At 39.2% G+C, this 72,089-nt stretch overlaps 1 long non-coding RNA gene across 3 annotated transcripts; it reads left to right on the forward strand.

Moving 5' to 3' along the window:
* The first annotated feature begins 4,934 nt into the window (after positions 1 to 4,934).
* LOC129037253 (uncharacterized) lies at positions 4,935 to 47,662 on the forward strand. Of its 3 annotated transcripts, none has more exons than XR_008502761.1 (6): positions 4,961 to 5,420; positions 6,431 to 7,082; positions 11,837 to 11,939; positions 12,983 to 13,176; positions 46,484 to 46,803; positions 47,323 to 47,662. It is a non-coding gene; the product is annotated as an uncharacterized LOC129037253 (long non-coding RNA). The 3 variants fall into 3 exon arrangements; XR_008502763.1 differs by lacking the exon at positions 4,961 to 5,420 and adding an exon at positions 5,591 to 5,654; XR_008502762.1 differs by lacking the exon at positions 6,431 to 7,082 and having other exon boundaries at positions 4,935 to 5,420.
* Positions 47,663 to 72,089: the final 24,427 nt, after the last annotated feature.

Genomic DNA, 72,089 nt, shown 5'->3' on the forward strand with positions numbered 1-72,089 from the left:
CCTCCTCATCGCCTCCCTGTTTTTCAGACTTCTCATCCATTTACATCTGACAGTTATGCTATGTTTTCCAATGGCTACATTTTTTTCTGTGGATTTTGGGGTACATGCTGTTCTTCTCTCCTCTATCACCCCAGGTTTACAAATTGTGTCCCCAGAAGGTGACCACCCTCTTGGGAACCCAGGAAGACTCTGATCCCAGAGAGTGTGGAGTTCTGTGTGTGCAGACACAGATCAGAGGCTGTGAGACTTGGAGCACTCTGCCTCCACCAAGCCTGTGAGGGCCACACAGTTCACACGGGCACATGGGGGTCCAGAGCCTTCAGAGTCTGGATCCAGGTGTGTGGCCAGCACCTGTCAGGAAAGCGAACTACTCCATGACAGTCTGCTCCTGAGCTGCCTTGAGTCCTCAGCCCCCACAGCTCTCAGGCTTTTATATCCCCTCCCAGTGTGTGGGCATGCAAGTACACGTGTGTGCACACACATGCATGCAATACACACAACACACAATCCACACACTGTCTACACAGAACACACATATCAGACATGCAACGCACTCCATACATACCATGCATACTTCACAAACAACCACAACAGTGCACACACAAAATACACCACAATACCACACCACATCGTACACACACCTCTACACACAATACACCTATCACACATACCACATACCTAGCGTACACCACTCACACAACACATGTAAGTTATACCACCCATACCACTAACACATCACACAGATGCACACATCATACAGCTCACAACATAACACACACTCACACTATGCACTCATTACAGAGCACACAACACTACACACAGATAAAAGTGAGTAAAACAAATAGAAAGTTTGTAAAGCCTGAGTTTGCTAAGTGTGATGGCTTCTGCTATTTTCTATTTCGTTCTAGTCTATTCTTTTCTATGTATTCTATACATTTTCTAAAAAGCTGCACCTGGCACTCTGACTTGATTTCTACGCAGGGTGCAGGGTGCTGGCCAGTGGACACGTGCCCATGGGAGACCCACTCAGCCCTGTGCCTGGCCCCTGCTCACCCTAGGTCCCTTGTGGGGTTGACTTCTAGAGGCAGATGTGTCTTCTCTTCTCATATTAATGTGCAAGAATGGGCCACAGGCAGGTTGTTTTTGTTTTTGAATCTTTTCTCTTGATTATAGACCCCTGAAAGCAGGCTACAAAGCACAGGCGGCCGTGTCCCTCATCTGGCCAAATGACTTCTTCCCAACTTCCCACTTGCCAAAAGCCAGACAGGGCCTCTAACGCGCGTGTCCACTGTCTGTTTCCTGGGGTACACGGGCACACGCTACTTGGGGGGGTTTTCTCCTTTGGGACGATATACACAACCTGGTTTGAAAGTGGATGGAAACACCACTGTCCTCTTCAGCGAATAGCTGGATGGCCCAGAATCTGCCATGCCCCTCCAGTCAGGAGCTGGGGCCACGCCATGGGATCATCGAGGCAAACAACTTCCGTAGAGCAAACAAAAAGAGGATGTCATCTGTGGCTTCGTGTGTTTGCAGAGTTTTGCAGTGTTTTCAACAACTGCCATTTTTATTTATTTATTTATTTCTAAGAATCAGCACTTTCGCATTCTTTCATGGAGCTAGGACAAAAGGCTTTTCTAAGATTTTTTGTTGTTGTTTTTTGTTTTTAATTTCAAAGCCAATAACAGCGGCTGCTTTTCACTGTCTCTGTGGGAAGCCACCTTTTAATCATTCTATTTGGGCTTGGATACGTGGTTGTCCAATGTTTACATTAAGAAGTATACAGTGAGCCTTCCCTTTAGAAGCAAATGAGTAGTCGGGTGGCGTGAGAATCCAACTCGATCTGAATATTGATGATCTCGCTCTCGGAGTCTCTCCGAGGCTGGGGGTGTGAGGTGTTGATCATTGCTTCTTACTGATAAGCGGAATATTTCCAGAGCGTGAAGACTTCTGTGGTGTGTGGAGAGGATAACTATAATCTGCACCCGCACGCCAAGCGCTCGCTGCCATTTGCATGGCCAAGCAGCCCGCGTTATGCTAAGCTCTCCATTAGAGCCCCGCGAAAGGTCTCCCCTCATTTGAATAAGGCCTCTTCTGCATGTGAAAAAAGAGCACTGAAAGGGAACGCTCTGTAATTAGGGTGGCATTTGGAAGCAGAGGCCTTCAGTGTTCACTTTTTGTGATGCTAAATTGTCGAGCATTTTCAAATGTGTTGTAATTGTCGTTTTCATTAAACATTTTTATTTCTATTTATTTTCCAAAGCGTGAGTGGCAGGCGTATCACAGAGAGTGAGGGAGCTGATGACTGTGGCTATCTAGATTATGGAAAATTTAAATCAAACTGTTCAATGCAATGTAGAAATATGTTTAAATATAGGATTAGACTTACAGTGTAGGAAGCCGTCAGAAGATCAAAAGGGCCTGCTCAAAAAGTCATGCTAGAAAGGAGTAGAGAGTTACTGGGGAATCCTACAGTTAAATGATTATGAAGTGCTTTCAGTAGATTTCATCCAATCTAACTCTTAAGATAAAAGTCAGCACTGCTGAGAGTGCTAGGAGCCATGGTGGTCACTGTCTTCAGCACACACAGGAAATGACATGTTCGGCTTAAAAGCTGTATCCTGAACAATGACGCAGAAGCTCCCAGGAGGCACCCAGCAACCCTAGAGGCTGATGGACACCAATATGAATATGGATTTCTAAACCCATGTTGAATTCCTCTCTGTTTCTATTTTTTATTTTTATTTTTTAAACAAAAGCAAATTTAAACCTGCCAAGTTTCAAGTAGGCCTGGGAAGGTCAGATTTGACTTCTTGGAAGGTAGTCCAGCAGCACTATAAGAAACGAGCCTGGGGGCTGGGTGCAGTGGCTCATGCCTGTAATCCCAGCACTTTGGGAAGCAGAGACAGGCAGATCACTTGAGGTCAGGGGTTCGAGACCAGCCTGACCAACATGATGAAACCCCATCTTTACTAAAAATACAAAAAAGTAGCCGGGGGTGGTGGTGGGTGCCTGTAAAACCAGCTACTCGGGAGGCTAAGGCAGGAGAATCACTTGAAACTGGGAGGTGGAGGTTGCAGTGAGCCAAGATTGTGCCCCTGCACTCTAGCCTGGGCAAGAGAGCAAGACTCCATCTCACAAAAAAAAAATAAAAGGAAAAAGAAAAAAAAAGAAAGGAAAGGAAAAGAGAAAAAGAAAAGGAAAAAAAAAAGAAAAGTAAAAAGAAAAGAAAAGAAAAGAAAAAGAGCCTGATACCCAAACCAGGGACACTGGAGAAGACCTGCCTGGTGAAACTCCTTAGCAGGCACACCTGTCTTAAGAAGCTGAACCTGTCCTAATTTTTTGGCTTTTATCTTATTATCCTTTTAATATTTTCAATATACCTGTGAATGTGTTCATGTCTGAAACACTTCATTTGTGCAGTAATTGCAGTTCTATAGTAAGATTGTTCAAAATAAGTCAGCAATCAATCCAGGGTTAAGAAATGTCTTATTTTTATTACTAGACGAATCTGCCGTACTTTCCTATTGTATTTGTTGATTCATGGATCCTTTCTCTGTCTCCCTATGTCTTTCTCTGTCACTTGCCTTAATTTCTATTCAAATACAGATTGTAAGAGAAAATGTGGCACATATACACCATGGAATACTATGCAGCCATAAAAAATGATGAGTTCATTTCCTTTGTAGGGACATGGATGAAATTGGAAATCACCATTCTCAGTAAACTATCGCAAGAACAAAAAACCAAACACCGCATCTTCTCACTCATAGGTGGGAATTGAACAATGAGAACACATGGACACAGGAAGAGGAACATCACACTCTGGGGACTGTTGTGGGGTGGGGGAAGGGGGGAGGGATAGCTTTAGGAGAGATACCTAATGCTAAATGACAAGTTAATGGGTGCAGCACACCAGAATGGCACACGTATACATATGTAACTAACCTGCACATTGTGCACATGTACCCTAAAACTTAAAGTATAATAATAATAAAATAAAATAAAAAAGAAATGAGATTTTTCCCAGATCCTCAGACAAGTACTCAGTCTGGCTGATACCCTGATTTCAGCCTTGTGACATTCTGAGCAGAGAACCTAACCATGCTGAGAGGGACCTCTGACTTACAGAACTGTGAACTAATAAATGGGTACTGTTAAAAAAAAAAAAGAAATGGGTTTTTTAATCAAGACAGATCATTTATCACGATTTAATATGAATTTGTATGACTGTTTTTTACAAGTATGATTTTATGAATTACTCTTCATTTAAATAAGCATACCACCAATCATTAAGCTTTTTCTCTTATAAACATTTTTATGCCTCTGACTCGTGCAGGTTTGCAAAATGTCATGTTACAGTATTTGTCTCACCATGCCCCTTAAAGACACTATTAAATTTAAGTGCTTTAAGTATATCTTTGCTTCCATTTTAGACATTTTAAAGTGTGTTTTGAAAATACAAAATACATAGTTGACAGCTCATTGCAACAACAAGAAGCCATTTCTGGGCACAGGCCTGGAGGGAAAGGGAGGAGTGTCACAATAGGAGCCGTGGAGCCAGGAACTTCTCATGGCCACGGCATGACGTGGATCAGGCCTGGAGGGAAAGGGAGGAGTGTCACAATAGGAGCCGTGGAGCCAGGAACTTCTCATGGCCACGGCATGACGTGGATCAGGCCTGGAGGGAAAGGGAGGAGTGTCACAATAGGAGCCGTGGAGCCAGGAACTTCTCATGGCCAGGGCATGACGTGGATCAGGCCTGGAGGGAAAGGGAGGAGTGTCACAATAGGAGCCGTGGAGCCAGGAACTTCTCATGGCCACGGCATGACGTGGATCAGGCCTGGAGGGAAAGGGAGGAGTGTCACAATAGGAGCCGTGGAGCCAGGAACTTCTCATGGCCACGGCATGACGTGGATCAGGCCTGGAGGGAAAGGGAGGAGTGTCACAATAGGAGCCGTGGAGCCAGGAACTTCTCATGGCCACGGCATGACGTGGATCAGACCAGTCCACGGAAGCCGCCATGGCACCAGCAGGGGAGAGGCACAGGGACGGCCAGCACAGGGGTCTGAGTCCAACAGAGCTGTATGCAAATCATGACCTCTCCATCCCCTCACTGTTACTCCATTGGGAACTATGTCCCTCCCAGTCTCCATCTGTGAAGTGAGGATAAGGCAGCGACCTCCTGTGCAGGCATTCATGGAGACCGCGTGTGCCCAGTGTGGCTTTGTTAGCGGCGGCGCATTCGCACGGGTCTGCAGCCACCTCAGTTCTTGTGCCTCCTCCGAAGAAATAATTTGACCAAGGAGGTGTAAGGTAGAAGGAGAGAACGAGGCAAGTTTCAGAGCAGGAGTGAATCTTTACTAAAAGGCTTTACAGCAGGAACGAAACGAAGTAAAATACACTTGGAAGGGTGCCAGGTGGGTGACTCGACAGATCAAGTGCACAGTTTGACCTTTGACTTGGGGTTTTATATGTTGGCGTACTTCCGGGGTCTTGGGTCCCTTCTCCCGATTTTTCGCGTGGGCGGGGCTGTCTGCATGCGCAGGGGCCTGCCAGCCTTTGGGAGGGGAGCATGCGCAGTGTGTTCACTGGAGTTGAGCGCATCCTCACTTCGAGGCGTTCGTCCACTACCAGTCCAATGTTCCTAGAAGGTCGTTTGCCGGTTAAAAGCTGCTATTTTGTCTCTTAATATGCATGCTTGAGCCCACTCACCCAGAACCTGAGATCTTATTGGGAAGTGCTGATCACCAGTTTCAGGGTTTTTTTGTATCTATTGGGAGATCGCCTTTCCCTAGCGCTGGCGGCGACCCATTATTATTTTAGAGAGACAGTGTAACAGCTGCCTGACCATCACCTGATGGCCACCTGACATTCCTGGTGGTGGTGGGGGGCCCCTCTCCTGCCCTGCTCATGTCTCACTAGCTACCTACTGTAACAGCTAGGCCATTGGAACATGGCCACCTTCAGTCCCTGGGAACCGTCCAGATCACGTTTCCCTGGAGCGGGTTCCCTAACATAAACCACAGGGTGCGCATTCCTAAAACCCTCAGGTATCCCATAAAATTTCTAAAGGCTGCTGAGAGGATGTTTTTTTGTGTATTTCGAATAATTCTGAGGGATGTAAATACATGAAAACTATTAGGAAATATTTTATTCATTTTATTGATTATTTAATGAGTCTAATTCAGAGACCCATTAATCTTTCTATAGACTTAGAGAATCTGTAGCTGAAGCCCCAGAAGGAGTGTTGCTGTGATTGGGTGGGTGAAGCCAGACGTGAGAGGTGTTGTAGACTCTGCCTCTAACATCTCAGGGCATGTCTCAGAGAGTCGGGAAATAGTTTCTGTGCTCTGACTTAATATGTGATCCAAAATCATTGCTTATTTTTGCCAGAAGATTTGATTTTGACTTTTCGATAATTCTACAGGCAATGCAATTTGTGGACAAGCCCATGAAACCCAAAGGTGAAAAAGGGAAACAGGTTTACACAGACAACCCTTCCTCCCACGTCTCCAGGCATTCCTGCTGGAATCTAATCACCTTTGTCTTTAACCAGGCTCCCTGCCACATCTTACCAGGCAATCACAGGTGTCAGTTGGTGTCTCGCCACTCCCTGAGGGTGGATAGAGTTGTCTAATATACCCAGACTCTTGAATTGTCTAGATTGCTACCCCTGTGGATTTAAAAAGAAGGTGACTTTATAAAAATATTCTTGACTTTTGTTGACAATAATGAGAATTGACCATAGATTCCTATTTTTCACATGTGATTCTGTTCTAGCAGCAAGGTTTGCTTTACTTTCCTGAGGATACGCACGTGCACCCTGGATCTCATCCCCACATGCATGGTGGTGGGTCCCTTCCATTTCTATTTCCTAGCTCATCACCTGTCTTCATGCTTGGGACTACCTTTCTGTTGAAGGTGAGAATGCACTCACATACAATCTGCAGAGCCGAAAGTGCGTTAATCATCACGGTATGAAGAGTTGAGGCTACACCGGTGTTCGATGCCATTTCTCTTCTCTTGCACCTCATTGTGTGGTTGCTTTTTACCCCTTGTCTATGCAGTCGTCATTGTTGGTAAGTGACAATGTAGAGACCCATGGCCCCTTCACTTCCTGTGACCCACAGGGCTGTTTCATTAAGATTCCCTTAAGAATCATAAAGTGTCCAAAATGGAGCATTGGACAAAGGCAGCCCCATGTCTGCGGTTGGGAGCTGAAGGACGTTAGAGATCGATGCTGGTCCTGGTCTGCCCGGCTGCCCAGCTGCTGGCACTAAAGGGACCCCTCAGCTCAGTCCAGCAGCCCTTGCAGGATGCCTGCCTCATGCTGGGAAGAGCATCGAAGGCCAGCGTGAGCCCCTACAGACACCCAAGTGAACCCCAGTTCCTGCCAGCTCACCCTCGTAGCTGCACTGCTCCTCCTGCTCCTAGCGCTTCCTTCCCACTGGGACAGCCAAGCCCATCCCAGTGGTGATGGTGGTGGCAGCCCATCTGGAACAGCCACTGTGGAGATGCCAGCTGAGTGGGGGAGGCATGGCCAGGGCTGCATACTTTGTGGAGCTGGTGGGGGCCAAGAACAGGTGGGAGCCCCTCCCCCTACTGAGTTGGCAGTGCAGGAGCCCCACACTCCTGGGCACAGCTGCAGCCACCCAGCTGTGGCTCTAGACCTGGGCATCCCTGCACTCTCAGGAGCCTGGGAAGCCCCTGCCCCCATAGGCTTGGAAGTGCCTGCTCCCGCTCCCTGGCATCTCCCCACTCCCAGCACCTGCATGAAGACAGGTGATGAGCCAGTGCCGAGCAAAGTTGTGGCCAAGTCTGAGTGCTGTTGCAACCCAGCCAGGGGTGTGGCTGTTTAGGGCAGCACTGACATGCCAGCACCCTGCTGTCTTGGCCCCCTCTGAAGACTTTGGGCACCAGTGAGCTCAGGGAGAGAAGATGGGATGGCTCAAGGTGGCTCAGCACTGGCCTGCAGGCACCACTCAGCACGGACAGCCTGGACACTGCAGAAGGCATGTCGATGGTGGTGGGAGGCAGAAACGTTCCTAGGCAGGAAAGGGCAGGTCCCTGGTGAAACCCCACCTTTAAGGCAGGAACCACCTGGAGCCTGGAGGCTAGGCTTCCGTTTCTGGGTAGAGTCCATGTCCTGGAGTGAGAACTCATGGTGCTTTTTCCAGGCCCACCTATGGCTGCCCATGGACCAATCAGCACATACTTCCTCACTTCTGAACTCATAAAAATCCCTGACTCAGCTAGACTCCATGCTCCTTGGGACGACCTGACTGCAAATAGGAGCCACCCACTTCGGGACTCTTCTACTTTCTTTGAGACGACCTGCCTGTGGATAGGAGCTACCCATTTCTGGTCCCCTCTACACTCTTCAGGACAATCTGCCCACACATAGCAGCTACCCACATCGGGACTTCTCTATACTCTTCAGGAAAACCTGCACATGGATTGGAGCTACCACTTTGGGAGTCCTCTACATTCTTCAGTATGACCTGCCTGTGGGGAGGAGTTACCCATTTCAAGTCTCTACACTCTTAGGGATGACTGCCCACAGATAGGAGCTATCCATTTCAAATCTCCTCTATACTCTCTTCAGGATGACCTGCCTGTGGATAGGAGCTACCCACTTTGGGATGCCTCTAAACTCTTTTGGATGATCTGCCTTAGATAGCAGCTACCCACTTTGAGACTTCTCTATACTCTCCAGGACAACCCACCCACAGATTGGAGCTACCCACTTTGGGATGCCTCTAAACTCTTCTGGATGATCTGCCTGTAGATAGCAGCTACCCTCTTCGAGACTTCTCTATACTCTTCAGGACAACCCACCCACAGATTGGAGCTACCCATTTTGGGACTCCTCTACCCTCTTCAGGATGACCTGCCTGTGGATAGGAGTTACCCACTTCAAGTCTCTATACTTTTAGGGATGACCTGCCTGCAGATAGGAGCTACACACTTCAAGTGTTGTCTACAGTCTTCAGGATGACCTGCCTATGGATAGCAGCTTCCCACTTTGGTTTCTTCTACACTCACCGGGACAACCTGCCTGCAGATAGGAGCTACCCACTTCAGATCCCCTCTCTGCTGAGAGCTGTTCTGTAACTCAGTAAAGCTCCTCCTCACCTTGCTCAATCTCCAGTTGTCCATGTAGCCTCATTCTTCCTGGACAAGAACTTGGGACCCACTGAACAGCAGGAGCGAAAGGAGCTGTTACTCATTCCTGGATGGCTGGCTGAGCTGTGGGCAATGACATGCTCCTGGACTGTGGGAGAGAAGAGTGGCACCCCTTCTGGAGGCCCAGACCTCAGGATTCCCTGAGCCAGAGCTGCTGTAACACTATAGTCCTCACATCCTCCACCAGTGCAGGTGGCTGCCTCACACGACAGGAAGCAGTAGCAGGGCCAGATCAGCCCAGCAGCTGCAGGCTGGGGAGGCATAGCAGGACTGAAGGAGCTGTAACACAAATGGACTGAAACACACACACTGGAAACACCTCCCTGCTCACCACGCTTCAGGTGGCAAGAAGGAGAGAAGAGCTGAAGCCCTTCTGGGATCCCAGACCTTGGGGCTCCCCCAGCCTGGGCTGTGACATGCTGTAACACCCTCTCTGGGGTTCTGTGGTTTTTGGTGTCTTCAAGCTTTTGGGCACTACCACGTTCCCTGGTGCCTTCAGCAGAAACTGTTTGGGATACGCCTGGTCCAGTTGCAGCCTCACACAGAGCTGGCGCCTGTGCCAATGCCAGGAGCTGCCCACCCACTGGCTGTGTGCAGTGGCTGGACCTGTGCTTGCTCGCTCATACACCCTCTTGCTGCTCCATGCCTGGTTCACCCTTGGCAGGTGTGGGATCTGGGCTGGTGGTAAGAGCCAAGCACAGCCTGCCAGGCCGAGTGGGTGGTAAGAGCCCAGTGCGAGCAAACAAAACCAAAGCAGAGGGACCACCAGCCATGGAGGTTTCCTGCTGGAGAAGCGACACCCTAAGGATCCTGTGACAGCCACATCCTCCCAGCCTCATGTCCTCACTGCATCTCAGGGGGAAGATACCCACCTGGGCATCAACAACAGCTGCTCTCCACCTTGGGAGAGTTTGCAAGAGAAAGAGAAAGAGAAAGAACAAGAAAAAGATAATGAAAGCCAGAAAAAATGAAAAAGTAAGAGGGAATTTTACTGATTAGAAATAGAAAACAAGCCTGCAGCTCAGGTCTCTGGCTGCCCTGAGGACACACAGAGCAGAGGAGGTGGCAGTTCACCATGAGCTCCTGCACCGGCTGCACTCAGACCCATGGTGACCACACAGGTCTGAACAAAGGGATCCAAAGTGCCTGGCCAGTTTCTCCTTTCTTCTGTAAAATAATTGATTCTTAAATCTCTAAAAAGGATATATATATATTTATATTCATGCACATACTACATATATGCACATACTATGTATATTCACATAATGCTATCTTGCATATACTATACAGACACACATATACAATATATTCACATTCACACAGTGTGTCCATCTATGCTACATGTAAAACATAGGCACACTCAATACACACACACGATGTGCCAAGCCCTGATCCAGGTCCTTGCATACTTTGACTGTTCTTCACCTTCACTCTACATAGTTGGTTTCATTTTCTCTCCAATACTATAGTTGGAGAGAGTCAAAATCAAAAGATTAGGCATTGGAGCTGAGGTCCCCCAGCTAGAGACAGTCTGGCCAGGAGTTATACCTCGTTCTGCCTCCAGGTCTGGGCTCTGAGGCACCCTCCAGTGCTGCTTATTGCAGTGATACCTCTGGGAAAGATGCTGCCAGATCAGCCAGAAAAACACATCAGAACTATAGCTGGCCTTTGGGATAAAGCTTTCAACAATTTCAAAGGCAGATTTCTGCTCCTAGGCCTTTTAGTGAATACAGCCACCAGGCTGCTTACCTTAGACTGCCCATGACTCTGCAGTCTCTATTCCTGAGAAGGCCTTATGATGCCTGAGACAACAGCATGATCCCCACACCTCTATCATGTTCTACCATTGTAGAAATGCTCGCCCTTGCAATCAAACAAGACAAACAAACCATAAACACTGAGAGGAGAATAAAATGATACTTATTTGATAAACAAGTCTACAGGTCAGCAAAAATAAACATTCTAGATTTTTGTAGATCCTGAATTTTAGAACCTTGCAAACACTTAAAAACTTTTTACACTATCTTAACTTTGACACTAAATATCAAGATTAATTTTATGGATGACAAAAATGCATAAGGCTTTGAGATGATAGTGAACTAATGGGGCAGGTAAATCTGCTCTAATAAAGGTTTCATTCTGCCTATATATTAAGTTAAATATATACTGCAGTATATTTTAAGTGCTAAGTAAATGATACAAATAATGAAGTTTGGAGAAAAAAAGAAGAAATGATATTTATTTGAGGCAATCTAGTTTTTAATTAATTTTAATTAAAATAATATATGACCTAATCCAACTTAAGGGAATTAACTTAAAATTATTACAAATAATATGAGAGTTCAGGAAGATACTCCATTATAGAGTAGATAGTCAGAAAGTAATAAAGTAGTAGAGGTTTAATAACACGACTAAGAATGTAATGAAAAAATCATACAATTTCAGCAATTAATTAATTAATAACTATAGGAAAACAACTGAAAATGTAGGAACTATAAGTGCAATGCTAAAATTTTTCGGATTTTTTTAAATTTTTGTATTATGTCTCATGATTCTGGATAGAAGAAATCATCAAATTATACCACATTTAGTGTAACATCAACCTAAATTTCGACAGCTTTTTTAACTTCACAAAATGATTCTTAAGTTTACCTGCAGGTATATACACTTGAGAATTACTAGGAATATTTTTGAGAAGATGACTAATGAGGATGAAGGGGAATTTGTATTAGCGGACCAAAGAATATGAGGTAAGGTTAAAAATAATCAAAATAGTATATGCACTAGGATTAACAGACATGTCCACCGAATAAAATTAAAAATGCGGGAACAGCATAAAGAATTTTATAAACTTGACATTACAAATTGGTACAGAAAGGATATTTGTTGATATTTGTTGAAAATGTTGTCTTTAAATGACTAGTTTGTGTGTGTGTGTGTGTGTGTGTGTGTGTGACGGGGTCTCGCTGTTATCACCCAGCCTGGAATACAATGGCACAATCTCGGCTCACTGCAACCTCTGCCTCCTGAGTTGGTGATTCTCCTGCCTCAGCCTCCCCAGTTGCTGGGATTACAGGCACCCACCACCATGCCCAGCTAATTTTTGTGTTTTTCATAGAGATGGGGTTTCACCATGTTGGCCAGGCTGGTCTCGAACTCCTGACCTCAGGTGATCCATTTGCTTCAGCTTCCCAAAGTGCTGGGATTATAGGCGTGAGCCAACCTGCCTGGCCTGACTGGCTAATTTTTTGAAAAAGATAAATATAGATGGCAATTACACTACTGATTTAAAAAAGAATTAAATCAAAAATTTAAATACAAAATACCCAGTAATGTTCTGAGAGGAATTTTAAGTATTTATTTCATCTTTGGATAAATTCAAGATTACTAAGCATGTCACTAGGGGCAGAAACAAGGAGTTTCCTTTCCTTGATTTTACTATGTAAAAATTGTTAAAATCCCATAGAAAAATAATATGATAATTGATGTTAAAACATAAGCAGTAATTTGGCAAAGTAACAAGTGTGGCATCTACGAGTTAGTACCTCAGTGTAAACAGTGTTAATATAAATAAAGAGACCACAGTGATTTTTAAAAAATGGGCAAAGGATATATGAACAGATCATGCACGAAAGCAAAAATGTAAGTGGATGAAAATCAGATAAAAATCCTGTAGGCTAATTAGTAATCAAAGAAATATTACTGCTATCACAAATTACCATACATCTATTTAGTGGCTTAAAACAGCACAGATTTATCACCTTATATTTCTGTTGGTTTTAATCTTACACAGGTCTCACTGGCTAAAATCAAGATGGTGGCAGGACCATGTTCCTTTCTGGAGGGTCTAAAAGAGACTCTGTTGCCCTGACTTTTCACCTTCTAGGACCCTTCCACATTTCTTGCTGCATGGCCACTTCTTCCACACAGCCGTCTCTCTGGTTCTCTGGCCATTCTCCCACAACCTGGAGAGTTTCCACTTCCAAGGTAAGGCTCTCCAGGGTAATCCAGGATATTCCATCTCAAGGTTCTCAACTTAATCATGCCTGCAAAGTGGCTTTTCCCAGGTAGGGCAACATTCAGTTTCCAGGGATAAGGATGTGAACAACTTTGTGAGGTGATCATTGTATCTACTATAGGCATATAAAAAATTCAATATACCTTAATATAATATGAGGATATTATAATTTTATATATAACATAAAATTATTATAAATTATATATATAATAAAGGGATAATCAATTTCCTAATGAATTATTTGACATCTGCTGAGATGACATAATGTTTTCCAAGAATCTGTTAATCTGGTGAATTATCATTGACTAATTTTTTCAATATTAAACAAACATTTTATTCCTGGGAAGGACAACTTGTTATGATGTATTATGATTTTTGTATTTCCTGTATTTAGTTTGATAATATTTTATTATGATTTTGGCATCTATGTCCATAAGTGAGATGCACTTATAGCTTTTTTCTTTCATACCAACCCTGTTATGTTTGGTATCAAGTTTTTGTCAGACTTGTAAAGCAAATTGAAGAAAGCTTCTTTTCTTCTCCTCCTCCTCATCTTCCCCTTTCCTCTTCTTCTTCCTCTGAGAGAGTCTGTATAAAATAGAGATTATTTTTTCTTGCCTGTTTCATAGAACTCGCTGTTCAAACCATTGTGCTAGAATTTTTCTTTGTGAGAAGGTATTTATTTACTAATTCCTTTTCTTTTATGTGTGTATGACTAATCAGGTAGTTTATTTCTGTCATTTTGAGCTGTTGTACAGTTTTCAAAGATTTTCTACTTTGTCTTTCTAAGAGTTTTAATTAATGGGAACACATTTATTTATATATAATTATCTCTTCTAATTACTGTATTGCTGCTTTTCATACAAAATCTTTAATCACTTTATGTCTCAGTAAAATGGATTTTATCTACTTTATAATTATCATTAAAGTTTAATAATTTAATATATATACAAATCACAGAGCACTGCTTGCACATGGTAAATGTTATATAAGTGATTGTTATTGACATAATTCAACTTTCAATATTTTTTAAATTTCACTGCAATTTTTTCTCTGACCTGTGAGGTACTTAGAAGTGTTATTCCTAATTTCCAAATACATATTTCTCTAGATAGCTGTTCCTCAACTTATCATGGGGGCTACATCCCACAATAAACCCATGATAAAGTTGAAAAATTGTAAGCTGAGCCATCATAAGTCAGAGACTATCTGTATATGTTTTCAATAGTACCTATTTATTCACTATTAATTTTTAATTTTACTTCATTGTGGCCAAAAACATGTATTTTCAAAAATACAACCTTAAGAGATTTGTCAAAGTTTGCCTAATGGGCTAATATGTGAATGAACTATCTTACTGTTGCATCTTAAAACCCATGTGTGCTTGGTGCTACATGTATGTATTCTTTTGTTGTTAAAGACACTGTTTTATGGATTTCTTTTAAATTAGTCTTATTAATTATGCTGTTCAAATATTCTAATTTTTAAAATATACTTTTCTATCAATTATTATAGAGTATGGGTAAAAATCTACTATGATTGTGGATTTTGTGGATTTGTGCATTCATCCTTTAAATTAAATGAATGTTGGCATTATATATTTTAAGCCTGTGTTATTAAGTTTATACAAGTTTAAATTTGTTATATCATCTTTCTGAATGGCAGTTTATCAATATCTCATTACTTTGTCAGGTCTATGCTCTTTTAATACAATTAAAACGGCTTTTTACGTTTTTACAAATATTTTTCTGGTATAGATTTTTTCATCCTTTTGTTTTCTACCTTTTGTATTTTTATGGTTTTGTCTCTTCAAAATGGCTTATAGTTTTTATTTTTTCTTAATCCAGTTTGATAATTTCAGACTTTTATTAGAGTATTTAGTCTATTTGCACTAATTGTACTTAAGGATTTATTTAGATTTATTCCTATTATTATTTTTTATATTTTCTTCTTTTGTATGTTGCTTTTTCTCTTCTCTTTTGCTTTATTTGGATTGATTGAGCACTTTTCATTCATTTGATCATTTCCTCTAGTAGTAGGGAAGTGGTTTTTGTCATGATAGACTCAGGTATACTTGGGGTAGTGGTTCAAACCAAGACACTTTTGTGAATGGGAGGAGCCACTGTTCATAATTAGGCTAGGAACAAACCCTGACTGTTCTGTGCACACCACAAAATATGTCAGCTTTAAATATACTGCAGTAATAAACAACCTTAAAGTATCAGTAACTTAGCAACAACAAAAAGTGTATTTCTCATTCAGGCTACATGCCCAATGAGAGTCAGCTGGATAGGCTCCGCAGGTCACTGTTTTTCAGGGACCCGGCCTGATGTACGCTTTACCTTACCCTCTGATTTTATGACCTCGCAATAGTAGGAAGTCAAAATCACATGGTGATTTTGGCAGTGCTCTCCCATGATGTAAAATATGCATGGAGTATCCAAATGCAGGAGCTGAGGAGATTTAAATAACAAAAGACTTCTAAAAGGAGTCCTGAAAATAAAATTTAGAGTTAAACATTTTTTGTTTGAGAGTAGATAAAATGAGAGTAGGTTATTTGATTTAATAGTGGTCTCTTTGGATCTCTAAAAACCTTTGCATATGCATTCAAAAAGTAAATAGAAATAGTAAATGCCAGTTGATTGAAAATCATGATACTTTTTAGATAATACTAAATTTTTACAATGTGATATAAATCAGAATAGTGTAGGCAGCCAATTTACATAATTCAGTCCCAGAAAATTAACTACGTACATTCACTATGTAATGACTTAATTCACTTAAGTTGAGCCAAGTGTCATAAATTTGCAATGAACATTTTTACTTTTTAAAAATTGAGCTAATTTTAGATTTGTCACAGAAAACTACTATTCATTGACATCGCAAACTGGAATTATTAACAGAAAAGCTCATTTCAAATATGAAGAATATAAGACGATGTAGTGATTGGGATGTGTTCTCAACATCAAAATGTAAGAAGAAAATTTAATAGCCAGAAACTGAGAAAAATATAATGGGCTACCTGATGAATCACTTGACAGGAATATTTTCAATGGAATTAAATAATGGCCTACTGTCAATTTAATTCAATCATCTCTTTAGTTAGTATATCAAATTTCATTCATGTATTATGAGAGGTGATGCCATCATTTTATCTGCCTATCTCATTCTGACTATAGAATTTGAGCAACTTGACCATTCTTGGTTCTCGTTTTGATGGTCAAAGTTGCTGAGTAATTGCTTCTTTCCTCCTTTGTGTGTCTTAGGACAAATACAGCACAATCGCAGAGTTAACTTAACATCCAAACTGTTATCACATTCTCTGTCCTCAGTTAGTTGGTAGAATTATAATCAGTTAAAAACACATTTTTAAAAAAACAGCTTTTACTGAGCACGGATATATAGCAGTGCTACTTTATAAAATAATAGTATGGCTAATACAATGGCATTTATTTACACAATTATTCAGACTATTTTTCTCATCTCTCCTCATTTTCTGACCTGAGAAATACAGTTCCAAGTCCATGAGTGAATGTAAATGAAGAAATGGGGAAAGCATTTTAGAATTTCTTGAAATCTGCCACCAGGACTGATTGTACATATGTATATATGCACGCATGCATGTGTGTGCCTATGTATGTGTGCATATGTGTATACATATGTGTGTATGAATGTATGTATTTAATCATCATGGGCTGGTATATCTGGTTGGAACAAAGTACAAGTAAACCCCAAGTAATGAGTAAGATTCCCTCCAGATCCAGCTAATTATTTGAACATACCCTTTTCATCACAGCACGTCACTGCTGCAAACATTGGAATATTTTCCCATGGTTTACTAAACAAAGTACAAAGCTGTCTGACAATGCAGATCACAGCAAAGATCCAAGAGATGCATGCCTTTCAGCAGGATCTTCCCCACCCTGGGTCTCAGTTTTATCTTCTAGAAAATACTCGTTCAAGAGTGAGATTTGCAGCTTCCTCCCTGCTCAGACCTCATGATTTTGACTGTGAAACCCATTCATATAACTTCATTATTCTTGTTCCCATGTGAGAAAGTAAGTCTAGTATGAATATCATTTTTGCCCAAACACTCCTGAGCATTACATAGACTTAATTAATTAACGTTTTGCTTCTTCAGATGTTTTTTCTCATGTGTAGGCTGTTTACTAAAGGGCCACACAGCATGTTACCTTCAATCCGTAGACATTTCTGGGAGTCAGTTGCATGCACTGCAGTTGAAGATGAGAACTATTGAATGCTTATCCCATGCCAGGCCTGTGTCTTTGAGCCTCTCACCTGTCCCCCCTTAGCACCCTATGAAGTTGACACTGTGGTCACTCTCCCTTGGCAGGTGCAGAGCTGAGGTGAGGAGGTTAATGACTTTGTTGGCCCATCTGACTTGGAAGCACTGTCTTGCTTACCTCCAGTGTGCTGGGACAGCAGCACAGGAACCACCTCAGAGGTGCTCTGGAGAAAGTGACCAGCACCCACCCTTCCACGCTGCCAGGGGGTCTTCAGTGTGTCCAGTCTTCTCCTCCCAGCTGCGGGCCTCGAGCATTTATCTAAATGTTTCGCCTCCTTCAGTCCCTACCTTGCTTTCTCCTCTCCCACTGGGGGTGGTCTGGCCTCCTACCCCCTGAGAAAATCAAGGACAGTGAGGAGGAGTGCTGTGGACTTTCCCTCTTTATCTTCATCAGCTGCACGGGCAGCTGTGCCTTCCTGCTTTGCCCTGGTCTCCTGGTTATGGAAGCCAGATCTCCTACGCAGCCGAGTCCCTTTCCCTCCTGCCTTCTTATGCTCCTGCACTGTCCTCAACTCCTATCTCTCTTTATGTTCAGCTGACCCCCCTCACCCCTACCCTTTGCTTCACATGCCATTGACATAGTTGAGTTCACTCCACCTCGAAAAGGCTCTCCCTGAACTCTGAATATTCTCTAGCACATGTCTGTGTCCACCTCCATTTGCAGACAGTCCTGTTCTGTGCAGCTTCTTGTTCCTGGCCTTTAAGCCCTAGTGAGCCCCTCCTTCAGATTTTCCTCTCTTATTTGTCTATCAAAACACTCTTCCCCTCATAACAGGTGCTTCTCTCTCAATGAGTTCACCAGTGTCAAAACACCTCCCACACCTTGGAGTAACCGTAAGATTACTTGCTTCTCTCTCCTACTGAACTTTTAGTGTTTTGAGGATGGAGACCGTGCCATAGCATGGTTCTACCTTCCAGCAGTACCAGGCACCTGGAGTCCTGGGCCATATTAATTTCATGCCCCTATAGATGCTGAGTGAAGGCCTTTCCCTTCCGCATCGTTTGGTAAACTCCAACCCATTCTTGCAGACTCAGGTCAAATCTCTTCTATGTACCTTCTGAAAACCTACTCAGTGGAAATCCCTACCATTATTACTAACATCACTTTTTGCACTATTTGTCCTCTTGATCTTTCTCTTAGTGGTTTGTGAAGTTTTTATATATTGCTGTTTTTATGTCTCCAGGACCAGAAACTATACTAGGTACATGGTAGGTACTCAACAAATATTTATTGAGTGAATGGATCAATCAACCAATCAAACTATGCAAAATAAAGAGCATAAGACTGTGAGAGAGGAGACGAAAGCCTGGCTGGAAGGGAAAGGCCATAAGGAGTAATAAGATAGGAAAGTGTTAGGGTGTGTGGGAGATCACAAAACAGTATTTTCAGCTGTCTCCGTTGAGAGTTGACATCTGCTTTTCCACCCCTCGAATCTAGGTTTGGCCTTGCAACAGATGGACCAACAGAACACTAGGAAACATGATTCAAGTAGCATCTTGAAATGTAATCCTGCATTGGGGGTCCCCTCCCCTCTCTTCACTCTACCCGGAACTGTGAGTCCCTGATGTAAGTGAGCTCGAGCTAGCCTGTTGCAAAGACACCCTAGAGAAGAACAGAGGAGCCCAGTGAGCAGCCTTGTGAGTGAGGCCATTCTGGAACTTCCCCTCCAGCTGTGCCACCATCTGACCACAGTTCACTCCAAGTGAGACGAGTAGGAAAATCACTCCCTTGAGTCCAGTCCAAATTGTCCACCTACCGAGCTGTAAACTAGTGAATACTTTTCTAAGTTTTCTAATAACAGCTACTAAGTTTTGAGGTTGTTTCATAGCAAAAACAAACTGATATGAGTTACAAAATATGAAGACACCCCTTGCATTTTAGAGGAGCAGGTTTAAATGTAATTTAACCAGCAACCAAAAATTTAGCTTAAGTTACTGTTCTCTGAGAAAATCTGTGTTAACCTAAGGAAAGGTTAATTGGGTTAATATTATTTTTCTTCAATTGTCTCACCATCTGCAATGAGTTAATTCTCTGTAAGATTTTGTGATTTTAGAAGAAATGGACTTATGGAAATAATTAGCCATCAGTTTCTTCAATGGGCTGTGTAGAACAAAGGGATTTCACTAAATGACAGTATTTGTATTTGCCCATCATTTCCATTCAAATGAAGGAGTGTTCAGTATATGCTTACTTTGGGTTTACTTCTGCAGTCCTCCAAGAAACAGTGGTTTGTGTGGGCACAAATGAGCTACATCACAGATAGGTCAATGGGAAGACAGGAAATGCTCACTATGCTAGAAGTGACAGTAGAAACTTCCATTGTGTGTGATTGGAGAGGCACAAATGAAGGGCATCTCTCAAAGAGAGTGAGAAAAGAGTTCAGACTGAATATCGCAAAACCTAAGCTCATGTAAGGGAACAGGCAGGGCAGCCCACTGGATTGGTGTCTCTCCTACGAAAAGGAATCACTGGAGTTGATGGCATGTGGGTGAGCTGGAGAAATTGCTCGTGGAATTGAGAAGGTCTCAACCTCTGGGTTGAATATCGTATTTTATCATTTTCATGTCCAAGGTGGACATTTTCTAGCCATGTACTTATATACAAAATAGAAGAAGCCATTTGGGCCGGGCGTGGTGGCTCACTCACACCTGTAATCCCAGCACTTTGGGAGGTCGAGGCAGGCAGATTATGAGTTCAGGAGTTTGAGACTGGCCTGTCCAACATGGTGAAACCACGTCTCTACTAAAATACAAAAATTAGCTGGGCAGGGTGGTGTGCACTGGTAATCTCAGCTACTCAGGAGGCTGAGGCAGGAGAATCACTTGAACCTGGGAGGCGGAGGTTGCAGTGAGCTGAGATCATGCCATTGCACTCCATCCTAGTGACAGAGTGAGACTCCGTCTAAGAAAAAAATAAAATAAGAAGCCATTTGGACCCAAACTGGCAGATCTCCTTAACTTGGTTCTTGGAGAGATAAGAGAGATAAGAGCAGCTTTGCCTTCCCCTGTGTTTGAAGATTGTATCATGGATCAGCATGGGCCTCTGTACCACACTTGTTTTCCTGGGGTGTCCGTCCCAGGCAGTGCTTACTTTCTAAATTTTTCTCAGAGGCCTCGTGGTGGGTATGGAAAACCACGGGTGGTGAGTGAAGGAAAAGCAAGATGTCACTGAAAGTGGTCTTACCTCAAAGAGAAGGAATTCAGACCTCAAGACAATAGGTTAAACTTCATGAAGCTTCTTTGATTAAGTCATTTCATTCTATTCTACTTTTGCTGTAACTAGCAGGCTCCATCTTTTGGGCGTGTGAGAGGAGTGACGGTTTAAGGAGGCTTCACAGGCATCCATACAACCACAGGATGAACAGCCTTTTAGAAGTTACAGTTGCCCTTCCAGGAAGACAAGTTTCATTGCCTGGTACATAAATTAAGTTAAACTTGAAGGATATTTTTATGTGAAAGGAAGGGCAAATATATACAAAGATGACATTCATAAATAAATTTTCTGTAAAAATAGGACAAAAGAGTAATATACAATTGAGACATTGTCAAACTTTTTTTTCTAAAATCAAAATTTTATACCAGTTTTTTTCCCTTTAAACTAGAAACCTATACTTTTCAAAGTGTTAAAACACATTTATAACATTTTCAGAAAGCTACATTTAGGGAATGTTAAAAATATGAATTAGAGGCTGGGCATGATGGCTCATGCCTGTAATCCCAGCACTTTGGGAGGCCAAGGCAGGTGGATCACCTGAGGTAAGGAGTTCGAGATTAGCCTGGCCAACATGGTGAAACCCCATTTCTACTAAAAATACAAACATTAGCCTGGCATAGTGGCTCACACCTGTAGTCCCAGCTACTTGGGAGGCTAAGGCAGGAGAATCGCTTGAACCTGGAAGGTGGAGGTTGCAGTGAGCCAAGATCGCACCACTGCACTCCAGCCTGGATAACAGAGCGAGACCTTGTCTCAAACAACAACAAAAAAAGGCATTAGAATCCTGAGCCTTCCAGTGTCCATTGCAGGAGCTGTGGCCGCCATGTTCTTCTGGCGTAGCTGGTTACCTTGGCCACATGCCTGATGACCACCCATTGACCAACAGACGAATTTCTCTGCCATGGCTCAGAAGCAGACACTCAGACAGGAACTTTTATCTTTTCTTTCATGGAACTTTACCTGTAGACCCTTTTGTTTCGCCCCAAACCATCAGGATAACTAAAAGCCACTCCAACATGTTGATGGGGGTAGCTGAGGAATGATGCAGACCAGAGCATCAGAGTAGGTGACAGGCATTTGACAGTGGACACCCAAAAAAGGTCAGAGTGGCTATTTATCACCAGGGGCAGAGCATTTGCTAATCATGTCATCCCTATAATTAGCTCAAATTTAAGAATCTCAGGAAAAAAATATTTGGATCTAGGCCATGAGAGTCTGAACTATGAATTTATTATTTTAGGGGCTGCATGGACACATGGGCCATATGAATACTAACCAGGCCCTTGTGAATATTGGAACTCTGGAATCTAATATTGACTCTTCAAGCCAATGTTGATGAGGGGTTAAATAACCAAATACCACCTGTACCCCAATAACTTATGGAAAAAAAATTAAACAAAAAGCATTACCACCATCTTTAGAAGTTACTTTGGCCTAACCATTTTGGAAAACTGGGTATTGAATAAAGTTGGATTTAAAGCCCAGTAGTCTTACTCCTACTATTAACTATGAAAATGTGTACAACAAGAATATCTGAGAAAAAAGGCATGAGAAAAACAGCTCATCACCTACAAACTAACAATACAATCAATGGCTGCTTTTACACCAGAGGCAAGGAAGACCAGATAGCAGTGGACTTACACATTCAAAGTGCTGGAAAAAACTATCAAGGAAGAATTAATTATCCAGTAAAAGTATTCTTTAAAAATAAAGGCAAATAAAGACATGAGTAGATAAACAAAGACTGGGAGATCTTGCTATTTTCAGACTTATAAGAAATACTAAAGAAAGTCCTGTATTTCTCCTATTTTAAAGATATAGATTGTATAAAGCAATAATTATAATGCTTTTTGGGGGCTTATTAAATAAATTCATATATAATATGGTTATATATATTCATATATTATCTATGTCATATGTTATAGCACAAAAAAGAAGAAAATAAATGAATATTAAAGTTTTTACATTTTAACAGAATTAAGTTAGTATTAATCTAAAGTAGATGTGGTAAGTTAAGATATATGTTGTAATCCCTAGAGCAAACACCAGGAAAATGCATTTTAAAATAGTTTAAAAATTGACATAATTAAAATAGTGATAAATATTAAATAGTACTAAAATTATTTTTCACAAAAGAGTGAAGAACAGAGAAACTAGAAAACATGAGACATACAGAAATGAAATAGCAAGATGGAAGAACAAAATCTAACATTAAGTGTGAATGGATTAAATTCAGATGATCAGATGACAAAATACAATATCCAACTATATGCTGTCTACAAGAGTTACTCTTTAAAGACACAAATAGGTTGAAAGTAAAGTGATGAAAAATATACATCAAGCGACAGTTACTATATAAGCTACAATAATATCTATATACTATCTATATCTATATTAAAAGCTAAATATTTATTAGAAATAAAGAAGGATGTTTCATAATAATAAAAGAATCAATGAATCAAGAAGCTGTAAAAATATAAATATATATCTAACAAAAGACCCCCAAAATACATGGAGCTAAAAACTGATAGATGGTAAGACGAAACAAACAAAACAACAAGAGTTGATAGACATTTCTCCAAATATATACGAATAGTAAATAAATACATAAAAGATGTTCCATATTACTAGTCATTAAGGAGATGCAAATCAAAACTACACTTTATACCCACTAGGAAGGCTAGAATCAAAAAGACAGACGATAAAAAGTATTGGTAAAAATGGGTAAATCACACCCTCATACATTGCTGGTGGGTCAGCCACTTTGGAAAACAGTTTGCACAGTTCCTTAAAATGTTACACATGGAGCTACCATGTGACTGAGCAATTCCACTTCTAAGTATACACCCAAGAAAGCTGAAAACATGTGTTCACAAAAACGCTTGCACACAAATGTTGATAACAGCATTATTTAATATAGCCAAAATGTAGAAACAACTCAAATGTCTATCAACTGATAGACAAACAAAATGTGTTATGTCCATAAAATGGAATATTATTTGGCCCGGAAAAAGAATGAAGTACTGACACATGCTACAACATGAATGAACCCTCAAAACATTATACCAAGTTAAAGAAGCCAGACAGACATAAAGCGCCAAATGTTGTTTAATTCCATTTACGTTAAACAGCTGGTATGGGCAAATACATAGAGACAAAACGTCAATTAGTGGCTTCCAGGGGCTGGGAGCAAGGGGAAGTGGGAAATGATTGCTAATGGGTCTGAGGTTTCTTTTAGAGATGATGTAAATGTTGGGAATTATATAGTGATAGTGTTTGCATGCCTTTGTGAATACAGTTGGCCCATGAACAACATGGGTTTGAACTTCCAGGTTGGCCACCCCAGGACAGCAAGACCAACCCCTTCTCTTTCTCCTCCTTTTCAACCTACTCAACATGAAGATGATGAGAAGGAAAACCTTTACCATGATTCACTTCCAGTGAATGAGTAGGAAACATATATTCTATTTCTTACGACTTTTTGAATAACATTTTCTTTTTGGTAGCTTACTTTATTGTAAGAATACTATATATAAATATACATTTTAAATGAGTGAATTCTATGGAATGTGAATCATATCTCAGTAAAAGGAAAAATGCAGAAATAAAAAGAGTTGAAAACTTCAAAACCAGTCTCAATAATAGATATATCAATTAAACTCAAAGAATATTGAAAAGATACATCAATGACTTGAGCAGCATAACTAACCAACTTGACCTATTTTGTATAACATAGTTATAAATAGATATATATGTATGAAGTATATTATATGCGTAAGCATATTTATGAAACAATTTATTCAACAATAGGAGAATAAACATTCTTTTAAAGCACACATAAAACATTCTCCAGGATAGATCACATCCTAGGCTACAAAATAAACCTTGGACGGGTATGGTGGCTCAAGCCTGTAATCCCAGCACTTTGGGAGGCTGAGGCGGATGGATCTCTTGAACTCAGGAGCTCAAGACCAGGTTGCACAACATGGTGAAACACTGTCTATACAAAAAATATGAAAATTATCCAGCATGGTGGTGAGCACCTGTGGTCCCAGCTACTTGGGGGACTGAGATGGGAGGATTGCTTGAGCCTAAAAGGTTAAGGATGCAGTGAGCCCTGGATTGTGTCACTGCAGTTCAGCCTGGGTGACAGGGTAAGAACCTGCATTAAAAAAAAAAAAGCCTCAATAAATTTTTAAAGGATTGTAATCATACAGAGTATATTTCTTGACCATACTAGGATTAAGTTAGAATTCAATGATGGGGAGAAATTTGGGAAATCATCAAATGTGGAAATTAGGCAACACACTTCTAACTAACCTAAGAATTAAAGAATAAATTAAAAAAATAGAAAATATTTTGAAATGAATGACAAGAAAACACAACATCAAAAATAAAGAAGTGTTTAGAGGAAAAATGTAGAGCTCTAAATGTCTGTATTAGGATAGAAGAAATATCTAAAATCAATAACCAAAACTTTTGCTTTATGAAATTACAACAAACAGAGAAACTAAACCCAAACCAGGCAGAAAGAAGGAAATTACAAAATCAGAGTAAAAATCAATGAAATAGAAAACTGAAAAAATACTGAAAACTATGAAAGATGGCTCTTTGAAAAGGTTGACAATATTCATAAACTTTTAGCTAGAATAGCTACAAAATAAAAAGAGAAAATGTGAAAATATAAAATCAGGAATCAAGAGAGGACATCCCTAATATAGAACTGAAAAAAAGGTAAATAAATATTATGACAACTCTATGCCGAAATATTAGAAAATGTAAATAACATATAAAAGTTTCTAGAAATGCTTGAATTGCCAAAACTGACTAGAGAAGAAATAGAAAATCCCCACATAGTTGGCTTCACAGATAATGTTATCGACATGTTAAAAATAATAATACTAATCTTACACAAATTATTTCAGAAAATACTGGAGGAAGTAACATCTTCCATTCATTCTGTGAGGCCAGTACTACACTTATACCAAACCCAGATAAATAGGTCAAAAGAAAAAAGGCCAATATCTCTCATAAACATGGGTGCAAAAATACTTAATGAAATATTAGTAAACCAAATTCAACAACTCATGAAATACGACCATGATTTTAATACTAGGAATGCTAGGTAGGTTTAAGATCCCAAAACAAGACAATACACAATGTTAATAGTTTAATGAATAAAAACTATATGATTATGTCAATAGGTGTAAAAAATATTTAATGAGTTCCAATATTCACTCATATTTTTGAAAATAAGTCAGTATAATCAGATTATAGAGGAATTCTCTCTGATATAGGCATCTATGAAAAATCCACAGCTGACATCATATTTAATGGTAAAGGACTCAATGCTTTTCCTGTGCTACAAGAAAACCAAGAATATATACTTTCACCATTTCTATTGAATATCAAACTTGAGATTTCATATTGTTCTTAGGAAATTTTAAACTTACAGGTTGAAAATAAGTAAACAAAACTCCTTTTATTCACAGGTAGTATGATTCTTTTTATAGAGAATCCTAAGGAATGTGCATGCATGCACGCACACACACACACACACACAACTAGAGCTAATAAATAAATTTTTAAAGAATCTCAAAATACAAGATCAATGTTTTAAAATAAATTGTATGTTTATACATAAACAGCATAAAAACTGAAAATGAAATTTAGAAAATTATTCTTGTTATCATGAGAAGAAATAAAATACTTGAGAATCATTGAAAAAAAGAAATGAAGGTTGGTACATTAAAAATTACAAAACATTGTAAGAGAGACAAAATAAGAGATAAATAAATTGAGAGATGTCCCATTTTCATGTACCAGAACATACAAGATTGTTAAGACATCAATTATTTCCAAACTGATCTACAGATTCATAACAATCCCTAAAAAATATCCTAGTATGCCATTTTTTAAGGTGGAGAGGGAGGTAAAATTGATAATACTACAAAATTTATTTTAAATCCAAGAACTTGGAATGGACAATGTTTTCAGTGAAGAAAAAGTTTAGAGGATTTAGACTACTTGATTTCAAAACTGACTAAAAAGTTACAAGAATCAAGACAATGTGGCATTGGACTGAGGATAGGAATGTACACCAATGTAACAGATCAGAGAAACCAGAAACAGACCCTGGCTTTATGGCAAATAGATTTGTTAACAAATGGGACTAGACAATTCAATGGATATAGTCTTTTCAATAAATATGCTGAGACAATTGAATATCAATATGAAGAATAAAGTGAAAGAGAGAAATTAGATTCCTACCTCACACCATACACAAAAATTAACTCAAAATAGATCTTAGACATAACTTAACAGTTAAAAGCTATACAATTTTTAGAAATGATCCTTGAGTCCTTAGATTAGGAAAAGAGTTTTTAGATATGACACCAAAGTGACAATACATAAAAGAAAAAAGAAATGAAATAGCGGACTTTAAAATTAAAACCAAAAACCAAACACTTTTGTATTTTCTATAACATCATTAAATAGTTGAAAGCACAAGCCACAGACTGGGGAAATATAATGTAAATAGTATATATAATATAGAACTTTTATTCAGAATGTATTAACTCTTACAACTCAATAATAATACACTTCAGTTTTTTAAAAAGGCAAAGGAAGTGAAAAAGAAGAGTTGAAAGTAAGTAACACACACATGAAAACATGCTCACTGTCATCAGTAATTAGAAAAATCTAAATTAGAATTATGAGAAGAAAACCCTATATTCACACTAGAATGGATATAGTCAGACACTGATGGCACAGAAAGCTGCTGAGATGTAGAGAAACTGAACACTCTTCTCAATTCCCGTTCAGAATAAAAATGGAATAATTACTTATAATACATTGACAGTTTCTTCAAAAGTCAAAAAAATTTAGCTTACACTCCAGCAATAGCAGCTTCTTGATTTGGATGATTAATTCTTGGTTATTCTACTTTTCCTTTTCTTTGATGTTGCTTTAGTTTTAAAAGTATATACTTTTACATTGGTTACAGTGTACACTGCTCGGGTGACAGGTGCACCAAATTCTCAGAAATCACCATTAAAGAACTTATCCATGTAACCAAACAGCACCTGCTCCCTAAACACTATTGAACTAAAAAAAAATAAAGTATATGCTTTTATTTTGGATTGCAGGGTATGTGTGCAGGTTTGTTACATGGGTATATTGCAAGATGCTGAGGTTCAGGCTACGAAAGGTCCCAACACCCAGGTAAGGATTATGGTACTCAGGAGTTCTTCAACCCTACCAAGCTCCCTCCCTCCCCCCTCTAATAGTCCTCAGTGACTACTGTTGTCATCTTTACTTCCACGAGCACTCCATGGTTAGCTCCCACTTAGTGAGAACATCCTGCGTTTGCTTTTCTGTTCCTGCATTAATTTACTTAGGATTTGGATGTGAATTTCCCTCTAATTATAGCTTCAGCTGTATCATTTCTGATTAGGTAATTATCATTTAGTTAAAATGATTTCTAGTTTTCATCAATTTCTTTTTTGGCTCAAGGAATATTTTAAAATGTTTTGTTCAGTTCCCAAATACTTGGAGACTTATCTTCTCAAATTAATTTATACCTTAATTTTACCATGGTCAGAATACATGCTCTCAATCGTCAAATGTTCTACAAAATGACAAACATTTTGTGTGTGTTAGAAAAGAATGTGTATCCTGTGTTCTTGAGTTGAATATATCTATTCTATCAACTTTGAAAATCATCTAATCATCTAAATCCTTACTATTTAGATAAAGACTCAAATTTCATAAATAAAAATTGTGACGCTAAATAAACAAAAAGGAAAATCTACAATCATAGATAAAGATTTTAACACAACTCTCTCAGTAATTAATAGAACCAGTTAGGAATTATATCTATCTGTTGAACTGACTACTTCATCATTATAAAATACCTTTATGTCTCATTATGCTTTTAGTCTTAACTCATTTATACCTGAGGTGGCAATTTTTTGAATTTGAAAAATCAGACCTAGGCAATGATCTTGAGCAATAGGAGATAAATAACTCCCACATGCTTAGCGTTCCAATAATGAAACACTTGGCATAAATGAGTTTAAAGCCTATTTTGCATGTTATTCAAATATTTACACCAGCTTTCTTCTGCTTATTTGTTGCATGGTATATATTTTCCCATCCTTTTGCTTTCAAATATACATGCTTGTAATGAAAGATATGTTTTTGTGGGAGCTTACATTTGTTTTTTTTAAATTCAGCCTGGTCATTAACTTAAAAACTGAAATATTTGAGTCATTTACATTTAATATGTTTTGTTTTCTTTTTTCCTTCATCATGACTTTTTTTTGAACCAATTAGATACTTAAATTTTTTTTCATTTCCCCCCATTTACTTGTTAATTACATAGCATTTAATATTATTGTTGAACTCACAAAAGACATGTATTATTTTTAATTTCTTTAATTATACTCTAAGTTTTGGGATACATGTGCAGAACATGCAGGTTTGCTACACAGGTATACATATGCTGTGGTGGTTTGCTGTACCCATCAACCCATCATCTAGGTTTTAAGTCCCATATACATTACGTATTTGTCCTAATGCTATTCCTCCCCTTGCCCCCAACCCTCTGACAGGCCCCAGTGTGTGATGTTCCCCTCTCTGTGTCCATGTGTTCTCATTGTTCAGCTCCTACTTATGAATGAGAACATGTGGTGTTTGGTTTTCTGTTCATGTTAGTTTGCTGAGAATGATGGTTTCCAGCTTCATCCATGTCCCTGTAAAGGACATGAACTCATTCTTTTTCATGGCTGCATAGTATTCCATGGTGCATATGTGCCACATTTTCATTATACAGTCTATCACTGATGGGCATTTGGGTTGGTTCTAAGCCTTTGCTATTATAAATAGTGCTTCAATAAACATACATGTGCGTGTGTCTTTATAGTAGAATGATTTATAATTCTTTGGGTACCTATCCAGTAATGGAATTGCTGAGTCAAATGGTATTTCTGGTTCCAGATCCTTGAGGAATTGCCAGACTGTCTTCCACAATGGTTGAACTAATTTACTCTCCCACTAACAGTGTAAAAGTGTTCCTATTTTTCCGCTTCTCCAGTATCTGTTGTTTCCTGATTTTTTAATGACCGCCATTCTAATTGGCGTGAGATGGTATCTCATTGTGGTTTTGATTTGCATTTCTCTAATGACCAGTGATGATGAGCTTTTTTTTTATATGTTTGTTGGCCGTATAAATGTCTTCTTCTGAGAAGTGTTTGTTCATATCCTTTGCCCATTTTTTGATGGGGTTGTGTGCTTTTTTCTTATAAATTTAAGTTCCTTATAGATTCTAGATATTAGACCTTTGTCAGATGGGTAGATTGCAAAAATTTTCTCCCATTCTGTAGGTTTCCTATTCACTCTGATGATAGTTGCTTTTGCTGTGCAGAAGCTCTTTAAATGTAATTATATCCCATTTGTCAATTTTCACTTTTGTTGCCATTCCTATTCGTGTTTTAGTCATGAAGTCTTTGCTCATGCCTATGTCCTGAATGGTATTGCCTAGGATCTCTTCTAGGGTTTTTATGGTTTTAGGTCTTATGTTTAAGTCTTTAATCCATCTTGAGTTAATTTTTGTATAAGGTGTAAGGAAGGGGTCCAGCTTCAGTTTTCTGCATATGGCTAGTCAGTTTTCCCAACACCATTTATTAAATAAGGAATCCTTTCCCGATTGCTTGTTTTTGTCAGGTTTGTCAAAGATCAGTTTGTTGTAGACGTGTGGTGTTATTTCTGAGGCCTCTGTTCTGTTCCATTGATATACATATCTGTTTTGGCACCAGTACCATGCTGTTTTGATTACTGTAGCCTTGTAGTATAGTTTAAGTCAGGTAGTGAGATGCCTCCAGCTTTGTTCTTTTGCTTACGAATGTCTTGGTTATATGGGCTGTTTTTTGATTCCATATGAAATTTAAAGTAGTTTTCTCTAATTCTGTAAAGAAAGTCAATGGCAGCTTGTTGGGAATAGCATTGAATCTATAAATAACTTTGTGGAGTATGGCCATTTTCACAATATTGATTCTTCCTATCCATGAGCATGGAATGTCTTTCCATTTATTTGTGTCCTCTCTTATTTCTGTGAGCAGTGGTTTGTAGCTCTCCTTGAAGAGGTCATTCAAATCCCTTGTAAGTTGTATTCCTAGGTATTTTATTCTCTTTGTAGCAACTGTGAATGGGAGTTCACTCATTATTTGGATCTGTGTTTACCTATTATTTGTGTATAGGAATGCTTGTGATTTTTGCACATTGATTTTGTATCCTGAGACTTTGCTGAATTTGCTTATCAGCTTAAGGAGTTTTGGGGCTGAGACAATGCGGTTTTCTAAATATGCAATCATGTCACCTGCAAACAGAGACAATATGACTTCCTCTCTTCCTGTTTGAATACGCTTTATATTTTTCTCTTTCCTAATTGCCCTGGCCAGAACTTCCAATACCGTATTGAACAGGAGTGGTGAGAGAGAGCATCCTTGTCTTGTGCAGGTTTTCAAAGGGAATGCTTCCTGCTTTTGCCCATTCAGTATGATATTGGCTCTGGGTTTGAAATGAAAACATGTATTCTTTAGTTATTAATATCAACTTTAAATGAAACCTCTAATTTTGTTATAATACCAGGTCTTCCAACAATACAACTCCATTTACACTGTCTCACCTCCTCAACATGCATACCTTTTATGCTACTGTTGTACAATACTTAAATTCTACATATATTTTAAACCACCAAGACAGATTGATTGTTTTAAGCAGTAACTATTTATGTAAAAACACACTTCAATATTGCCCTTAGCATGACTCTGTCACTAATTGATTTTCTCCCATTTTATTTGTTTGACGATGTCTTTCACCTTCCTTCCTGAAGACTCCTCATTCTCAATATTTTTCTTAGTTAGTGACTGCTACTGTGACAGTGTTAAGATTTCTATTGTCTTGGCTCATGTAAGACATCATTGCATTTTATTTTCGTTTCCACTGGTTCTATGGAGAACTCAGCTGAGTCCAAATGCTATCTCTTTTGAAGGAAATATGTCAGTCTACCTGTCTGGGTTTAAGAGTTCCTCCCTATATTTGATTTTTAGAAGTACTACTGTGATGTCCATAAGTCTCCTTCCTTTGCTTATTTTTAGTGGGGTTTTCCTCATTTATCCTGTTTGAGATGTGTGCAGCTTCATGGATCCTTAGCAGGGGGTCTTTTGCCAGTCTTGGAACATTCTCAGTTAAAATATTTTTTGAACACTTCCACAAATTCTTTCTTACCTTTCCTTCTGGATTCTAATTACAGGTATCTTTTACTTTTACACTATGCTCCATATTTATCTTAATTTTTTCTGTACTTTTTATTGCTTTAATCTAGATGTTTTCTACAGACAAATCTCCCAGTTAATGAATCTTCTTTTACTGTATATACATCTTTTAAATTTATAATTTTATAAATTGTATATTTGTTCAATGATACAATATTTATTTTCAAGATATTGGCCTCTAAAATCTCGGCTGAATTTCCCATGTTTTCAAACAGTCTTCCTTCTTTCTTCCCTTTTATTTATTTAAAAAGAAATTTTCCTACCTTTATACTAGTCCTTGATTGGAGGGCTGGGCTAATACAAGCTACCTGATTATAGTCAAATGAATTAGAAAGTCAACAGAAAAACAGAAGTGTGGTGGTGGTAGTTTTGCTCAAGATGACTCAACCAAAAGAGGCAGAGTCAGGGACTGCACCTAAAACAAATTTCTTACACCAATTTTCCCTTTAAAAACAAATGTGGACTTGTCACCACAAATCCCTTTCAAGAGGGCAGGTGAGAAATCACTGGCTGTGTCCCAGGCCTCATAGGAACACCAGTGCATAGAATAGTCGTCTTTGGTGGTAGGAAATGACAGACTTTCTATCAGAGCAGCTTTTATTAAATAACAAATATAAAGTAAAAAATTAAAACCAAACGTCAAACCCTACATGTGACAGGGTAGCTGGCTCCAGGAGCTTAATGATTAAAGAAGAGAGAGTGTGGGCCCAAGGGTTTTCTTTGAAGGAGAGAAGTAACTGGTGTAAAGGCCCTCAAACTCTCAACTCAGCAGCCAAAAGGAGGCACAGATACCAAAGACCTCAAGCATTTTCTGAAGGACGGGAAAGGAGTGGGGAATAATATTGGGCTCCTGGGTCTCACACACATGGCATGACTCCTTATGCCGGGGGGTGCACTCATTTCTAAGCCTGTCTTAGAACTGGCAAGTGTCAGAATGAGAACTATTTAAAGATTTGAAAGCATTTAATGATTTTATCCTTTGCAATGCCTGCTATCTTCATATATTTAAAGTATTTCCATCATAAAAGCAACCAGAAGGCATTGCCAGGATGGACATATAGGATGAAGCACCATGGAAAGGTTCTGAGAGGGCCTTCGTGGAAGTTCACTGCTGAGCTTGAGCTCTGTTGGGTTCCAGGGCGGGGACTCAGATACAGGGAGAGTTTGACCTTCCAGGGATGCTCCCTGACTGGGGGCCATCAGTGCTGGTCTCCAGGTGACTGGGGACAAATCCGCTGTTGGCACCAGTGATAAATTGGCTGTGCCAGCTCCCTTCCTTCATTCCCAGGAAACTCTGATAAACCGGGGTGGGGACTCAGATACAGGGAGAGTTTGACCTTCCAGGGATGCTCCCTGACTGGGGGCCATCAGCGCTGGTCTCCAGGTGACTGGGGACCAATTTGCTGTTGGCACCAGTGATAAATTGGCTGTGCCAGCTCCCTTCCTTCATTTCCAGGAAGCTCCGATAAAGGTTGTCAGCTCCTGGAATGCATTTTTTAGTACAGTTACCTATTGCCTGTGGGCGGATGTTTTAATTTCAACCAACTTAGAGGACACTATCATTTAAAATACTGATCAATTGAGACCATCCTGTATAATACGTAATTTATAAGAAATGAACTTCTAACTTTGTTAAGCAATTTGATATAAAACCTGTAGGGCACATTCTTGCCATTTCTACATATAGTAACTGTGAGTAAGAGCAGAAGACATGGTCAGGAAGTGAGTGCTCATTCAGGTAACCTGGATGACCCTTACAGCACTGAGAGGAACCTCTGCTCTGTGGCATCTCCAAGGATGGAAAATTGGACATTCAACCAGTGTTTTGGTTTGTGGGATGAAATGTTAGCAATTGCAAAAACTTTGACTAGGAAGGTTTCATGGGCAAACTTGGTAAATTGTTCCAGGGTTAAGAAACAGTAAATACTCTTGTTGAAATATTTCGCTTTGCTCAAGTTTCCCCTAATTTTTGACACCAGAGACATTAAACAAACATGTTCTAACTGCATCTTTTCTCAAGGCCTGGCTATATACACACAATATTTCTGCAGTGTTGCCCTTGTCTTTGCATATTTACCCCCAAAAGCCCAGTGGACATCTGTGAAAATGAATCCCACACTGGGAAGCTACTGTAACACAAACTTCGCTCAGGAAGTCAGATGTCTGCAAACACAAGAATGAGCCTATGTTTCTCAGGTTTAAAATCACGTTCAACTGCAGGTTGATTTCCCTTTGCAGCATCCTCTGCAGGCTTTGTTATGATGATAAATGCTTTCCAGCCTGCAGTGCTTAGCGAACACACGACACATATGAACACACGCTGTAGGCTTTCTAATCTTTGTACAGCGTATATTTATATTATTAATTTCTTTCAATATTTCTGTATAATGTAGTATTTTCTTTAATGATTTAACCTGGATATTTTCTCTAAGACTACTTGCCCACATCGTTACATATTTATGATAATAATATATCACTTTGTAAGCTGTGTTTTTGATATTTGTTTATCATTGTAAATAATGACACAAAATCATCCCACATTACAGGGGGACAGCAAGTACTTTAGAACACTAGAAAAACCAGACTGTGGAGCCCTGCCTTTGAAATATGATTTAAAACAGAATTTATAATGTCGCAGAATTACATAAAACTGTGTGAAATTGTGCAGATAATCATTTAAATCTCTCTACATGAAAAGATAATTGCTCCAGAAATTAACTGTACCTGGGGTTCATTCATTTGGTCATGGCTAGTTTCTTATGTAGTGATGATTTGATATCAGAGCTAATTAAGATCGGGTCAGAGTTGGTGAAGGTCAGACATTAATGTGTGGGATCATTGAAATGATAATTATAAACAGATTAGGAAGCCACGGTCCTTTATAAGGGGTTATTAGATAATTACTGTGAGAGTGAATGGCTTACTGTAATAATGGATTATCAACTACTTACAGCGTTTTAAGGGTGAGAGTGTATTCCTTCCTCAAGGACTAAAGAATAACGTTGTTGAAACTCAGAGCTCAGTAAATAATGTAGAAGAATGGTAGCTCCAGCCCCTTTTCCCCTGAAAGGATTTTTATTTTAGGTGATGCCTGTTATAACTGATGTCCTTGCTGTCCTGTGGACAATGATGGCATGTCTTGAGAGGGGTAGGGAAGGAAAAATAGGATTCTCTATTGTTAGACAACGAGAACAAGGAGATGAGGAAGGTTTTGCTTTCCTCTCTGGTTCATTTATTTATAAGCTTTCCTGAATATTGGAAATCCATGAAAGCACAGGGTAGAATGAAAGCCGTTCAGCCCATTTGGCATCTTCAGGATACAGGTGCATTTCACCCTGGTGTGCCTTTCACTGGGAACACTCTGACAATGCAATGACATGAGTTATCGGTCAGGCTAACAGACACTGGGATGCAGAGGAGTCCACATTCAGGAGGGGATTATGTGGGACAACTCTTTTCTCACCTGAAGTCCTGTGGTGGACCCCTGTTCACAATGCCTTTGCTTCACGTCTTGCCACAAAGGTGGGCTTTCCAGAAAAATGCGCTCATGCAGATAAAGAAATATTCAGGCTCCCTTTAACATACTCTCTGACTTAAGTATTCATAACTTTGATAACATGGCCACAATTCCTTCTGAATCTTCATCTTCTGTGTAATAAAAAGCAGCAACTTTCAATGAATGATATTTATGATGTGCATCAGGAAAGCCATTGGAAAACATACGGAATGTCGTGTTTTAATTCTTTTTCCACCTTGTTAAAACAATCTGTCTTTAGCAGAGATTCCAGGGTCAACCTCGAATTTTAAGGGGTGAGATGGAGTTGCTTTTGTCATCTTTGCGGATGCTTTCTTCAGTGCAGGAGGGGCTGGCACTGCCTGGGCGCCTGTTGTGGAAGGGCAGAGACTGTTGGTCGTTAGGGGCTTTCTGTCTGCGGGGCCCAGAGTGTATGAGCATCCACATCTCACCTTGACCCCTAGTGACCGGGGACACTGCTCCCCATTGGTCTTGACCTAATCACCTTCAAGTCTGCCTTATAGCAGAGTCTCGTTTCTCTCCCATTTCCACTTTTTTTTTTTTTTTTTTGAGACAGTCTCACTCTGTCACCCAGGCTAGAGTGCAGTGGCACAATCTTGGCTCTTTGTGACCTCCGCCTCCTGAGTTCAAGCAATTCTCATGCCTCAGCCTCCTGACATAGCTGAGATTACAGGCATGCACCACCACACTCAGCTAAGTTTAGTACTTTTAGTAGATATAGGGTTTTGCCATGTTGGCCAGGCTGGTCTCAAACTCCTGATCTCAAGCAATCTACCCCCCTCAGGGTCCCAAAGTGCCAGGATTACAGGGGTGAGCCACCATGCCCAGTGCTATTTCTGCTTTCTCTGTAGGTATGCTTAGTGTTTCCAGTAATCAAAGGAGGGTGAAAACAGCAGTGAACGGAGGCACAGGTGATTGGGAATACACTCATTTGCCTTGGTCTGTACATTGGTTGAGAAGAGTTGGTTGCCTATGGAAGAGCATGTGGCAGTCTCCGTCATCTGTATTCTTTTGAGGTTGCCCAGAAGGAGAAGTCATCTTTAGCTGGTCAAGGGAGGATTCCACCTCTAGAGAAGGTCCCTTGAACATTTGGCTTTGAAGGTACCTCCTGCTTGTGATTTGGGGTGCTCTTCCAACTGCCAGAGAAGGAAAAAACATTTCTCTCTAAGAAGGAGGCTTCATCTAGAACAGGGACGTCCAATCTTTTGGCTTCCCTGTGCCGCCTTGAAAAAAGAAGAATTGTCTTTGATCACACATAAAATACACTAACATTAATGATAGCTGATGAATGAGCTAAAAAAAGAATCTCAGAAAAAATCTCATAATGTTTTTAAAAAGTTTATGAGTTTGTGTTGGGCCACAAAGTTGTCCTGGGCTGCATGCAGCCCATGGGCCACAGGTTGGACAAACTTGAATAGAAGCATGCTTTGCTGGAAGCTTCTCCATTATTGAGAGTCTCAAGAAACAGGACTGAAGGAGGCTGGTGTTCTTGACCAGGTCATCTGGACAGCCGCAGTTCCACCAAGGCAGGCCTGGAAAGAGAACTACACCATTACGATGCGGCTCTGTCTGTGAAAGATAATGACTCACCTACCAAATAATTCAGAAGGTTAAAATCTGAAGTTTAACTGCAGTGTTTAAACCCTGCTTTCAAAACAGCACCCCAGAATCTTTGCACCTCACTATGTGGTCCAGGGTAAAAAGGAAGGGCAGGGAACATCACATGACTCAAGGTGAACCTCTTCCAATCACAGGCATAAATACTGGTGCTTTGACACTGTGGTTCCTGGGTCAACGTGATGCTGTTGTGACTTGTTCATGATTTTTTTAGTTGACATATCATAATTATACGCACGAGATACAATGTGATATTTATATATGTGTAAACAATATATAATGAAATCATGGTAATTAGCATAGTCATCACCTCAAAAATTTATTGTTTCTTTGTGTTGGGAACTTTCAAAATCCTTTTTCTAGCTACTTAAAAACACACAACAAATCACTGTTGACTGTAGTCACCCTGCAGTGCTAAAGAAAGCTAGAACTTATTCCTCCTGTCTAGCCGTGCTTTTTGTATTCCTTACAAATCCCTCCCTATCTCCCCTTCCCACTACCTTTCCCCGCCTATAGTAACCACTATTCTACTGTCTATTTCTATAAGAGCAACTTTGTAAGCTTATACACATGAGTGAGAACATGCAGTATTTTTCTTTCTATACTTAGCGTCTTTCACTTTCCATAATGTCTTCTAGGCTTATCCATGTTACTGTGAATGACAGGAATTCATCCTTTTTATGGCTGAACAGTATTCCATTGTGTATATATACCACATTTTCTCTAGCCATTCATTCATTGATAGACATTTAGGTTGATTTAATATCTTGACTATTGTAAATAGTGCTGCAATAAATATGGAAATGCAGATACCTCTTTGACATACTGATTTCCTTTTCTTCAAGTCCCAGCAGTGGGATTGCTGGATCATATAGAAGTTCCATATTTAGTTTTTTTGAGGAAACTCAATACTGTTTTTCATAATGCTTCACTAATCAACATTCTCATTAATGGTGTACAAGGGTTCCACTTTACATCCTCGCCAACATTTGTTATTGTTTGTCTTTTTTATAATAGCCATTCTAACTGGGGTGAAATTATATCTCCTTATGATTTTGATTTGCATTTTCCTGATGATTAGTGATGTTGAGCATTTTTAAAATATACTTTTTTGGCCATTTATGTGTCTTCTTTTTAGAGATTCCTGATTAGTTGCCCATTTTAAATTGGATTGTTTGGCTCTGGTTTCTCTTAAGTTGTTTGAATTTCATGTATATTCTAGGTATTAATCCTTTGTTGGATGAATAGTTTGCAAATATTTTTTCTCATTCTGCAGGTTGTCTTTTCACTGTATTGATTATTTGCTGTGCAGAAGATTTTTAGTTTTATATAATCCCATTTGTTTATGTTTTGCTCTTGTTTTCTGTGCTATTGAGATCTTTTCCATGAAATCTTTGCCCAGACCGGTGTTCAGTGTCTTGTGTGTTACCTATGTTTTCTTCTAGTAATTTTATAGTTTTGGGTCTTTCATTTAAGTCTTTTATCCATTTTGAGTTAATTTTTATATATGGTGAGAGTAAGTGGCTTATTTTCATTCTTTTGCATATCGATATCCAATATTCTCAGTACCATTTATTGAAGAAATTGTTCTTTCCCCCAGCGTGTCTTGTTGGAATATTTGTTGAAAATCTGTTGACTGTAAATATGTGAATTTACTTCTCGGTGCTCTACTTTGTTCAATTGGTCTGTGTGTCTGCTTTTATGCCAGTACCATGATGTTTTGGGTGCTATAATTGGTGTGTCTGTTTTTATGCCAGTACCATGCTGTTTGGGGTACTATAATTTGTAATATATTTTGAAGTCGTGTAGTGTGATATCTCCAGTTCTGACCTTTACTCTGATCTTCATTATTTCTTTTCTTCTACTAATTTTGGGTTTAGTTTCTTCTTGCTTTTCTAGTTCCTTGAAGTGTACAATTAGGTTGTATATCTAAAATCTTTACTTTTTGATGTAGGTGTTTATTGCTATAAACTTTGAAAAGTACTGCTTTTGCTGTATTTCATAGGTTTTGGTATGTTTTGTTTCTATTTCCATTTGTTTCAGAAAACTTTTAAATTTTCTTAATTTCCTCATTGCTCAGAAATGCTTTAGCTATTCAGGGTCTTTTGTGATTCCAGATAAATTTAAAATTTTTTTTCCTATTTATGTGAAGCATGCCATTGGTATTTTGATAAGGATTGCACTGAATCTGTAGATTGCTTTGGATAGAATAATCTTTTTAACAATATTAATTTTTAATACACAAACATGAGACCTCATATTTTTGTGTACTCATCTATTTCTTTCACCAGCATTTCTTTCATAGTTATTATTTTAAAGATCTTCCACTTCTTTGGTTAAATTTATTCCTAGATATCTTTTTTGTAGCTATTGTAAATGAGATTGCTTTCATGACTTCTTTTTCGGCAGTTTATTATTGGTATATAGAAATGTTACTAATTTTTGCGTGTTGATTTTGTGTCCTGCAACTTTACCAAATTTGTTTATTAGTTCTAAGAGTTTCTTGATGGAATCTTTAGGTTCTTTCTATATGTCAGATCATGCCATCTGCAAAGAGAAACAATTTGGCTTTCTCCTTTTCAATCTGGATGGCCTTTGTTTCTTTCTCTTGTCAAATTGCTCTGGCCAGGGGAGCACTATGTTTAATAACAGTGATGAAAGTGGACATCCTTGTATTGTTTCAGTTCTTAGACAAAAAGTTTTCAACTTTTTCCTATTCAGCATGATGTTAGCTGTGGACTTGTCATATATGCTTTTTATCATGTTGAAGTATATTCCTTCTGTATCTAGTTTGCTGAAAGTTTTTATTATGAAGAATGTTGAATGTTATCAAATCTTTTTCCTGCATCAATTAAGATGATCATATAATTTTTACCCTTCATTCTGTTGATGTGATGTAGCACATGTATTGATTTGCATATGTTGAACCATCCTTACATTGCTAGGATAACTTCTTGATCATAGTGTATTATCTTTTTGATGTGTTGTTGGATTTACTTTCCTGGTATTTTGTTGAGAGCTTTTCTATCTATGTTCATCAGGAATATTGGCCTATAGTTTGTGTGTGTGTTTGTCTTTGTGTGGTTTTTGTGTCAGGGTAATTCTGGCCTCATAGAATGAGTTTGGCAGAATTTTCTTCCCTTCAAATATTTGGAATAGTTAGAGAAGAATTGGTGTTAGTTCTTCTTTAAAAGTTTGGTAGTATTCAATTGTGAAGCCATCGGGTACCTGGTTTTTCTTTGTTGGGAGACACTGTATTATTGATTCAATCTCATTACTTACTGTTGGTTTGTTTAGGTTTTCTGTTTCTTCTGGATTCAATCTTGATAGCCTATATGTGTCCAAGAATTTATTCATTTCCTCTAGGTTTTCTAATTTGTTGGCATATAATTGCTTATAATAGTCTCTGATGAGCCTTTGTCTTTCTGTGGTATTAGTTGCAATATCTGCTTTTTTGTTTCTGATTTTATTTAGTTCTTTTCTCCTTTCTTCTTAGTCTAGCTAATGGTTTGTCAATTTTGTCTATGTAAAAACACTTTTTATTGTATTCGTTACTTTGCATGCTTGAGACTTAATTTTGTTTATTTCTACCCTGGTCTTTATTATTTTTTTCTTATACTAATTTTGGGTTTAGTTTCTTCTTGCTTTTCTAGTTCCTTGAGGTGTACCATTAGGTTGTATATCTGAAATCTTTACTTTTTGATGTAGGCATTTATTGCTAGAAACTTCTCTCTAAGTACTGCTTTTGCTTTATCTTATAGGTTTTGGTATGTTTTGTTTCTACTTTTATTTGTTTCAAAAACTTTCAAATTTTCTGAATTTCTTCATTGACCCAATGATTGTTGAGGAGCATGTTGTTTAATTTCCATGTCTTTGCCCAGTTTAAAAAGTTGTTATTGATATCTCATTTTATTCCACTGTGGTCTGTAAAGATACTTGACATGGTTTTGATTTTTAAGAAAATGGTTGAGACTTATTTTGTGGCCTAACACATGATCTATTCTAGAGAATGTTCCGTGTGCTGCTGAGAATGTATGTTCTGTAGCTGTTGGATGAAATATTCTATAAATGTCTGTGAGGTCCATTTGTTATATAGTGCTGCTTAAAGCGGATGTTTCTTTGTTAATTTTCTGTCTAGATGATCTGTTCAATACTTACAGTGAAATGTTGAAATCCTCAACTATTATTGTATTGGAGCATATCTCTCCCTTTAGATCTGATAATATTTGCTATTTGTATCTGGGTGCTCTGGTGTTCCTTGCATATTTATTTACAATTGTTATATCCTCTTGCACAAATCCCTTCATTATATAATGCCCTTCTTTGTCTCTTTTTACAGTCTTTGACTTAAAATCTACTTTGTCTAAGTACAGTTAAACTTTGGAGATACTGAGGGTTCAGTTCCAGAACATTGCAATAAAGTGAATATCACGATCAAACAATCAAACCAAAGTTTTTCTTGGTTTTCTAATACATGAAAGAGTTATGTTTACTCTATACTGTCATCTATTAAGTGTGTAATAGCATTATGTCTAAAAAAATTGTACATATCTTAATTAAAAATTACTTTATTGCTAAATGCTGCTAATGCAAAGAAACAAAGATAGCACATGCTGATGGAAAAGTAGAGCCAATAGACTTGCTTAGTGCAAGGTTGCCACAAACCTTCAATTTTTTAAAAATTCAGTATCTGCAAAGTACAATAAAGTGAAACGCAATAAAACAAAATATGCCTGTACAGCGACTCCCACTTGCTTTAAGTTTCTATTTGCATGGACTATCTTTTTTCTCCCTTATCTTTCAGTTTATGTGTATTTTCACAGGTGAAGTGTGAGTTTCTTGTAGTAGATAGTATATAGTTGGGTCTTTTAAAAAATCCATTTAACTAGTCTACATTTTTTAAATTGGATAATTTAATTTATTTACATTCATGTTTATTATCAATAAGTAAGAACTTATTTCTGTTGTTTTCTTAACTGGTTTTTCTGGTTGTTTTACATATCATTTGTTCCTTTCTTCTTCTCTTATTGTTTATCTTTGCATTTGGTGGTTTTCTGTAGTGATAACGTTTGGTTCTTTTCTCGTTCTCATCTGTAAATCTGTTCTAACAGTGAGTTTTATACTTTCGTTTTTCTTTATGATGGGATTATCATCCTTTCACTTTCAGATGTATGATTTCCTTAAGCATTTCTTGCAAAACATGTTTAGTGGTGATGATTTCTCTCAGTTTTTGCTTGTCTTGGAAAGACTAATTTTCATTCATTCTGAAAATAGCTTTGCTCGGTATAGCCTTCTTAGTTGAAAGAATTTGTTTGTTTGTTTGTTTGTTTTTACACTTTTAATATACTAACCCAATCTCTTGGCCTTTAAGGCTTCTGCTGATAAATCTGCTGATAGCCTAATGAGAATTCCTTTAAATGTGACTTGATGCTTTTTTCTGGTAGTTTTTAGAATTCTCTCTTTGTCTTTCACTTTTGGCTATAACATATTTGGCTATAACAGTTTGACTATAACATGCCATGGAGAGAAAATTTTTTGATTATATATGGGGAATTTTCAGCTTTTTTGATCTGGTTGTTCATATCTCTGCCAAGATTGGGGAATTTTTCAGATATTATTTTATTAAATATCTTTACTACAACTTTTTCTATCTCTTCTTCTTCAGAAGAATTTTGGCCATTTCCCAAAGTGAAAATATTTGTTTGCTTAATGGTGCCCCATAAGTCCCATTTAAAAAAAAAAAGTTTCTTTACATTTTTATTTTTTATTTTTTTTGTCTGATTATGTCATTTCAAAAAGTTTGTCTTCAAGTTCAGAAATTTCTCTTTTTACTTGATCTAGTCTGTTCTGTGAGGTCTCAATTGTATTTTTTATTTCATTTGTTGAATTCTTCACCTCAAAGGTTTTTTTTTTTTCTAATAGTTCCTATCTCTTTATGGAATTTCTTATTCAAAACATAAGAAATTTGATTTCCTGATTTTGTTAAGTCATCTACCTGTATTCTCTTGTGTCTCCGTGAGTTTCCTTAACATTATTATTTTGAATTTGTTTTCAGGCATTTCATAGATTTTCTTTTCTTTGGGAGTATCTTACTGGAGAATTATTGTGTTTCTTTTGCTATGGCTTTTTATTTCTTTTCGCTTTTTCATGTTTCTTGAGTCTCTATGTTGATATCAACACACCTTGTGGAACATCTACTTCTTTCAATTTTATGGGGTAGCTTCCATAGGGTAAGACTTTTTCTTAGAGATGTGTTCTACAGCATCTGTTGGGTAGCATGCTTTGGCTTTCATTCTGAGTGGGTACATTATATAGTCTCTATGTATTTCTTTGGCTATAATCAATGTAATTTCTTTGGCTGTTATCAATGTCAGTGGTGTCTGTGAGTATCTTAGTGGCCTAGAATGTAGGTATTTGTGGAGGCAAGACTTTGCTGGGGAAAGGGGCAACCAGGTAGGCCAGTTCTCAGGCCTTGGGTGAGTGCATGCCAAGTGTGATGGCTCCACTGGTTGTGGGGTCAGGGCAGGATCATTGGCAGTGGGGGCCCCAGTCAGGTGAGTAGTTGGACCCTGGGAAGCACATGCAGTCTGTGATGGCTTTACCAGTTGAAGCGTCAGAGTCACCACTGGTGATGGGCATTGGGCGGCCAGTCCTCAGTCCCTGGAGAGCACACATGTTAGTTTCCTCAGTCTTGGGGGTGGCCTCCCCACTGTTTTTGACTGCTTTTTTTTGTTCGGGAGGGCAATGAGGGGGTGCAAGATGCTGTGTGGGCTTCAGCGCCAGAGTCACAGTTGTACTTCTGGATCTAACTGGAGTTGTGTAATTATAGCCTGTTGTGTGGGTTTAGTGAGAATAAGTCAGGCCCTCAGAAATGTGGAGATGCAGGGGCTATTAACTCCTAGGACAGGATGCATTCTAGCCATAGTTTCTGTTCCAAAAATGGCATTGTGCTGTGGCAGCTTGGATCCCGGGTAGTTGGGGGTGACTCAGTGTTAGTTCATTCCCTGGAGTGATGGAGCTGTGTGGACTCTAGGCAGCTCTCTACACTGGGCTCAGAGCCTGTGAGGGTTGAGTGGCCCTGTTGTAGCTAAGATTGCAGGTGTCCATGGTGGTAGTTGAGAGTTCTGGAGATCTCCACCTTACCTTTTCCAATCAGGGGGATTCCCTCTTGGTACCAAGCTGATCTTGGCTGAGGACTTTGCTTCCCTCTCTACAGTGCCATCCTAAGTTTCTGTCCTTCAAAGGGTTTTCATCACTTCGTTGCTGAATTCCAGTGTTCTCTCTCAGACACCACTCAAAATGTAGTTACTTATTTGTTATTTTGGTTCTTCTTTGTGGAGACATGAGTGGTGGGCATCTCTTTAGCCATTTTGATGACATAATCAATGACGTGTCTGGTTTTGGGAGTCCCCAGATCAGAGGGATGTCTTTTTGATGGCTAAAAATAGGAAGCACCTAATGCCAACTTTTATGCCTGTCAAGAAAAGAGGAAAACCTGGATTGTTGAGGTCCAGGGTGTCCCTCTTTCCTTGTATAAATGGTACTCAGAAAGCCACAAAGGAAATGAAAGACAACTCTGCTTGAGGTTGAAGAGGAAGGCTGAGGAGGATGAGTTGAATATTTACTGCAACCTGGAGCCCCTAGTGAAGCCACTGGCCCTTCTGCCACCTTTTCGCCACACAACTTTATTGTTTAAATATGACACCAACCTCAAAGGTCAACGTTTGCAGATCTTCCTTGCCGGGACTCACACTCTGCTGTCTTGGAACCCAGCATTTCTCAGGGAGCCTGCCAAGGCAAGGCCATGCCAGTCAGTAATCTGGCTGCATATTTGCAAGAAGATCAAACAAAATGCAATGTTTGGGATAGCTTTTCTCTTTCTGTGTGGTGTGCAGAGGCTGAAAAATCACCGTAGCTTACTGTGGCAAGAAAGAATTTGCGTATATGAAGAAAATGTTTCTTGGGGAATTACATTTCAGGAGTAAGCAGGTCATATGATACCTGGATTTTGGGCCTGTTGGCTAAGAGTCCTGGCTGAGTTCACCACCTTGAAGCCACAATCTGGGTCACAAAACTGCATGCCTCATGAGCAAAGGGCGGGTGTATGTAGGCAGGCTGTATAAGTGTCAGGGTGGAGACAAACTATCTTTGTTTCTAGAATCTCAGAAAGCATCTTCGGAAGCAGAGTTCTTTGTTGCCAGAAGTCAAAAAAACAAGATCCAAGTTGACTATGACCTCTATGCTCTATTCAGGAAGGTCTGTCAAAACTACACCATCCACCCTCTAGCTGGCTTATTCCTGTGCATATAGAATGTCTGTGCTGTGTCTGATCAGAACCATTCCCTCTTCACTTTCTAACACATTTTCCAGGCAGGCGAGGATCCCAGATGAGAACCAGAATATCTGTGGACTTCGGGTATCTGTCTCTGCTAGAGACCTGACCATGTCCTAGCAGTTCACTCACAGGGGCCAAAAAGTTACGGAGGCCATTTTTAGTCTCCGAGATAAATGTGTTTTCTAAAATGTTTGTGCACTGCATCTTTGATCTATGTTTCAGGTCACCAAATTGAAAACACCTTGGCATGGATTCAGAGAGAATTGTAACCTAGAGTTAGCCTTTCAAAGGCTGTGACCTAAGTACCCAGCAGTAGCCATGTAATGGTTTGTAGAGAATGGCATGGAGCCTGTATTAGTCAGGATTTTCCAGAGAAACAGTATATTGGCTCACATAGTTACAGAGCGGAGAAATTTTACAGTTCGATGTCTGTAAAGCTGGAGACCCGGGGAAGCTTCTCCAAATCAGGAGGCCTGAAAATCAGGTGACTGATGGTTTCAGCCCACATCTGAGTTCAAAGACCCAAGAATCAGGAGCACCTGTGTCTGAGGGCAGGCTAAGATAATTGTCTCAGTTCAGAGAGAGCAAATTCCCCTTTCCTCTGCCTTTTTGTTATATTTGCATTCTCAACAGATTGGACGTAGATGTCATCTACATTGGTGAGGGTTGGTCTTTCTCACCTCAGTCCACAGATTTAAATCCTCATCTCTTCTCAAACCCTGACAGATACACCCATAAGTAATGTTTTACCAACTATCTTGAGCATTCGTTAGCCCAGTCAAGTTGACAGAATTAACTATCACAGAGTTCATTGAAAATAATTCAAAATGTTTGTCTATAAAAGGGCATGTCAGCTTTTTAGAAGCATTGAAGTATTTATAAAATTCTGTTTTGCACCCACCTAATGCAAGCATTTTCAATTTTTTTTCCCAGAATATTTGGCACAATGTAGACAACTTCTGAGCACTGGGGAATAAGCCTACTCCTATCATGTGCCCTGGGGCATGGATCTTCTGCCCTGGCAAGTTTTATAACATTTTAATCCTTTCCCTTCCTCAACTGTGTGATGGTGACCACAATGCATCAGGAAAGTCCTTGTAAGAAAGACCCTTCACTATCTGGCTTGATGTCACCAAGATGTGAAAGTATAAAAACAACACAATGTCAAGTTATCGTTCTGGGAAGGAGTGAGAGCTGTGCTGGGCAGCTGGAGAGGAGGCAGGTCAACCTCTTGTTGACACCCTTCTGCCAAGGTGAGGCTTTCTTGGTAATTCTCTTGTCCCAAAAGAAAGGACGTACAGAAGCAATTGTTCGAGACCTGTGCTTTTTCTTCATGCAAAGAAAAGTGAGTTGTGACAGATCACCCTCACATAAGTGAAAATAAATGTGGTTTTTACAGTAACATTAACAAAAATTGAAAATAAAAAGGATCATTAGTCAAAATGCAGGTGACATAAAGTATCATACTAAATGATTGATGAAGCAAAAAATATTGTAAGAATCTATTTCACCACAGCACAGGGCATTTATTTCTCTACTTGGAGAGTTCATGGGGAGTAATAGGAGTTTCCCTGAGACACTTACCTGTCTTTTGATGTTTACTGAATGTGTTTATTAAAACTCGCATCACACTTTCAGTGGAAATCATTTTTTTCTTGATTCACTTCAAGTGATCTCAGGCATGGAAATATGGAAAATGTTATATGAAGTTTTATGGAAATTTTTATATAAAGTTCCATACACAAATCACTGAATTATTTACTTTGTTGCAGCCATTTCTGGAGACAAATGGAGTTTCCCAGCATGTGTGGCTCCTACAGGTCCCTGGAGGCCAGCTGGGCAGAAAACGTGGGAGAAGCCATGGAGAACCCACTGCTGGGCTGGCTGTCTGCCAACATTCACTGCAGAACCAACATGATGTTTTCTGCCTAATTAGCAGTGATACAAAGAGTGACTGAGAGAAATGTGGGGGTCTCAGTGTCTGAGAAGGGGTCCCCCACTTGAATTGGACAGACCCCACTTTCCTCCTTAAATTCATGTGCTTATGTGTCCACCCCAGGTGTCCTCTTTGCCTCTAAACAATTAACTCCAATAAACTAAGTCATAAAACCCAATGCTTCATTTTTTAAATTGTGGACATATTATTATGAGTATTTATTACATGTGTGTGCACACCAAAATGCAGGTGGGGATGAAAAATGTGGCTAAATGCAACTCCATCTCTGGAAAAACTAAACCAGGTTAAAATGAAGTCCTATTTTAGTCTTAATTTAGTTTTAGCAGCATGTTCTTTCTGTGGCAGACACTGGGTGGTCAGTGGTTTAGTGGCGGGATCATTTCCTGGCCATCCGCCCCTGAAATTCCTGGGACCAGTTATGCACCAGCAGCTAACTGGACAGTTCCAGTGCTCTGCTTCTCTGTGGGCCTCCATGGAACAGCATGTGTGTACTTTTCAGAGGGCCTATGGGACGGGCCAGGTCAGCTGATGGTCTCACAGAGACAGGCTTGCTCTGAGTCCATGTGTATTAGTCTGTTTTCATGCTGCTGATATCCAATACTGGATAATTTATACAGGAAAAGGGATTAAATGGACTTACAGTTCCACATGGCTGGGGAGGCCTCACAATTATGATGGAAGGTGAAAGGCACGTCTTACATGGTGGCAGACAAGAGAAGAAGAAAGCTTGTTCAGGGAAACTCCCTCTTTAAGACCATCAGATCTCATGAATCTTATTCACTATCATGAGAACAGCATGGGAAAGACCTGCGCCTATGATTCCATTACCTCCCACCAGGTTCCTCCCACAATACCTGGGAATTCAAGATGAGACACAGCTGAACCATATCATCATGGGAGGGACAAGAATCTCTGCAGACTGGCTGGGCTTCCTAGTTAGCCTTAGCTTATCCCTGGAGACTCCAGAAGCAAAGAGAGCACATACCTTGATGTCCTCTCAACTCCTGATTCCTTTTCCTCTTGAGTTTAGAAAGTGTATGAGGAGTGACATCTCCCTTTACTCAGTTTTGGTATCTGATGTAAGACTTAGCTATACCAAATTAGCTTCTCTTAGGGTTTTCCCACTTTTGAAGTCTGCTGATGATAGACCTTTTATTGAGGAGAGTATGAGAGTCAAAAATTCCAAATTCTATTCCAAATTCTATGAGAAACCCAGGAGAACATGGAGGAAAATAAGAGCAGCTACTATTTTCTGGTGATAAAGTTTGTCCCAAGCAAGAGAATAGAGGCTTTACCTATGTTATCTTAGGTCCAGGTGCTTGGGGAAGTCTAAGGAGGCTTCACAAGTTAATGGCCTTAGCTCTGAGAAGAATGGTTAAACAGGAGGATGAAGGACAAACGAAACCAAGTGAGCAGAGCAGGAGACAGGAGCTTACCCTTAGCATCCTACTCCTGAGTCAGGCCAGGCCCTTGGGCACTGGCTTTCCACTGAGCTTCCTAGGATGCTGGGATGGCTTAGGAGACAGAACCCTGCATTAGTCCAGCTCTAACAACAATGTTCTTGCGATAGAAATTCCTGAGTGTCCAAAACACTTTGAAAGAGTTGATAAAATGTTTATATTAGAGCTCAAGTCTTTCTTGCTAAAATTTTATTCACTCAAAATCAAATTATTTTGTTACAGTTGGAGACTGAAATTTGGCAAAAATTGGCCAAATATAGAGTGGTATTTGGATGTTATCTTGAAATTCATATAATTTAAATCATTCTGTCAGGGACCTTTAATAATTATTGCAGCTCCAAAAAGACTGTATGGTTCCAGAAAAACGAGGAGTGAGTTTGTGCACATGGTAACATTGATGCAGGATTTTTTGCTCCTTAGTTCAGCTAAAATCCTGGTTCTTGTCTCATGACCAGGAAAAATTCGGCACACAGACACATTTCAAGGTGAGGAGGGCAGAATTTATTAAGCAAAATAAAAGCTCTCAACAAAAAGAGGGGACCTGCATGCAGGTTTTCCACCTCACAAAATCGGACACCAGGTTGCCACACACAAGTTGAAGAGGCCGAACTCCTCCCCAGCATAAGGCATGATTTCCTAGTGGATCCACCTGCTCCGCCAGTGCACATGCTGGCATGCCCAGGTAAGCCATAGGTAGTATCAGAAAAGGCAGCATTTGATTGGTTAAAAGACATTATTCAGAAAGAATCAATTGGGAATGGGCGGGCAAACAGAAGCAGTTCTTCCTCTGGGTCGGGGGTTTCATCCAGGGCCAGCAGTCATGTCTTTCAGCCCTCATGCTGTTTCAGGCTTAAAGGTGGGTTTCATGAAGAGTAACTGTTCCCTATCTGCCCAGGCATTTGTCTCCTTCTGCCTCTACCAACATGGACAATTGACTTCCTATTCCGTCATTCATTGGTCCATGTTCCTTTTAACCCAGAGTAAAACAAAGCATAGCCTTTTATCAAGGAGACCTACACAGAGATGCCCAGCATTTTTCACAGTGTGTTGTAATGAACATAAATACTCTGGACTCACAGATTCAATTGCCAAATAAATTTGGGAGGAGCATCCTATGAAAGTTCTGTCTTAGAGATTCTTAGTGCAGGCCAGCATACTGAAGATATGAATCCCTGTAATATATAACTAAGTAATTTTGTGAATCTCCTCATTCTTCTAAATTCTTTGACAGTGGAACACTTACTAATATAAAACATAGAAACTCCACAAAATGGTCTGTTTTTAAATTGCACCCTAGGTAATAGCTTTTATTTTTAAACCTCCCCACTGAATGGGAAGGACTGTGTTTACATCAGTTTTTGATAGCTTGAGCACATTTCTAAGTGTTAGAACTCTGACACGAAATGATCTCTAAAATCTTGTAATTCTTTCCTTGGGGTTTCCACAGCAGGAAATCTCTTGCTGATTCCAGCCAGGTGGCTCCATGGGAGAATTGTTCTTATGAATTCACTTTGACTTTTTATTTAGAGACATTTAAGCCACGTGACTATGTGCTTCCTTTATCATTCTACAAGAAACCTATAATTAAATATACTGTGAGAGGTTTAACCCAGCCAAGCCTTAACTGGAACAGAGCTTTGATACTGAGCAAGGCAACCAGTTTCATGGTTACTAGACCACCTTAATGTAAATTAAAAATTTCAGCCATCCATGAGGAGAAGGAACTGCAACCATAAACTCACAACAAAAGCAGACGAAAATTTGTATGTTGTTATTTGAAGATTGATGATAGTTTGAATTCAATTAGGAAAAGTTACACATTTCCAAAGTAGCCTTAGCAGACATTTATAATGCTTCTTTATGATTTTAACAATAAATGTTTTATGTGGTGCCACTTCTTGATGTCTAAAATTTATTCTGTGTGTTTTTAAGCTTACAGTTGTCAACCTTAAATGGTAATCTAAGAAATCCACCAATGGGAGCTTAAATGTTGAGTTATGATGACTTGTCTAGAATCAATAGATATTATAAAATCTCTCTGTGTGTCTTTCTTTCTTTTTTAAATAGCTACAGTGTTTTTTATTTTTTTAACTTGGAATGATAGAAAGAGACAGCATTGCCCAATAAAGACATTGGGTTGAGGACCCCAGTTCTTCTGGTCATGGGGTTGCCCCCCAGGCCTGTTCCAGGGTCTAACGTAGGGGCAGCCCACCCACTTCCTGTTCACATGTCATCTCTCAAGGTGGCACAGGAGGCAGGAGGCCTGGATTTGCTTCCCTGTTACTATTTACTAGTGTTGTGATTTTGTGCAGAAAGATCCTCTTTCTGAGTCTCATTTTCTCATTTCCAAAATGTGGGTAGAAATACACTCTTTCTCCTGAAAGGTGGGGGCAAAATCAAGTGATTTTATGACTGTCTTGTCTAGTTCCATGAGCTGTAATATTATTGAAGAAATTAGATGAAATAAATTAGACCAAAACTGTAAACAGTTCATAACTGGCTTAATATTTCAACTCTTGGAACATATAAATTCATATGTACAGTTTGCTAGGCCATGCCTGCAAAGGTTCTGCTGTTGGAAGCCTCCTCCCAGATCTCAAAAATATGCTCTGCTTCCATTTAGTTCAGCTTTCCTTTATCTGAGTCAACAATGGCAGAAAAAGGTGAAATAGTGTCCCTTCAGCAGCTGAAAATTCTGCCTGTCTATCCATTCCCATTATCAAGTCCCTATTTAATTAAGGAAACACTTTCAAAGTGGTGTATCTACAAAGCAAAATGCTTTTATAGTGCAAAGTTTGGGTTCCTCCATGATTGATTCTTTATGTTTGATTGATGTATATTGAATTGGAGTATTCTGAAACCTGTAAGTCACTCATCAATCCTCTTTTTAGTTTCAAGGGCTGTAGCCTCAGAAAACTGTATCAATGTCTTCTGAACGGCCATCAAGCTCAAAGCCCTGCTCATTTCTTCAGGAAAGCTTATTAACAAATACATTCAGCACAGCTTGCAGGAAGCGACAAGTTTCACGTAGAGTACCATGGCGTCATTATGCAAGTGTCTGTCTGAGCATGGCCAGTAAGAGAACTGGTGGTTTTGGCCCATGAGAGAGCTGGGGTTCCTAGAAGTTTTTGGAACGCCTGGCCATGACATTGGTTGGAGTCTGACTGGGTCCCATGCAGAAGATGCCACCCTCTGCTGAGCTGACATCTTTGTGTTCTGCTAGGAGGCCCAGGAATTCATAAAAGAAAAGACCTAAGGCACTTGAAAATTTCGAAGGTAAAACTGTCACCCGTACAAATCAAATCAAAATTAATAATGTTTTTCTGACTCAATGCAAAAGGCAAAAACACCAATTTAGTTGTTTCCGCGGCTGCTTTTCATGCAGTGTTTTGGAGTTACAGATCTCACGTGTGGTTGAAAACCGGTTACTTTCCTGTTGGCTGAAACTCAAAGGCATTTGTATGTGTGCTAAAAACATTTTTTACTATGCACTGTGTTGGAAGTTCCTTATTCATTTCTGCTCTTCTATTTAATTGAAATCTAAGGTTAAAGTGGGAAAATTGAAGCAAGACCCTGAGAGGAAGCTTACTAATACAAATGAGTTCTTTATGATATGAAAACATTACCTTTTGTTTGATTGATGTTTTTTGACACTTAGTGTTTGGGGACATTTTAGTTTTTGAATCACTTTGACAGTGGTCATGACTGTGCTTATTACCCAGACTAGTGAAAGCAATCATATTGGTTTAAACACTAACAAGATAAACTAGTGAAAGTAGCCATAATGGTTTTAAAGACTAACAAGATAATGGCGTTTCTTGTTTAGTGGCATAAATTGTGAATGTGTTCCATTAAATTTCCATATGGCATCATGACAGTGTAAACACAGACCATCAAGAAGGACCATAGACTGGCCACTGAGAGAACTCTGGGGACCCATTGTGATGCTTTCTGGCTAGTCCTTCGGGGTCTACACGAAAGAACCCGAGTATCTCCAGGGTGTTTGTGTGGGCTCAGTGATCGGGGGACGATGTAGTGTTCAGGGCCAGGCACATAGTATGTGTTCAATAGATACTTACTTGGATGATTGAGGGTGACCCCACCATGCATTTGGTTTCTTACAATGCATCTTAATTTCTCAGATGTCTTTGCTAAGTATATTTGACAAAAATACATAAGAAAAACCTTTGTGTTCTTCGATCTCCAGTGAGATGTTTTTACAATCACAGAGTTTGGTCCATGATCAATCATCTCCTCTCTTCAGATGCCCTACTCATGCCCTTTTCTGTTGCCCCAGGGTGGGTCCCATCTTCCCTCACTGGCTCCCTGCTTTCTCTGTGTCCCATATGCTTTCATTCGCCTGTCGAAATCCCATCCAACACTACCCAGGCAGGATCCACGGTTGGCCAGAGGCATGACTGAGAATCAACGTGGGTGAACGGTGTCTTCCTGTCAGATGCTGGTGCAGCTGGGAACCCGTCCCTGCCCCCACCCGTCAGCTGAGAATGTGAAGCCGCATCCAGCCCAGCCCCACCCAGGGTGAAAATGCGCCTGCCCTCCTCCTGAGAGGCTCTGGGGATGCCCCCACCCGCCTGTGTCCATCAGATGTGCTGATGGGCATGAATGGGGTGGAGGGGGGAGTCCCTTGCCTGCTTGCACCTGTCAGCAGAGCTGATGGGCAGGGAAAGGTGGGGGAGGCTCTCTTCCCATCCTGTCAACCCAGCTGACAGACAAGTGTAAGTGGGCAAGGCCCCTGGCCTCTACAAGTCTGATGGGGGAGTTGTTTGATTGGGGAGTGGATGGGGTTCCGCTTGCCTGGCAGACTGAAGGGCTGTAAGTGTTGGAGGCAGAAGAGTCTACACAAAGTAGAGTGAGAGGGCTGGAGTGTGTGTGTGCAGGCTTGTGTGTGTGCGCAAACCTTCATTTTTTAAATGTGGAAATGTGGCCCACATCCACACCATGATATACTCACTGAGCCATGGCATCTGTGTGATAGAGATTGGGGCAATGGTCACCTTTTGTCCAAAATAGTGGGATTTTCACATCAGTTGCTTTTAGAAATAAAGAGAGGAAGAAAAGACATTATTTGTAAGCTTGATCTTCAAATTTGTAAGAAAACTACTTGATAACATTTTTCATATGATAAAAAAGCTAGTAAGCTAATTAATTATCTTTTAGTTGGGGAAGAATTTGGTTTCTAAATTCTCCAGTCAGTGGTTTCAACTTTCTCTTTCTTTGGTTAGAATTCCTTAACCCCAATAAACATTTAATTTGAGGATTTGAGTGCAGATCTTACAGGAAAATTTGTCTTTGATGAGAAATGCTATGTTCACTTAGCAGGCACTTGTACAATGTTGATATGTTGAAGCCTCCATGTGATCAAGCCTTAGCCACATTTTTATGGAAGCCGAGCACCAGGGAGGCCCTTCTAGGAAGGAGCTTCATTCCCATCGGAAACGTTGGCCATGGCACCAGCCTCACACTGGTTGGAAAGGGCTCAGTGAGGAATCTTTCCAGAGTGTTTCCTGACTTAACGTTTCATGGCTGGCTCTGCACAACAACCTGCAAATAAACAAAAACTAAAACAAAAAAACTACAGTGTTTCAGTGACTCATTAGGTAAATAAAACACTTTCATTTCATAGAAACTCAAAACATCTGCAATTTGGAGGTAGCAATATGGTCATTTTTATTCAAATCCTGTTTTGTTTTCATGAAATAAAAATTGCAATGCTGATTTTCACATCTGGGCAGTTGGGTGTCAACAAATCGAGAACAAACTGTCAACCAAGTAGACAATAGAACTTTCAATTCTGAAAACTGATTCTGATGAAGAGTAATTTCTTAAAGAAGGGTGATCACTCCAAAAATTTCCTGATTATTTTCTGAAATCTTTCAGTAAAAATCATCAACAAGATCATACAGTCCCTGTTATTTGTGTGGGAAAATATAACAAGTCAACTATTTGAAGCCAACATTAACCTATGGTTTGACTGTACACCTCCTTTCATCAAAGAATGACACTGAAGATATCAGTAGCACAAACAGAAGAACTGATGAGTAATAAATGCCTTCTCTATACCCTGAAATACACCTGTTATTTCTGTTCACAAGTCCTGATTTTATCATCTCAACTTATTAATGAATATGGTATCTAACCAGGCTTTCAGAAGACAAGGAATTTGTGATGTTTCGTAGCTTCTTTTTTTATTATTATTTTGAGCTGTACAGTGGCTTTCTTGACTCATCAGCAGACATCCACCTGGTATGTACAAGTGTGCTTTGGTGGCATGAATCATCATTTGTTGTAGTACTTCATTATCAGGTTGGATATTAACAGGTGTGTTAAAGAAATATGTTTCTACTTGACCAAGACAGAGAGGCCTTAGTTAGTACTTGATTCCCCTTTACTCATGAGAAACTTAACCCTGTCATCTACACTGGTGTGGCAGGTGCATGTGGACAGCCTTGCTGTGGCCTTTTTATTTGGAGCCATGGATTTCCATGTACTTCCGAGGCTGGGTTTTGCTTCGAGGATAGAATCCAGAAGAAGGAAAGTGAGAGGCATTCTATGAGTTCTATGGACATTTTCCTTTCCTGCTCTGTACTGGTCATCTTATGCCTAGAGCAGAAGATCCTATTTGGTGAGCTGTACTCAGAAAACACACAAACCAAAAACTTGAAAATAGAAAACATTCTGGGGAGGAACTTGCAACAGCAAAAGTCTTGAATAGCATTACGAAAAATAGTTGAAGACACTAGAGATATTTAAATGAAGAACTAGACTACTTAGATGGACACTTAAGTATTGAAGGTTTTCATATGGGAGATATTAGGTTACAGTCTTGGTAATTTTGGAGACTTGAGTTAGTACCAATCAGGGGGTAAAAGTTACAGTTAACAAGGCAGGGCTAAAAGAATAGACATAATATTCAATAGACAGTTGGCAGAACATCTCTCAGGGATAGTGAAGGAAGAGAAGATGTTCCTCTGAGTGGGAGTTCAAAGCGAGAACTGTAAAACTTTTTTTTTTTCTCCTAAGGGTGCATGATTTAATTGAAGAGCTATTTAGAATACTTCGGGTCAGGATGGAGCCAGAATTTTCCTGTTCATTACAGATCATTTGAGCTTTTCCATATTTAACATCATGAGGTTTGTTTTTAAACAGAATAGAATAAATTTATCAAGTTTTCTCATATTATGTCCCAAGTTGATTGCATATTCAGTTTGGGTAGTTATATGTCACCTTGAAGACAACTAGCTAATAAGAAAGAAAAATGGAATGAGATTTAAAATGGTAAATTTTGACTGCCTGATAAATAAATACACCCTAAAGATTCAATAATTCATCACTTTGAGTTATTTATCTCTCTCCAAAGATTTCTGAAATCATTCTTTACTGTTTCACTTGATTAATTCTTTGATCTCTGCAACGGAGATCATTTTATCCACAGCCACTGCACAGACTGAGTTATTAAAGGAATAGAGTGGTGATAAACACATTGATGCCAATCAGTTAAAACTGTAAAAAGGCTGGGTAGGAGGGTGGGAACAACAGATATTATACTCATCATCATTTTGAGAGCTGCAACTGCTATACCTTTGTATATTTATAAAGCTTAAGTGACTAATTTGCAAGCAAACTGGTCACTAGGGCCATGTTCCCTGTGTGCAAGGAGCACATCTGAATAACGTGGGTGAAGCACCTACTTGAATTGCTTTAGGGTGATCAGTTGCTAGTTATTTGATTGGGAGATGAATGCAGTATTGATGGTTAAAGTTTTTTGATGGCCCCTAAGGGCAACTATGGGCATTGCATATACTTTCAATGAATAGAACTAAGTCAAGAAAGTTAATCTTATCCACCCCTACAGAGCCAGATTTTGTAATATGCTCTGACAGGGATGAACCTTGAAGACAGTATGCTAAGCAGAACAAGCAAACTGCACAAGGGCAAGCCCTGTACCATTCCACTGAGATGAGGCATCTAAATTGGCCAGATTTATAGAATTGACGAGAAGAATGGTGGTTACCAGATGAGGGGAACTGGGAAATCGCTGAGCAACAGACGTGAAGTTTCAGTTTTACATGCTGAATGCATTCTAGAGACCTGCTGCACAACGTTATATTCAAAGTTCACAATATTGCACTGTACATTTAAAATGTGTTAGGGAGTAGATTGCACGGTAAGTGTTCTTTGCCCAACAACAACAAAGTTTGTGTGTTATTGGAAGAACTGAATTAAATGCCAACGTTTTTTAACAAAAACATTCTATGTATGTCTTTTTGCTTTTCACACTCTTCAGATGTTCTGAACAGGGGCCTAAAGTTTCATTTAGGATGGTCAGGGGTTGACCATCTAGACAAAGGTTGGCTAATGCCAGTTAGACAGATCAATTTGAACAAACAAAAGTCTAAATCATAAACTGGCCTCCTTCAAACCATTTTTTTCTCTTAAATGAATACAATAGACTGATAAAACATTTCCAGGCTCTTTAAATAAAAAGATCAGAGTGGTGTATGACTGATATGTAACCGTGTAGGTAGGGGGCTCTCTAATGCTTGAAGTTCTGAATGACCGTTTGGATCTATTGCTTCACCCTTGTTACTGTTGATCCAGGATCTGGAAGTCATTCGGGACCTCCAGAGCAGAGGAGTGATCATGGGCTGAGGATCTTTACAGGGCTTCGTGTCCACTCTTGAAAAGTAAAATCATGCAAATTACCTGAAGTCATAACATGAGGAAGTCGCAGAGGAAGGATAGGAAGTCTGTCTTCTCACATCTAGAGCTGACATTCCCTCTCCCTCCCTCACACCTTCCCTTCCTCCATTCTGCCTGTTCTCCCACTGGATCCTATGATGGTTATAGAGAGAAAGCTTAGCTTTATCTGCAGCAGCACTTCCCAAGTTAACAGGAAATTCCCATTCTGGGAAGGAGGGAGGAGGGCCGGGGTCTCCACTGTGGACTGCCCTTGGGGATCCTGGGGAACAAAGTCACTTTGGTGTCCTGGGTTTCTTGAGGAGGCTTGGTGAGCTAATCTGCAGGATTGGTCTCCCAGGAAGGACTGTGCACGTGGGGCTGCCAGAACTTATTGGCCCATGAAATCCTCTTTTCATGGAATACCTATTAATATCTCAGGACACAGTATGGAAAGCTCTGGTTAACTTTATTAATTTGCTTACCAAACCCTTTCTCCATAGATAAGGAACGACAAACAGCATCTTTGGTGAAGACAAATTGGTGATATTTTACCCTTCGGACAGTTCTCTTCCAGGGATGTTAATTAAGTAACAACTGCCATCATTCTCAAAGAGCCCAGGCTTCCCCTCTTTGTGAATCATCCAAAGAAAAGAGTCTTTAACAATCCAGTAACTCCAGAAACTACTTCAAAATCTGTTTGTTCTCCCTGACACCCAAAGCTTCATGGAGATTTAAATAGTGATGATAGTGATTCTGAGAAGCATTACAGAAGTTAATAAATAATAAAATGAGAACAAAATCCAAATCCAACATAAAACCTTCATACATGTCTTTAATCTAGAATTCTGCAAACTTAATCGACATTAAGTTGTTTTGTTTTGTTATTGAAAATACAGAATAACCACCCCATTAGCTGGTTTTCTGGGAGTGCTGTCCTGTAGATGTGAGTTTAAAACATCACTTGGAAGCACAGTTGTCCTAGCCTCCTGTCCTTCATATGCTTAAGGAGCTTTAGGCAAGAACAAGGAAGGGGTGTTAGTCTGCAGTATGCCTGGAACATGTTAGGAAAATAAAACAAAGGCTGAGACATGATTTAACTAACTTTGTTTTAAACTGAGCTGCTACTAAGTTCAGTTTGAAGTCTTTGTTCTATCCCCTTATCTGTTTGTAGCTACTGGGGTCCTGGCTGAAACAAACCAGGTTCTACAATGAGAACACATGGACACAGGAAGGGGAACATCACACACCGGGGCCTGTTGTGGGGTCGGGGGAGGAGGGAGGGATAGCATTAGGAGATATACCTAATTTTAAATGACGAGTTAATGGGTGCAGCACACCAACGTGGCACATGTATACATATGTAACAAACCTGCACATTGTGCACATGTACCCTAAAACTTAAAGTATAATAAAAAAAAAAAACAATTTCTGAATCCATTAATGTACCTTTAACACTCACAACTGAGACGACACTTGAAGTGTGTGGATATTTCTAGGGGGTATCTGTTCTATTTTACAACATAAAACAATCTGTTTTTAGCATAATGCAGCAAATCAATACTGTCAGATTAGTAACAGCATTGCCATGGATATATTCTGACATAATTCATATATTTCAATTTCAAAAAATTATTAGTAAAATAGAAAAATTGTTGGTAATTTAATAGTGTGTTAAAATTTATGAGAAATAGTCTCAACAATTATTTCCCTGGATGCTGCCAGTGTAGAACAGCTCTTTTCTTTAATATGTTTGTATAGGGTTAGTAAACACAAACAAGTAAAATCTTTCTTCAACTGGAGATCTTTATTTCCTCCCTTGGGGTCAAACTTCTCACACCTTTTTATAGGATTTTGGGGTAATTTCTATTATCAGTACACTCTATGATGTGATTAAGCTTAATAGATAACAATAGTGTATCTATCTGATAGCTCGAATTATATTTTATTATATCAAAATTATTGTTGATATATTACTGTAATTATGATTAGTATTAGTCCAAGCCTCCATGGTAAGAACTGAATAATTTCAAATGTACTAATGTGGATATTTTATAATTAATAACCCAATTAAAATAGAAATGAACAGGTTTTCCATATTTATTTTGAAAGTATAAGCAATATAAAATAATTTATAATTTCCATTCATTTAATTTGTGCTCTCCTCCAAAATTTATGACTATCAAGAAAATACCTTTTACAAAAAGAACACACATGCAAACTGAGCACCTCCCAGATGTTAGATATTTTGAAAGTGTTGTTTTTAATAAATGTAAAGTGTGCAGGCTTACAGATGAGTAAACTGAGGCTTAGAGAGGTGGACAGCTGCTAAGAGAGAAGCCGGGATTCCGAGCACAGTCATTGCTCAGTATCCTGGGGATTGGCTTCAGGATGCCAAGTTCACAGATGCTGAGTCCCTTATATAAAATGGCATAGTATTTACACAAAGCTATACACTTCCTCTATATATTTTAAACTATCTCTAGATTACTTACAAGACCTAATGCAATGTAATGCTAGGTAAATAGTTGTTATGCTGTATTGTTTTTACTTGCATTATTTTTTATTGCTGTATTGTTATTTTTGTTGTTGTTCTAACATTTTTTATCCACACTTGGTGTAATCCATAGATGTGGAACCCATGGACTTGGAGGGCTGATGATATTTCCAATACTTTCTGTCCTACTGGACCTCCTCAGTAGGAGTCCCTCAAGTGACAAGTTGCTACATAAACGTAAAAGAACCACAGTAACTGCAGCATAGTCATAATGGCTAATATTTTAGAATTTAACTTAATTATATTATTTTATTTTACAAGTACATCAAAATTATGTTATTCCTATTTAAATTGTGCCTATAAACTTGAAGACAGTGAGTGTGTTCAGTTGTAGAATTGTCTCCTTCCGTTGATGAGTATACATTTGATCAGAAATTACTAGATAAAACATCACTCCATGGGGATCAACATTATAAAATCTCATAAGCAGTAACCTTGTCTCCATGTACCAATTGTCAGAATCCCACAGCCAACCCAGAGATCTGTCATCAGTATCTGTGTATCCACAAGTATCCATACATGTAGGCTTCCTGTGGCATTTTCTTGAGGTGTTCTTTCTGCTTCAACTAAGTCCACCTGAGTTTCCAGAGCTCCTGTGGGTCCATCACATCACACCCCTTGGTCAGTTCTCCTCCCTGCAGGTTTCTATAGATAATGGATAAAGGGCCTGTATTCATTATCCCTGAGCCCTCAGCCCTTAAACCTGCAGGACTTTCTATATCACCAATGTTTCTTTTTTTAAGTCCTATATATAAATCAAAAATAAATCAATATATACTCATTATTCTAGTGAAAAAACCTGCCAAATGGTAATTTTTAAAAGATATCTTGCCTTATTGTCCATCCATGGAGATCAACTCTGTTAACAGCTTGTGGTAACTATCCCTATGTTTGCATGACCAAGAGGTTGTAAAAATGCAATAGCACACACAGAGAAGATTAGCCTGTAGAAAAAAGATGTAATTCCAAACTCATTAGACTGTGGTTAAGTGTTCTTACTTAGCTGACTTTGAGTGAGTGTCTCACATCCTTGGGCATTTCTCCAGGCAATAACTCTACAACTCATTCCTGTTAAGAGTTGTACAATATTTCAATGTATGGACAAATACAATATAGTCACTCAACGGCTTATACATAGATATTTCTATTGACTCTGATTCATTTTTAACCTCAAAACATGCCACACTATTCTCGTTCAAGTATCCTTATATCTTATTGCTTTTTATATTTTAATATTTAATGTTCCCAAAAGAAAGACTGCTAGAAGAAAAGGTGTGCACAGCTTTATTTAAATACTTACAATTTAAACCAAGAATTTAAATTGCTGTTACCTCCAGGAGACTCATTTATTTGTAGGCACTGTCATGCATACTGGGCATTATTATGCTTTTAATTTTTTTCTAAACTGATGGGGTTAAAAATGTTGTGCATCATTAACTTGACTTGCATTTCTCTGACAATGGAGTTCAACATCTTTTTATATGTCTATTATAACCTTTCAGATTGCCTTTTCTATGGATTGAGTCTTTAATAAATCATGCCTGTTTGCCTTTTTATCAATTTATAGAATCTCGGTGATGTACACACTTCATTTGTATATGTTGCAAATATTTTTCCAGTGCATTGCTTATCTTTGACTGTTTTTGTTATCATTTGACATTTAAAAAACATATATTCAGATAGGTCTTTTATTAGCATGTTTTATAGACTTTTTGTTTTTCAATAACACAAATTTCTCCCAAAGGATTTTCAAATTTTTCATGTTTTTGTAGATTTTTTAACATTTTGTTTTGTATATGGTATAAGCAGGAGTTTAGTGTTGTTTTCTTTTAGATGAATAGCTAATTATGCCAATACCACTCATTAAGCAATCCATGCTCCCCTCCTGAATTGAAATATCCCTTTTGACGTCGTATATTGTTTCTATATACACTCAATTTTATATAGACTTCCTATTACAATCTGTCATGTGAACGCCTTACTTCAGTTCATATTAATGGCCTCTTGTACATTTTTAAATACGTTAAGACAAGTGCCTGTTCCCTATACTGATATTTAAAATTATACTGCCCATTCTAAAACATTTACTTTCCCATATTATTTCAGTCAGGTTAAGCTAGGCAAAAAGGAACCAATTAACCTTCAAGTTTTAATGCTTAATTAAACACAAGTGTATATTTTGCTCTTCCAAACTCCCACAAGGGAGTGGATTATTGCAGATCTCCTCCAACTGATGATCCAGGGATTGAGATCCCCCAACATGTGGCACCACCACTTCAAAATGCAGTTTTTGAGCTTGTCTTGGCAAAAGGAAAGTGCGTAGAAAAATTACCTCACTCTCAAATACAGTTTATTGCCCAAAACTGGTCATGTAGCCTCAATCTAAAAATAGAGCTGATTATAATATGTAGGTGAGAATGTGAAATATTGCTAAGTAGGATTGTTTCTGCCTCATACTTGGTTTTTTGCACCATTTTACTCAGGTCAAAATAAAGTTTCTTCTGATTAAAATTCTGTCATGTGTATATTACTTGGGAATAATTAAAATTCTTATAATATTAAACTTTTCTACTCAGGAGAATAATATTTGTAGCTGAATATTTATCTGATCTGTTTTATATTCTTCAATAAGATTTATAATATAAATCATATCTTTTTTATTTAATTGTTTTCTAAGTATTTTATAGTTCTAGCTATTTTGGAAAAGAGGTTAATTTGTTTGCATTTTCATTTCTAACTAATATGGAAAGTATAGAGAAAACTATGCTTTTGTATATTTAGCATGTTTCCAGCCACCTTACCAAATTTTATTTATAAATTCTAGTAATTTTTACTAGTTTATAATTTTTTCTGCATTTACAATAATATCATCCATAGAAAGAGTTAATGAATTTGTTATTCTCCAGTATATAAGCCAATTATTTTATATTTTATATTATATTTTTTAGATTATCTTAAAGAATTTTGTGTAATATTGATGTTACTTTTAGATATATCATCTCCAAGAAAAGTGTAGTAGAAAGCCTTGGATTCATCTCTATCTTGCAATCTCCCTCCAAGTCTATATGTGATCTATCACAAACTTTTAATGATTCTATCCTTTTAATATTTTCCAATTTATTCCCCCATTCTTCCTTCACACCACCACAGTCCTAGGTCATGATTTCATCATTCTAACTTGATTATTACATATCTTTTTCATTGCCCTCTTTAACTCTAATCTAGTCACCTCCAAAGTTGTATTTTTATTCAAAATCTAATAATGATTCTCATTTTAGAAAAACATTCTGTGGCTCCTCATTTTCATCCTTTGCTCATTGCTTTTCACAATCTGATGCTTGTCTATTTTTGTGGTCATTCTACATTCTAAGCTAAAGCATGTCACTGTGGGCATGTTCTTCCTTCAGCACAGAAAGATCTCCCATTCTAACTACATGGATACATCCTTTTATGTCATCACACTGATTTTTTCTTGCTTAAATCATGGCTTGTTAACTGAAGTTAGACTTTTCTGATACTAGTACAAAATCCACCATGTTGTCACTATTCCTTTCCATTCCAATCATTGGAATAATAGGAAGTACACAGGATGTTAATGCATCTGCACAACACCTGGTTGATGCTTTTATGAAGTTCTGAATTATTACTACTTGATGCAACAGTGATGTTTCTACGTATATGAAGAGATTGAAGTAACTGCTGAACTGAAAGAGGTCAAGAAAATGCTATATTCTGGCATTAAAAGAGCAAGACTGTAACAGATTAGTAAAGTAAATTATTCTTTGTAAACTAGTTCTTAAATTTTGTTGTATTTTATTTCTATTTTTAAAGGAGATAGTAATGAAACAATTCATAGACTTAATATTTTTACCAAATAAAGAGAAAGAAAAGCCTAGTAGACTCAGCCAAGTTTGCAAAGTGGATATTGTTCATTCTGCACCATTCAATTTTTCAGACATACGCTGTCTTGTGCTTCCCCCAGTCTCCTTATGTTCTCTTTGTTTGCAGTTTTCAGCAAATATTTTAATATGACTCTGACTCTTTTCTTAAAAAAAATGGGGTTATCTTCTCCAGTTTTTAATATATTAAGCCTCTATGAGAATTCAAGTTAAGGGATGTCTTTCAGGAATTCACTCCATAAGAACCATAAACTTTAAAGGTATTGCACACATAAACTGACCCTTATTCTGATCTTAAGGGGGAACCACCAAGAATGGGTCTCTTAACTAACTACTAGAGTAAAGAAAGCAATGATACAAGTTATCAGTAATCATTTACTATTTGTTTATCAAACTTCAAAGTTTCAGAGATTCTCCCCTTTAAAAAAAACTTTAGTCAGTCTCCTCTGAGTCCTTTGTTTTACTAAGCTTGTAATTAAGCTTCTCTTCTTGTTTCTGCAGAACTCAATTTGAGCAAAAATCCTGCACAATTGGTTAAGGGAAAATCCCTACCCTTAATATCTGACCACATTTGACATCTGGTCACCCCGGCCTGCCTTCAGCAATGATCCTATCAAGTCAGTTTAGCTAGGATCCCCTTATCCCGGATGTTTCTTTCAGTAATTTTCCACGCACTGACCCCCACCCTGATCCTTGGTTATAACCCTCGACTTCTTCTTGTTGGCGTTGGATTTGAGTCCAATCTCTCTCCCCCACTGCAAGACCCCAGTGGTTCCTACATCAATCAACATGACCGACTTTAAATAAAGTCTGCCTTCCCATCTTTAGCAAGTACCATGAATAATTTTTTCTCTAACAAAGGTCAAAGGAAAGCATGGATTTCTGGAGAGTTGTCCCTTCTTTCCTCCTTAGTAGCTTTACCTTTGGATCCTTTGATAATAGCTATCTTGGAACCAGTTTGCAAGACTTTCCCCTGCCCTACTTGCTTCTATTCTCCTCTTCTCTTTCCCTCCTGTTTTCTTTCATGATGCTCCTGTGTTTTCACAAAATCACCAGATGATGGACAGAATCACAAGCATGATCAAGAATGGGAGCTCAAGTTGGGGAAGCAAGTCAATGAAGCCATGCCTTTGTTTCCACAGCACAGCAACTGACTCCTTGTGTAAGATGAGTATGTAACCCTCTGCCACAAGGCATGATCACCTGTTTTAACTGGGAGGTCAAGTTCACCAGAAGCCCCACTAACTTAAGAACAATACTTGATAACTATAACTTCACTTTCATAGCCTCAGTGTTCCTTGTATCCTCCTCTGAAAGAAACATGTCACTCAACAGGGAGATCTGACTTGAGATATGTTTGGCTCCTCACTGTAACTTTGGTAAAGTTATCTAGCTTTTAAAAATCAATTTGCATAGTTTTTCACTGCTTGCTAGATGAACAATTAGAGGCATGCTATGCCTTTACTGATGCTATTTTTATTTAAAACAGGGATATTTTGTTCATCATGGATTTGGTTGTGCTAATTTGACTTTTTAAAATGTTGCACCAAAATTTTATTTACCTTGATTACTGATTTTGGTCCCTCCTTAAAATTTCCCTATGACTAGTACCTCATACACCTCATCCCAATCCCAGCCCTCAGCCCACAAATAATATCAAGAGACACTAAATTAAAAATACCTTTAATTTACATCAGATAAAAGAAAAACAGAACTGGATAGGTAAGCCGTATTGTTCCAAATCCAGGCTAAAACACCAACATAATATTTTAAATGAACAATCAACTTCCTGAGCAAGTATTTCTTGTCAGATGTGATTGAAAAACATCAGCAATATTAAAACTGTGACATAGTTTTTTAAAGAGCTCACAAAATGTTTGGGTACTCACTGGTGAGGAGGCAACGCAAATGAACTTCAGTGGTGAATGACATGGAGCTCATATTTTGTTCTGGAAAACAAATTAGTACAGGAGGGCCGCTTGAAATTGTAAGGAGCAGAATACAAACATATCTCTCTTTGTGCAGTGAAAATGTTTCCGAACAGGGAAGTGTAGTTTAAATTATACTCAATATAGACACTGTGAAAAAATACGTTTAAGACTAGTTTATAGAGAAAATTATTTAGTCATCTTAGTGTACTAAAATATTAAAGTTTGGGTTTTGAGGTTTTCTTGTACTGAAAGAAATCTTAAGGAGCATTTAGTACCAACCTTTTATAGATGAGAAAACTGAGGCTAAAAAGAAAAGAGCAATTTCCATTTTGTTGGATCCCCTTAAATCTTATGAAACAATCCTAATGTATTTGCTGAGAACCTAAATATCGAGTGTTTTATGCCTTAAATAGTGAAATCCTATACAGTCTAGTTGATAAGTTTAAAGCTAACAAATATTTTTCTTTTTGCAGTAACTTTTCCCCTACTTGAAAAATTGCGATGCCGATTTTTCTCCCTTAATGTCACCTCAATCACGATAAGCACCTTAATCATGTTGTGTTTATTTCTGTATTTGTTTGGCCTACTGAAGTATTAGGTAGCACACCACAGTGACACATTTATAACTGAAAGATTGAGAAAATCTAACTCGTTATTGGTCATTTAAACTTGGTCTCTAGATTGGCAATTTAATCACAGAGATTAACAATTAATGGACTAGAAGTGGAAAAACAGATGTCATAAGGTCAGCTGTCCTGAAGCCCTTTTTTTTTTTTTTTTTTTTTTTTTTTTGAGATGGAGTCAACCTCTGTTGCCCAGGCTGGAGTGCAGCTGTGCAATCTCAGCTCACTGCAGCCTTTACCTACTGGATTCAAGCTATTCTCCTGCCTCTGCCTCCCAAGTAACTGGGATTACAGGCATGCACCACTCCGCCAGGCTAATTTTTTGTATTTTTGGTAGAGACATGGTTTCACCATGTTGGCCAGGCTGGTCTTGATTGAACTCCTGACCTCAGGTGATTCGCCCGCCTCAGCCTCCCAAAGTATGCGATTACAGGAATGAGCCACCACACTTGGCTGCTCACTCTGTTACTTAATTTCTTCTTTCTCTAAAGTTCTTGTGAGCAGTTTGTTGATGCACACGTTTCAATATTCCTATTTTTAACATTTCAGAATTGTTTCTTCACCAATGTAAGTCTGTTGTGTGCACACGGATATGCAAGCCTAAAGAGAATATCGGATGCTGATTTTGTAGAGATATCTATTAACATAAAATATTCTTGCTCCAAACTGTCCAAATAAAAGCTTATTTAATGCTGCTGCAAACATGCAGAGCTTCGTCACATAGACTAGCATAAGATTGCACAGGTTGTAAGCTCCATGAAGGTAACAGTTTAGATCCTTTTTGTTTAGCGCTTTTTCTACAGAACCTTAGAAAAATCACTTCCCCATAGCAGTCACTCAATCAACATTAAATAATGAATAAATGAGGGTACAAATGAATAAATGAATGCTGCTCAAATTCCTTATTTCTGTATTTTAATGGGAGCACTCTAGTAACTTATAAATTTAACAATTAGTACACGTTGATAATATATTGTCATTTCATGTTTTGTTTTTCATGGAGTTTAAGAATACAGAGCACTTTAACTTTGTGTTCAGCTAGATTGATGTTAGTAAAGAACGGTAAAAATATAATTAATGTAAGGATTTATTGGAGGAAAAAAATAGACAATCAAACATTTTTCCATATACTAAACTTTGCTATTTCTCTAAGGTTTATAATGATAAATAAATCCAAATACCACAGATTTCAATAATTTCTTTTTCATCTGCTCTTTTGAAATTCTGGAAGAATATTTCTTAAATGTGGAGATAGAGTACAAACTGAAAGGAAATGAATGGGAAGTGCTGTTTTCAGCCTCCTTGGTCCGTGGGTGTGAGTTTACCATTCTGGGTGTGTCAGGATTCCAGGTCGGCTGCTTCACTCCCACCTCCTCCTCTGGGCAGCTGTCCAGGTGTTAGCCAGGCCGAGAGGCCTCTCACTAGCCAGTGGCCCCGCTGTTCACATCCCAGGCCAACCTCCCCTGCCCAGGGCACACTTCATCCCAGAAACAAAGCTAGTGAGAAGGTGGACTCGACGCCATGGACATGCAGCCCTGGGTTCGGCATTGCCTTGAGTCACAGGAATCCTGGGAGCCGTTCCCGGACTGCAGGTCCCCAACTGCTCAACACAAAGTTTCCCTTTCACCTCTCAACACTTCGCTCCGATTTAAGGAGGCTCTGACAAACTCAATAATCAAGGTAATTAATAATTCAATGCAATATTCTAAAGACAACACAATTACTGCCCCCTCCCAAAAAAAAAAAAAAATCCATGCTGAAGGAAGCATCAGAATTTAAATAAAGACAGGATGAGTGGAAGCATGTGCTGCCTCTGACGGTTCCCAGCAAGTGGTGGAGAACTCTGCAAGTTTATTCAAAACACTAGATAATTGGACCAAAATCAGAATGACGGGCAGAATATATCCCATGTCAGACATCCCAGCTTGATTAGCTCTCCCTGCAGAGGAGGAGGAAAGGGAGGCTGAAAATAGGCAAGAAAGCAACAAAGAAGTATGTGTAAGTCAGTGGCTCTTCTGACAAGGCTGACCTCCCAGGATTTAAACAGGGTGATCACCCATTTTTGGGGAAAGACTTTATACTCACCCTCACAAGATGCTTGGGTAGGGCTTCCAGGACCCTCCCATGTCAAGAAGCCAACCCAGCTCTGGGGCTAATTCCTTTGTACCCATTAGCATGTGCCACCCATGCTCTTTCATTCCCTTTCTCTGTTTCCTCCGTTTCTCCACAAGTTTTTATGACTTGTAAATTCACTGAGTTTCCTAAATGCATTGACTTCATGCATTCTCATTTTCCAACTCTAAGCCCCTCGTAGTAAAATAGTTTCCTCTTCAGATCAGAATGTTCCCATCTTGGGCATATATTTATTTTAAAATAATGCACATGTTATTTTTAGCTTAATAAAATAAATTAAAAGTCCACCATCTATGGGGACAAGTCTTGAACTTATTTAAATATTTTGGTAAAAAAAAAATGTAGTCTGAATTAGTTTAACCATTGTGGAAAGCAGTTCAAAGGCCTAAAAACAGAAATACCATTCGACCCAGCAATCCCATTCCTGGGTACATACCCAGAGGAATATAAATCATTCTACCATGAAGACACAAGCACGCATACGTTCATTGCAGCACTAGTCACATTAGCAAAGACATGAAATCAACCAAATGCTCATTAATGATAGATTGGATAAAGAAAATATGGTACACATACACCACGGAATACTATGCAGCTGTAAAAAAGAATGAGATCATGTAATTTGAAGAAACATGGATGGAGCTGGAGGCCATTATTCTTAGCAAACTAACGCAGGAACAAAAAACTAAATACCTCATGTTCTCACTTATAAGTGGGGGCTAAATGATGAGAACACAAGGACACAAAGAAGGGAGCAACATACACTAAGGCCTCTTTGAGAGTGGAAGGTGGAGGAAGGAGAGGAGCAGAAAAAACATAACTATTGGGTACTAGGCTTAATATTTGGGTGATGAAATAATCTGTACAACAAACCTCAAGACACGAGTTTACCTGTATAAGAAACCTGTACATGTACCCCTGAATCTAAAATAAAAGTTAAAAAAAGTAGTCTGTATATTTATTTAAAATGATAATTTAAAATGTTAATTTTGCCTATAGAATAAATGTATTACAGCGCAACCCATCATTATGTGACTTTTGATCAACAAGGGGTCAAATGAAGTAACTTTAAACGTAACAGTGGCATATAGTGAAATCCACAGAAAACCCACCTCGCCTGTGGGCCGTTGCTTCTGATCCTGAATGTCAGTGTTGGAAGCAGAACTGCTGTGCATGGCTTTTGTGTGACTTCTGATGTGTAATGAATACTCATGGTTACTGCCCAACCTCAGAAGATAATTTGTCCTTCTGTGCACACCGGTGGCCTTGTGAAAAGGTGAACCACGTTAAACAAAAGGATTTCTGGTGCCTGTTGAGTGCGCTGGCCAGGGCAGAGGAGGGTGTCCAAGGAAAGAGAATGTGTATGTGTTGCGGAGATTCTGCACATTTATATGTTTTAGATACTTGTTTTCTTACAAAGTTATTAAACAAAATAAAACCTCACTAAAATGCCCACACGTTAGTCCAGCAAGTTTCTGGGTTCTTCTAGAACATTCTGTAGACCTCTGGCAGATTCGTTGGCCGCCACATAGGGCCTTTCTGTCTCCTGACTCTTCAGGGCCCTGGCCAGCCTCCCTCCCTTCCTGCACGGAAGGCTGCTGTCTGCAGGGGCCTCCTCTGTAAGAGCCCCAAACACAGAAACCTGGTTTTCCTCACTGGGAAACTTGTGGTGACCCTGCCAGGATCTGCCCGTGGCTCCAGGGAACCCTGCTCTTGACGTACAAAGTTGGGGGCTTAGCCCACTAAGTCATTCCCTCCAGCTATTTCAGGTCAGTACTAAGCACATTAAGCAAATTACAACCCTGGGGGAAGCTGGAAAGAGAAAGATGCAGCATCAATCTTCCCGACAACTTAGGTCTTACAAAGGAAAAGAAAAAACATACTTGGTCCAAGCAGTCCAGTCTGCACAAACCTTTTCCGTTCTAAGCCCCAAACCTGGCAATTGAAATTGCAAATGTGTGAGGCTCTAGGCATCAAACGGCCTGCCAGTCCTGCAAGTGCGGTACAGTCCTCCTGGCTTTGAATATCCTCTGGCCCTAGTATTTTACAAATGATTTATGACAACTGCTTATTGTGGGCCCCTCTATCCCCTTTTGGGGTCTTTCTTACCTCATTGCAACTCCACTATGATCCTGTGGTGCTCGCATTCTGCAGGTGGTGACGCCCAGCAAGGGTCAGTGCAGGCCTGCCAGGAGGCAGAGCCGGTGACCTGTCCCAGTGCCTGTGAGCCTCATGTTCTCACTGCACAGAAGGCAGGGAGGTTCAGTTCCTGGCTGGGCTTCTCTGCTTTCCCTCAGCTGAGCAGAGGTCCCCCAAACTCCAAATTAGTCTTCCTCTAATGGAATCTTCACTTTCTGTCCTAAAGAATACTAAGGCATGTGATTCCCAACACCGTCTGCTTGTCAACTCTTCTCCGCAACGGCCCTCCTGGATCTGGATCTCCCAGTTCCCATAGGCTGTTCTGCATGGACCGTGGGTGGACTTAGGGACATTGAGGTCCCTGCGCCTCTTAAAGGGTCAGGCAGAGCTGCCTGGTCACCGACCCTGGGAGTTACTGAGCTGGCCTCTATTAGAGTCCTGGGGATTCTGTTAAAAATGCCCACAGATTGGGGGCCCAAAACAACCGGCATTTGTTCTTTCACAGTTCTGGAAGCCAGAAGTCTAAAGGTGAGGGTAGGGCCATGGTCCCACTGAAGACTCCAGGGAAGGCTCCTTCCTTCCTTCTTCCAGCCCTTGGTGGTTGCTAGAAATCTTGGCTTAGGGACATGTCACTCCCATCTCTGCTGCTGTCTTCACGTGGTCTTCTCCTCTCTGTGTCTCCCTCCATGTCCTCATGTTGTTACATGGCTTTTTTAGAAGCCACTTGGCACTGGATTTAGGGCCCACCTAATCTGACCTGACCTCATTTAATGAATTCCAGCTGTAATGACTGTATTTCCAATTAAGGCTGTATTCTGAGGCTGCTGATGGAGGTGAATTTGAGGGTGACAGTACATTATTCAACCCAGTACCTTGCCTTGCCTTGGATATGAGAATTAAATGTGCAGGTCACTTTCAAACCAGGTTATGGAAGTCAAGAAAATGGATTGAATTGTCATCAGTAGAAGATGAGAGATGATAAAATGTACAGAGATTGCCCATTATATTGAGCTTTTAAATATTTACTAGGTTATCATTGCTGCTTTTTTTATAAACTCACATTTCCATAATTAAATTAAACATTTTGATGCGCAAGTGTTTGCTATATAGAGAGCATAATTTTTTCTTATTTTATTTTTGAAA

The sequence above is a fragment of the Pongo pygmaeus genome, chromosome 4 (genome assembly GCF_028885625.2).
Source record: "Pongo pygmaeus isolate AG05252 chromosome 4, NHGRI_mPonPyg2-v2.0_pri, whole genome shotgun sequence".
Taxonomy (NCBI): Eukaryota; Metazoa; Chordata; class Mammalia; order Primates; family Hominidae; genus Pongo; species Pongo pygmaeus.